Below are 71,084 nucleotides of genomic sequence, written 5' to 3' on the forward strand. Positions count from 1 at the left end.
CGTCCAACCGCTGCCCCCCCCCATCCCGAGTCACATGCACACACACACACACACACTCCACACACATACACCACACACAACACACCCCACATATCACACACACACACCACACTTACACACAACATTCACACATATATACCACACACACACACATACACACTCCACACACACTAATACCACATACACTACACACTCACAGACACACACACCACACATACACATACCACACACACCTGACACACATACCACTCACACACCACACACAGACACCATACACTCATCACACACAACACAGCCTAAATACACCACACACACACATTCACACATATATACCACACACACAAACACGTACACACTCCACACACACCACTCACACACCACACACACACACACACACACCACACTCCTCAGACACAACACTACACATACCCACACTCACATACATACCACACACACTCACACACAGACACCATACACTCACCGTGCACACCACACACCACAGCACACACCCCCACACACACACACACAGACACCACAGCACACACACACCACACACACACACCACACACACACACCACACACACACACCACACACACACACAGACACCACAGCACACACACACCCTACACACAGACACACCACACACACACCACACACACAGACATCACACACACCACACACACAGACATCACACACACACACAGACATATCACACACACACACCCCACACACACACCCCACACAGACACACCACATACACACAGACATATCACACACACACACCACACACACACAGACATCACACACACACACCACACACACACACCACACTCATATGCACCACACACACCACACACACATTCACATACACACACACACACTCACACCATGTACTCACTCGCTTCACCTTACCCCACGTCTGCCATCACATTTCTTCCTCCTCGAGTGATCTTTACCCAGCCATGTCTCTGCTTACTGAAGTTCTTTTATTATCTATCATCCTCCTGAAATACCATCTCCTCCAAGAAGCCTTCCTTGTCTCCTTCCAAACGGCTCTGACGAAATGTCTCCTGAGCTCAGCCACCATTTGTGTCTCCACCACACACAGCACTCCTCACACTGCACTGTGGCCGACTGAGTGTGCTTTGTCTCCCCATCTGTATTTCAAGGTCCGAGGGGATAAGGAGCGTGCCCCATTCATCTTTGTATTGCCAAGGCAGCTCGGCACAGGGTAGGTATTCAGTGAGCGCTGAATGGACGCGTGCATCTTCTGCGATGTTCCATTCTGGCCAGCAAAGTCTGCAAGCCCGGCACTGTCTATAATGGCCCTTCTGATCCAAGTTCAAGGAGAACATCTGCAGTCCCCTGTGAACACTGGCTGCTGGCTTCTGGCCTCAGCCAAGGCAGGGACATCTGTGGTGGCAACGTGACCATCCACCAGTACTTTTTATGTCCCTCTGCCCAAATGTGCAGCTGTTTCCTGGGTGGGAAAGTGAAAGAACAGTAAAAACTAGACAGCCTAATACTATTTCAGCAGGGGCTTGGAAGATCGAGGACCTCAGAATCGTGTTAACATGTAACAAACACTAATAGTAACAACGGTTAATAGCATTTGTCAGTCTTAGGACGCTGCACTTTGCAGTCAGCCGTGCGCTCCCCGTGAGACCACCCTGTACTCATTCATTCATTATGGAGAGCTTAAGCACTTTGGCCAAGCTGGGCAGACACTTGTCTCTTAGCACAAGTGTGTGAGGGAAGGGGCCTTAGGTCTGGTTTACATATGATGGAATGCAGCCGGGGAAGTCAAGTGTCTCATTCAAAGCCATGCATGCGGCACAGTGGTTTTGCAGACTCTGTGAGCTTGAAGCTTTTCCATGTGCCTCAGTTTCCTCCTCTGCAAAACAAGAGTAACAGCTGCTTCCTGGGATACTTGGGAAAACACAAGGAGTTGAAAGCACTTAGAGAAACTGCCCCGCACCCAGGCCCAGACAAGCTTTCAATAGCTGTTAGCCAAGGCTGCCACTAGCTGATACGCTAGGGAGGTCAGAGGAACCCATCGCCATTGCCGGTGAGCTGAGCAGAGTGCAATTGTGTATTCAGGTGTACTTTGGTCCTTCCAGGGAGTGGAAGCAAATGCTGCTTCTTGGTTCCCAATAGGAGGCGTTCTCTCTGACAAGAGGGACCCCTGTGTTTAACCACCCCACCATCAGGGTCATACTCTGTGTCCAGAATGGCTCCGTCGGCATTGTTTCACACTGCCAGCCTTAATTGAACCAAAGAATTAGCAGGCCTGTGGCTTTGGAATTGATTTGGAGATGGATCTTCCCTTTGCGCTGAACTCTGCATGGGTACCTTTGATATGTCCAGAGAATGCAGCAGCATTTTGCTGAAGCCACATCCCTCATTGTGGTCTCCAGAGGTGGCCCCAACAGACCATGTCTCTAGGTATTCACTCCTTGTGAAGACTGCTCCTACACATATTTTGGGTGGGCTTTGAATGGCCCATAGAACATAGTGGGAGTGATATTGAGGCTTTTTTTTAAAAGCTTATTTATTTGGGAGGCAGAGTTACAGAGAGAGAGGGAGGGAGAAATATCTTCCATCTGTTGGTTCACTCCTCAAATGGCCACACCAGCCATGCCTAGGCCAAGTGGAAGCCCAGAGCCTGGACTCCCTCCAGGTCTCCCATGTGGGTGGCAGGGGCTGAAGCACTTGGGCCGTCTTCCGCTGCTTTTCCCAGGTGCTTTAACAGGGAACTGGCTCAGAAATGGTGCAGCTGGGACTTGAACCTCTGCCCATATGGGATGCTGGTGTCACAGGCAGTGGCCTAACCCACTGTGCCCTCTATGGTGTGACTTCTAAAGCAAGCTTGGAATTAGTCCAGTAGCCTCTGCCTGGTGTTCTTGCAAAGCCCTCTCTGGGGTTTGCCAGCTACTGTGTAGAAAGTTCAACAACTCTCAGACCCCAAGGCTGTAATAAAGTCCAACCTAGCAAGGTTTTGAGAGGGGAAAAAGAGACAACTGGCCAGCTCTCAGCTGTTGGCAGCCATCCAGGTGAGGGCCCTGACACATGAGGGAGGGAGCTACCTTGGGCATCAGCCCAATGGAGACTTCAGATATCTGTAACCCCAGCCACCGTCGGATGGCAACTGCCAGAGACCCCAAGCAAGAAGTGCCCAGCTGAGCCCAGTCATTCTAAAGAATTGTGAGAGAGGACGATAAATTGTTATTTTAAACCACTGTGTTCTGGGATTGTTTATTATGAAGCACCAGACAAACGAAACACTCATGATTCCCCAAAGCTGCTGGTGGTTAAAAATAGGGGTCCCTTTTGTGAGAGAGAAGAGAACTCCAACTATGGGGAACCAGAAAGCAGTACTTGTTTTCTTTTCTCCACAGGGACCAAAGTACAGTTATAATACTTCCAAATGCAAACCATCAGAACTGTAGGCTATTCTTTTAATTAGATTAGATTTTGTGGTAAAACATACAAATCAGAATCAATGAAAGACCACATGCAGAACTTTTGTAATTCTTTCCACTTTTCTTAAATAAAAGAAGGAACAACCCATTTCTAGTATCCCCTAACATTCTATTACATGTTTATTATTTGCTTGTCATTTGCCTACCTTTTTTGAATGTGAATTCAAAGATAACAATGGTTTTGTCTGTTTCATTCTGTCTCTTATCCCCAAATGCCTAGCACGGTGCTTGATTTACAGTATACATTTTGTGAATTGGTAAACATTTGAGGATAGAGAAGATGAACATACCATAGATTAAGTCAATATGCAGTAAGTTGCTCATGTAATAAATATATCCAGCCCAAATAAAACCTCTCACATTAGCTGCATAAATCAGTTCTGATGTGAAGGTATTCATGATATAGCAAGTTAAAAAAAAAGGCTACTTCTTAAAAACCAGTGAATGTGGCATAATTCCATCAAAAACATCTTTAAGTGTGTGTTTTTGCAAGAAAAGAGACCAAAAAATATTTTCCTCAAATTATTGAGCATAGTTATCTCTGGGTAAAAGGTTTATGAGATTTTTGATGTTTCTTAGTGCTTTCCTCATACTTTCTAAAATATTTAAAATAAAACTGTGTTAGTTTCTCAAGCAGAAAAAAATGTAATTTAATAAATCTAAATTAGATCATTGATAGGCCTATTTTCTATGTATAAGGGACCTCAAAGAGTTTGTAGAAAAATGGAATTAAAAGATAAATTTATTTTGGTGCAAACATTCTTGAAGTCCACACATAGCTTTTTCATAATATGCATTTCCAGGAACTTTTCGAAGACCCCCTCAGCTGTCATCCCATCTGAGCCCACTAAAATTAAAGTCCTTTGGTTCCTTCTCAACCAAATTGAATTGCTCATTGCCTTGTTCTAGTCAGAGTTTTTCTAACATCCAACAGAATCACAGTACAGCACAGGTCCCAAGCCACAGCTTAACCCGCCGTTCCACAGTGCTCACCCCAAGACTCAATTTGTTTACCATAAAGTCTCCTCAAACCTGGTTCTCCTCCTTGACTTCCTATCCACATTAATGAGACTATAAACAGCAGGCTCATTCTTCCTCTTTCTACACATCCCCAACCTGAGAAATCTTAGCAACTCAGCTCAAAAAGGTCCTTGGACTCTGATTTCTCTCCCTGTCCCATGCCATGCCCAGGGTTCAGGATCTCACGGTATCTCACTGTGACTTGTGTACCAGTTCTTAACCGCTGGCTGAGTGCCTGTCCTACTGAGGTGGGGCGCATGCTCTGAAGATGCAGAGAAAGTTTCACAGGCCTTTACATTGCCAAGAAGGGCTTGTTCCTGATTGCTGCTCAATAAGTGATTCTTGCTCACTCATTCTTGCTTGCTTGATAGATAATGACTGAAATGGAAAATGTACTGGGAGTGAGGAAACTGGCCACCTAGGCTCTGCTCTGGCTGTTTGTATCAGCTGCCTATGGCTGCATAACAAAACACCGTAAAACACAGTGGCTTATAATAACAACAACAATCATTTTATGATCTCTTGCTTTTTTTTTTTTTTTTTGTACAGCAGGAATTTGAACAAGGCATAGTGGAGATACTTAGATTTCCTTTGTGATGTTTAGGGCCTCGGGTGGAAGACTTAAAAGTTGAGATGATATTACATCTGAGGACTGGAATCCTCTCCATGCAGAAAAGTGTGGTTGTTGATGCTCTTGTCAGCACAGGCTAAACTGACTGCAAACAGGATATCTAATTCTCATCATGAAGTCTTGTCAGCCAGTGTAGCCTCTCCTGTAGTCCCTTTGCTTGGGTTAGTTTGGGTCTCTTCACAGCATGGCATGGGCAAGACGAATAATTAGATGCAATAGCATTTTCATGATCTAACCTTGGATGTTACATCACATCAACTCTTCTGGAGTCGGAAGCTTACTCAGTGTGGTAGGCAGCATAATAGCTCTCTAAGATGTCCATGTCCTGAGCTCTGAACTTGTAAATATGTTACCTTACCTGGCAAAAGGGACTTTGAAAATGTGATTAAGTTAGCGATCTTGAAGTAGGGAGATTATCCCAGATTATCCATGTGGACAAATATAATCACCAGGGTCCGTGTAGCAGGGAGCCAGGAGGGTCAGAGCCAGAGAAGGAGGTGTGATGCAGAAGCAGAGCATAGAGTGGTATTGGCCAGGAGCCAAGGAATGCTGGCAGCTTCTAGAAACTGGGGAAAGCAAAGAAACAGATTCTCCCTAGAGCCTCTAAAAGGAACAGAGACCTACCACGCCTGGATTTTATCCTACTAAGACTTATTTTGGAATTCTGACCTCCAGAACTATATGTGATCATATATTTATGTTGTTTAAGCTACTGCATGTTGGATAATTTGTTACAGCGGCTGCAGAAAACCAAAACACCCAGATTCAAGAGGAGGAAACATGGCGCCCCCATCTCTCAATAGGAAGAATGTCAAAGTCACAGTCAAGAGTATAAGGGATGGACGATGTTGTTGCAGCCAAGTTTGAAAACTAAAACCTGCCACACTCTTCTAGTAAGTAGCAGTATAATTATAGATTGATCCCTCTGAGTCTCAGCTCCTCATCTGTCAGGTGAAAGGAGTCAATGTGAGGATCTCGAACATTCTGGACCCCCAGTTCCTGGCCCTGTGTGTGAAAGGGAGGTGTAGTATGCCCATGGGGATTAATAATAAGTTCTGGCTGATTGTCTAAGTCACTCCTGGGTGCTCACTGTCATTAATATAGTACTATGAAAGGCCGGCGCCGTGGCTCAATAGGCTAATCCTCTGCCTTGCGGCGCCGGCACACCGGGTTCTAGTCCCGGTCGGAGCACCGATCCTGTCCTGGTTGCCCCTCTTCCAGGCCAGCTCTCTGCTGTGCCCCAGGAGTGCAGTGGAGGATGGCCCAAGTCCTTGGGCCCTGCACCCCATGCGAGACCAGGAGAAGCACCTGGCTCCTGCCATCGGATCAGCGCGGTGCGCCGTCAGCAGCGCGCCTACTGCGGCTGCCATTGGAGGGTGAAACAACGGCAAAGGAAGACCTTTCTCTCTCTCTCTCTCTCACTGTCCACTCCGCCTGTCAAAAAAAAAAAAATTAAAAAAAAAAGTATATAGTACTATGAAAGGAATGGGCATGGCGTGTTTAGACCAGAAAGCCTCAATAAAGTAAATGTGGTGAATCCCAAGAAAAAATATGCCTTGAAGCATGAGTTATTTGCCTATTTTTGTGTTTGCAAAATTTGACAATGTAAACAAGAAGAAAGGAAAGAGGGAGGGAGGGAGGGAGGAAGGAAGCGAGGGAGGGAGAGAAAAAAGATAGGGACTATTTTTTGCCCATTACCTGAATTGATCCTAGCCCCTATCATACAATCTGTCGCATAGGTGACCTCCAAAGAATGTTGAAGGAAAACAGAAAAGACAAATATATAGGTTGTATGGCTCACAGCTTTTTGGGGTTGTTTAACACTTATTGGGTTACCAGGTAAGAAGTCTAGCATCATTTACTCTAGAGGTTATTTAAGTAATCTTCTAATTGGTGTCATTTATTTTTTTAAAAGATGTATTTATTTGAAAGAGAGAGAGAGAGAGAGAGCTTCCACCTGCTTGTTCATTCCCCAAATGGCTACAATGGCCAGAGCTGGGCCAATCCAAAGCCAGGAGCCAGGAGCTTCCTCTGGGTCTTCCATGTGGGTACAAGGGCACAAGCACTTGGGCCATCTTCTGCTGCTTTCTCAGGTCATAGCAGGGAACTGCATTGGAAGTGGAGAGGCCAGGGACTTGAACTGGCACCCATAGAGGATGCTGGTTTCCCCGCCACAGCACGGCCCACCCCCACCCCCCCTTTATTCTATCTTGGCCTTAAACTCAGCAGCCAGGGTTACTCTGATCAGGTTTCTGCTTGATCATGCTACTCATCTGCTGCAAACACTCCAGAGGCTTCCCGTCTCGCTAGTAAATGAGGCCAAAGCCCTTACCAGAGCCAAAATTAGGATGAGGTCAGAGGGGCCCCTGGGTACGTGATTGAAGGAGGTGCTCACTCTCGGGTGCCCACTTTGCATTTTCAGGACCCTGGAAATCAGTACTTTCCTTTGGACTATAAGGCCCAGGAGGACGAAGGTTTCACTTCTGTGTCCCAGCATCAACAACAGCGCTTAGTACCATGTAAGGGGGTCAGTGAAATTTTGTTAAATGAGTGAATGTGAGTTTGTCCCATGAAATCATGGAGAAGAGAGAAAATTAAGAATAAACTAGAGTTTTACTAACGGAACCATCAAACTACAGCCCATGACCTACTTTTGGACGGTATAAGCTAAGACTGGTCTTACAGATAGACATGTATCCTCAGATTCATATACTGAGATAACACCCAGCACCTCAGATGCTTGTGAACTTATTTGGAGATAGGATCATTCATTGCATGTGGTTAGTTAAGATAAAGTCACACTGGAAGAGTGTACCCCAATCCCATCTGTGTTTTTATAAAAGGGGGCAGGGACATTTGGGTATAGACATACACATAGAGAGAGCACAACACAAACATGAAGGTAGAAATTAGGGTGATGCTTCTACAAGCCAAGCATCTGAGTCCCTTTTGTGTCGCTAGGACAGGATGCCACAGAGTGGGCAATTTCTAAACAGGACAAATTTATTTCTCAGGGCTCTGGAGGCTGCGAAGTCCAGTACCAGGGTGCTGGCCTCTGGTGAGGGCCTTTGCTGTGGTTTGGAGCATGAATGAGGTTTATCCCCCCCACCCCCCACCAAGGGTTCATGTGTTGAAATTTGGGTCCCAAGGGGGTGGTATTAGGGGATGTTGTGGACCCTTAAAGGGTGGGACCTAGGAGGAGCTGCTCTTGAAAGGGATTAAGGTAGTTCTTGTGGGACCCCTGAGCTCTCGCTAAACAAGTTGGCATAAGAACTAGCCCAATCTCTAAATTGCTCTTTGGACTCTTGTTTCGCAGTGTGCTAATTTGTTCTCATATGCCTTCCTGCCGGTATTCCAAATCTGCCATTAGGTCCTCACCAGAGGCCAAACCAAGGGGGCCATCCAAGTTTGGACTTAAAATTGTCAGTTACATAAATCTCTTTCCCTTTTAAGTAGCCTACCTCAGTTACTTTGTAACAGTAACAAGAGAGATGAGTACGGCCTTCTTGATGTGTCATCTCACGGCAGAAAGTAGAAAGACGAGAGAACAAAAGCAAAAGTATGGCCGGCGCCACGGCTCAATAGGCTAATCCTCCGCCTTGTGGCGCCGGCACACCGGGTTCTAGTCCCAGTCAGGGCGCCAGATTCTGTCCCGGTTGCCCCTCTTCCAGGCCAGCTCTCTGCTGTGGCCTGGGAAGGCAGTGGAGGATGGCCCAAGTGCTTGGGCCCTGCACCCCATGGGAGACCAGGGGAAGCACCTGGCTCCTGCCTTCGGATCAGCGCAATGCGCTGGCCGCAGCAGCCATTGGGGGGTGAACCAATAGCAAAAAGGAAGACCTTTCTCTCTGTCTCTCTCTCACTGTCCACTCTGCCTGTCAAAAAAAAAAAAAAAAAAAAAAAAAGTATGAGCAGGAGAAGCAGGCTGAACTCCCCTTTTATCGGGAGCCCATTCCTGTGATATGGCATTAATCTGTTCCTGGACTATACCTCTTAGAGGTCTGACCGCTTGATGCTGTTGCATTGAGGATTAAATCCTCAGCACATGAACTTCCGGGGACACATTCAATCCACAGCACGGAGGAATACCAACGACTGCTGAGAAGATAGTAGAAGCTAGGAAAGAAGCATGGCATAGTTCTCAGACAGAACCAACCCTGGTGTGGGCATTGGGAGCAGCAGTTAAGATGCCCCCTGAGATGCCTACATCCCTTATTGGAGGGCCTGGATCTGAATCCCAACTCTGCTTCTGACTCCAGCTTATTGCCTAATGCACACACATTTGGAGGCAATGGGCAGATGACTCCAGTAGTTGAGTCTGTGCTACCTACGTGGGAGTCCTGGATTGAATTCCCAGTTCCTGGCTTCAGCCTGCTCCAGCCCTGGTTGTTGTTGGCATTTGGAGAGTGAACCAACAGAGAGGATTCTCTCTCTCTCTCTCTCTCTCTCTCTCCCATTTGAAGAAGGAAGGGAGGGGGGGAGGAAGGAAGAAGGGAAGGGGAAAGGAGGAAGGAAGGATGAATTAAGAAGGAACCCTATTGAAGCCTTGGTGTTGCGTGTCTAGCTTCCAGAACTGTGAGCCCATGGACCTTTGGCAGGTAAGCCCACCAGTTTGTGGTACTTTGTGTAGGCAGCCCTAGCAGTTATACAAGTGAAAAACTGCCAAAGGAGAAGGAGGAAGAGGAGCAGAATAAGGAAAAGAGGAAAGGAAAGAGGAGGAGGAGGAGGGAGAAGAGGAAGAAATAATGACGAGACAGCGTGTGGCCCACAAATCCTGAAATACTTACGATATATCCCTTTATAGACAAAAGTTGCTGACACCTACTGTTTAGAGATCACACAGCCCACATAATCCATGAAGAAATGGAAGCATCCAGAAATACATTTATATATCCAAGCTTATACAGTAGTGCTGTAATTCGAAGGTGTCCCCTCAAGTTCATATGGTGGAAACTCAATCCTCAATGCAACAGTGTTGAGAGGTGGGGCCCATAAGGGGGTGGTTTGGTCATGGGTTAATGGCATCATTGAGAGAGGGGTTTCCTAACCATGGGAGCTTGCGCTCCCTGTGCCGCCTTCTGAGGGCAGCAAGAAGGCCCTCATCAGCTCCAACCCCTGCATCTCAGGCTGCTCAGCCCTCAGGACCATGAGCCACATAAACATATACTGTTTACCAGTAACTGGCCCGTGGTGTTCTGATGTAGTAGCACAGAATGGACCAGGACATAGAGTGTATGAACTGGTTTAGCTATATCAGAAATAGGCTTTCAAATTACTTCCTTAGAAAACCCTGCTATGCTGATGACTCCACTTGTAAAAACCATTCTATCGATCCCCAAATGTACTCAAATGTTTCTAAGAAGATGTTTTCATCTGCTGTGCCAGTCAGCAACCCCAGAAGCGCACCAACATTCATTGCTTAGTTTTTGAGCAAAGCTCCTACTGTAATCCATGTTTTCTCAGAGGCTGGTTTGGGGGTGTTGTTCTCCAGCACCTCATTTTCTGTGATGCTGGTTCTCAATGTATAATTAGACCATAACCAAAGAAAAGAATGATATCCACCTGCTCTCCAGCGCTTCTAAAACCTTTGTAGAGTGGCATTTGCTGTTAAAGACTCTGTGCCAAAGAGAAGCAAAATAGACAAGAACTCAGTGTTGAATGAGCCCAATAGCCCATGCTAACGCATAAGAAAGCATTAAAAAGAAAGTAGTTCTGAATCTGTGGAATTTATTTTAATATACACATAATCCAGGGAACAGCAAAAAGAGGTTATTTTACCTTCTTTAGCTCAATCACTTAGTGACAAGTTTCATCTCAGTGAAAGGTTAAGAGCACTTTGCAGCTATAGATAAAAATAGCAATGCTCTTGCCAGTTAACCTTGAGGGAGATGTGTGTGTGTGTGTGTGTGTGTGTGGTGGCAGGGGGGACGGGGTTCCTGTTTGGGCATCTGTTAGCTGCTGAGGATGCTGGTTCCTACTACAAGGAGTGACTTGCAGACGTTGCAAGAGCGGAGGCCAGGGGTGCTCTTCCTCTCCTGAGGCTGTGTGGTTTGTGGATGCAGCCAGGTGTCACTAATAGGGAGCCAAGTGTAGACATTTCTATTAATAGGCGAGTGGACCCGAACTGAGAGGAAGTGAGTGGGTGCCAGACAATTTTCCAGCACAGCATGAGAAAATGGAACATCCCAAGGGCGACCACTGCCTTTAAAGTTCTTAGGCTTTTGCTCAGAATGTGCAGGAAGTAAAGTTACTCAAATCTGAGCAAAATTTACTTTAAAGTAAATTTTGTAAAGTAAAGATAAAGTAGGGACTTTATCTGGAGTTGAAACCTGATGTTTATTAGCTGACGGTCTTGGGCAGTATATTTAACCTCTCTCTGATTCTTCTTTCCTTAAATAGTGAAAAAAGGTGTGGGGGCAATAGCTGTAGTATATAAACTGTAGGTTGTTTGAAGGATTAATTGCCAGGAACCAGGAATTCCATCTGGGACTCCCATCTGGATTGAAAAGCTCAAGAACTTGAGCCATCTTTTGCTTCTTTCCCAGGCACATTAGTAGGGAGTTGGGTGGGAAGTGGAGCAGCCGGGACTTGAACTTGTGCCCATATGAGATGCTGGTGTCTCAGGCAGCGACTTAACCTGCTGTGCCACAATGCCAGCCCTGAACTTTTATACCTGTTCTGAAAATTGTATGCATAAATTTTGCAATTTTCATAGATGCCCTAAAATCCATATAGAAGTCCTCAATGTGCCCCTGTAGCAGGCTGAAGATCTCTCACTTTTGCTTAAGTGTTGGGAAAAACCATGCTCTGTCCCCTACACCGTGGCGCTGAGATGGGAGTGGTAGCAGAAGGGCTAGCGCTCAGCTAAGGAGGCAAGCGTGCGCACACACACATACACAGGCACACGCACAGGAACACAGGCCACATTTAAATTTCCACAAGGCTCCTGCACCGCACCCTGTTGCTCTCATACGCTTAGGGTTTCAGGGACCAGCACCAGGGAGCAGGAACCAAATTATCCCAGGAGCCTTGGGGTGCCGTGCCTGGGGATTCCATGAGACCCTCCATCGCTGTCGCTTTTCACATTTTCCCAATGCAGGACCCCGGGGGAGGAGCGTCCAGAGGTACCAAGGCTTGAAAAAGAAGGTGGGAACCTTCAGCGACCGCGGACGCTCTGAGCGCCTGGATGCAAATTCCAAACGGTAGCTCGCCCGGCTTTCCTGGGCACTGGCTGTTTATTCAAGTGCGTGGGACAGGTTAGCCACCTGAGAGCGGGACGACCTCCTGCAGGTAGAGAGGTGAAGCCAGCGAGCTAAATATAACCAGGGCAAAAGCAAGGCTGGCGGGGCGACAGGGGCCGCGCGGGGCGTAGTGGCCGGCAGCAATCAGATCCGGCTCTTCGGGGCGATCGGTGACCCCCACCCCCGGCGCTGACATGCGTGATGGCTTCTTAAGGTGTCACTGCAGGGGTCTGCAAGGAGGGACCAAGGAGAGGACGCAGCAGCCCCGTCCTCACTGCCCACCGCGCTCCTCCCGTGGCGCCGGGTCACCGGGACGCACGTAGGAGACACCGGGGACTTCCAACCCTCCGTCCGTCCGACCAGCAAGGACTGGGGAAAGGAGCTGGAAAAATGCCCCGGCAGCTGGCCCGGGGAAGGGCGGGGAAGGGCAGGGAAGTGCTGGCGGCTGGAGCCCCGTGCTCCCCGGTGCCAGGTGCACCTGCAGTCTAGGTCAGGAGCGCGGCCGCATTTCCCCTCCGGCAGCCCCCTCTCCACCAGCCTCAGCAGCTCTCGGACCAAACAACCGGCCACAGGACCCTCTCCTTCCCCTCACCCCCACCTCACACTTTGAGTGCACGGGAGCTCAGCTTCTAAATCCTCTTTGCTTTCTCTGACTCCTTGAGAGAGTTTGCGCGATCTTGGCTCCTGGCCCCAAAACGCAAAACCTCAAAAAAGGCCGAATCCGCAACACATGAGCTTAGCGCTGGAGCTGGCACTGGGTTTTGGCGAGGGACTGAGAGAGTCGCGCCTTCACAGTCCCAGTTTCCCATCCCAATCCTCTCCTCGCCTGTCTCTGGAGGCCAGGACGCCCATTAATCTGGAGATGGAGAGCAATTTTTTTAATCGGTTCCCGTCCTTTTGGCTTTGCACATTTCTATCCTAAGAAGTGCTTACCTGCTGTCCCTGCAGTCTTTGCGAAGCCGGGTAAGACAAGCAGGAGGGGCAGAGCTGAGCACAGGCTGCAGACAACTGCAGGAGCTTCTTTCTGTTCTGGCTACGAGGTCCCTGGCCCTGCTGGGACCCCCATGGGTGAAACTGCTCACTCTTCTGGAAACTCCAGGGTGCATGCATTTCCCAAGGTGCTGTGGCCTCCAGGGTACCATAGATTAGGCTCCTTCTATTGTGCTCTGCACAACTCTTTGGCTGGAAACACTATTTCTTGCTGGTGGGCTTCACAGGAGCCAGTACTGTGGCTTAGCAGGTAAAGTCACGGCCTGAGGATAGGGCTCCGGCATCCTATATGAGCCCTTGTTGGTCACTTCCCATCCAGCTTCCTGTTAATGCCCCTGGGAAAGCAGCAGAACTGGCCTCACTGCTTGGGCCCCTGCACCCATGTGGAGACCCAGAGGAAGCTCCCTGTCTCCTGGCTTCGGCCTGGCCCAGTCCCTGGCCTTTGCCACCATCTAGGACCTCTCTCTCTCTCTCTCTCTCTCTCGTTCTCTCTCTGTGTGACTCTGGCTTTCAAATAAATAAATATTTAAAAAATAAAGTTTTATTTCAAACATACATTTTCCTCTAAACTTTTTATTCAACCATTAGCACAAAGAGAAAACACACAAATCTCAAATACATATCTTGATAAATATTCATAGGTGAATGTCAACAAACATTTTTGAGTCATTTATTATGTCTATATACATAATAATCCTGAGGGAGTTATTAAAAATGTGCAACTATTCTTGAATAGGACATCAGTGAAAAGCCCGCCCGCCAAGGCACTGGAAATGCTTTGATTATTAGCACAAATAACTGTACTGATAACATAAAAATTTCTTGCATCTCATGTCCCTTTAGGCAAAGCCTTCTTGGGAAAGACTAGAAAGCTTTCAGCATGAGATGGAGGAAGAATGCTAGTTAGCTGGTGTTGCCCAACTGACGTCTGATTGGGAAACCACAGTACCTCACTGGATACAGTCTGCTGTTCTTGTGGAATTCTGACTCAACTTCCAAAACCTACTCTCGAGTGATGCTGCATTCCTGTCTAGATCACCTGGGAGACAAAGAATGAGAAAGCTGTATTGGGTGACAACAAAGACATCTCAAGGTTTTGGTCTTTTTGATAAACTCTATAAGGATTTATTTCCAAGCAGCATGCCTGCTGTTCAAGCAGGTAGGTGTAGCTGACCATCTTTTTTAAGGCAGGCAGAAGCCAACTGTCCCTTGTTTGGAAAAGCATTTTCATATCCAGGCTGTCTTCCATCCACCTGTTAAATGAGTTAAGATTTAAAAATCTTCTCAGCTGTCTGATATCACTGGAGTGGGGCTCAGAACTCTTCATCCATTTCTGAAGTTACATTTTGGAGGATTCAAAAAAGGACCATATTCTAGAAGGTGGCGAGATCATGACTTAAGGCATAGAGAACTGAAATAGGATTGTGTGCTATTTTATTCATGAGAAAGTTTTAGAATATGGTGTTATTGAGGTTAGAGTGAGATGTATTAAGGGTTTGTAAGTCGCAAAAATGTAGAAAAGGAGCAACTTGTGCAGTTGGCTTGAAATTTCATCTTTGAGCCAGAAAAGGGGGAAGGGGTTCATGTTTTCGCAAGAAGGATAAAGAAAAATTCTCAGAATTCTGAAGTGTGAGGAATCGGAAAAATCAGAGGTGGAGAATGCTTGGGATGTGTCATTTAGTCTAGGTTTCCTGGGTCTCAATAGGTGGCTTTGACAGTTAATAGTTACCTTAGCAGAGCTTTGTTCACAGCTAGGATCTATCAGCAAAGCATGTGAGGGTTACCTCAGTGAATACTGACTCGGTTGAATAGTACCCTTATTCAATACACATGTGAGATGTGAGCAGTACCAGAAGTTACAAAGTAAATGTGAGACACAACCTCTTCCTTTAAGAAGTCATTTTTTTAACTTTGCCTCCAGATTATTTGTGCAGACAGCACAGGAAGACACTGGACTCAAGCATACAGCAGGCCAGGGGTCATGGCCGTCCTTGCACCCTCGCATGGACAGACAGAGGTGGTTCCTACAGCGTCTTCACTGGGGCCTGGCACCTTTGGGAGTGGGAACCTGACCTTAAGCCTGAGCCAGAACTGGAGCTGCAGCTGCAGGTTGCAGCCTGGGCCTGGGCTCTGGGCTTGGGCTTGGTTTGAGTTTGGGCCTTGAGTTTGGCTTCGGCCTTTAGGACAGCCTAAGACCCTTGGCAGTGCAGGCACAAGTGTGCTTCCTGAGCTTGGAGTGAGTGATGTATGCAAACTGACCAAGCTTGTAGCCCAAAGCCTTTGGGATCTCAGCTTCCTTGGGCTAGATGAGTGTCTTGATAGCCTCAGCATGTGCACTCATAACCTTGGTGTTGTTAGCTTGTGTCTTCTTCAGGCCCCTCTTATGCTTTTTGGCATAATGCACTTTCCTCAGGAACTTGTGTCCACCCCCTTAAGAGATTCGTATCCTTGTGAACAGGATTTCATTTTTTTAAAATAGAAACTTCTGGGGCCCGTGCTGTGAGTGGGTTAATGCCCTGGCCTGAAGCGCTGGCATCCCATGTGGGTGCCAGTTCAAGACCCAGCTGCTTCACTTCCAATCCAGCTCTCTGCTATGGCCTGGGAAAGCAGTAGAAGATGGCCCAAGTGCTTAGACCCCTGCACCCACATGAGGGATCTGGAAGAATCTCCTGGCTCCTGGCTTTGGATTGGCACAGTTTCAGCCATTGCAGACATCTGGAGAGTGAACCAGCAGATAGAAGATTCCCCCCCGCCCCACCTCTGCCTCTCTGTAAGTCTGCCTTTCAAAAAAAAAATAAATAAATAAATAAATCTGGAAAAACAATAAAAAGTTCATCACTAACTTTAAATAAAATTCAGTACTAAATTGTCTCTTTCCCTTCTGCTCTACGCATTTAATCATACCTTTTCAGAGAATAATAATTATAGTTCATATTGATTAAGCTCTCATGTGCCTGGATTTTGAGTCCAGTGCTCACTAGCGTGGTCACCTTGGTTCCCATCTATAGAAAAGGGATTTATGAGGGTTCTCGTGAGGGCTAGGCAGCAAATGAGTATGTCACAGGAAATCTTAGGGAAAAAAATGAATGGGCCTGGTCAGTTTCAGAGGTCCTTTCCAATTCCTATTTTAGTTGATGTATATTACTGCTCTTCTGAAGTTAGCAAGGATGCTGGGAATGCCTTGTGAGTACTCTCCCATAGCTTCCATAGATACCTGAGAGACCTGGGATGGCTCTTATCCAGCTGCCTAGGAGTGAGGACTACTGCAGCCGTCACTGTCCCTACTCCAGAGCTGGTCACTGGCAGAGACCTATATGGTGGGTTTCAAACATAGCAATACTGTGGATGCCATTGGAATTGTTTATCAAGCATAGGCCAAGTGTATTCCTGGCCTGCTAATGGTACTTATCAGGTCTGAAGATTCAAGTGAAGTAGCTTCTCAAGCCAGTGTGCCCACAATCATTAGGGAGCCTTGTGAAACACGCAGACTTCCGGGCGCACATCAGGAGAAGGACCAGGACATCTGCATGTCGTCAGCACCTCCACCCTTGTTCTGAAGCTTATGGGCTGGCTTTAGAATGTTCGCTGAGAAAGGTAGCACCAGGGGCTTTCTCGATGCTCTCCAGGGAACATCCAACAAGCCAGTGCCCTTCAGCAGTAGCAGCGGAGGAGAGATACTTGCTTCTGAGCTATTATGATCTCTCGTCTGCCTTCAGGATGCAGCTGCAAGGGCCCTGCCTCTGTCTTGTTCCGTAACCAACATTCACAGCTAAGCTTGCGAGAGGAAGAAGAACTGGACTGCCTCCTGGCAATTTCGCCAATCACTGGACTGCCATTGACTTTAGCTGTTTAACCTTTGATGTGGGAAGAGAGAGAAAAAGGAGAAGGGCAGTGGGTAGATGCATTCATCTGAAACGTGGGGAGGGAAATAAAGTTGTCCCAAGGGAACTGTAGCCGCGTCCCCCCATCACACACCTAAAGATTCATATCAGTGTCTAAGCAAGGCATGTCAGGTGATTTAATTGGAAGCTCCCAGACTGCAGGATTCACAGACACGTGGGTGGGCCCATGACCACTTTCTTTCTGTGGCTTCCGCAAAATGATGTATCATGAGGGTACTTCAAAAAGCTTATGGAAAATGGAATTGAAAGGTAAGTTTATTTTGTTGCAAATAATTTTTGAAATCCACAGTTTTTTCCTAATATGTATTTTCCATGAACTTTTTTTTTTAAAAAGATTATTTACTTGAAAGGCAGAGTTATTACAGAAAGGCAGAGAGAGAGAGAGAGAGAAATCTTCCATCTGCTGGTTCACTCCCCAAATGGCCATAACAGCTGGAGCTGAGGCGATCAGAAGCCAGGAGCCAGGAGCTTCTTCTGGGTCTCCCACACCAGTGCAGGGGCCTAAGGACTTGTGCCATCTTCTGCTGCTTTCCAACATTAGCAGGGAGCTGGATCTGAAGTGGAATAGCCAGGACTCAAACGAGGCACCCATATGGGATGCTGGCACTGTAGGAGGCAGCTGTGGTAAAGCCAGCCCTCCCAATGAACTTTTTGAATATTCATCACAGACAGCATCCAGAAAGATCTGAGAGCCAAAAAAAGGTAAGGACATGGACAAGCTTATTTCCTGGCATGATCGGTTTACACTATGTATACATATTGAAATACTGTATTGTACTCCATTAAAATGCACAAGGATTACATGTTAATCCAGAATTTAAAAAAAGTAATGTTTAAAAATTGAGGTTTTAAAAAATCAAATGACATGCTAAAATAAATCTTGAAGAAAAAATAAAGTGAAAAGAAGGCCTTGCTGTTAAACACAAGTACACCACTGTTGCTTCTGAGATTAAATATTAAGGAGCACATTTCATTAATGATTAAAACAACAGTGATTGATGTAGGGAGCTCGGTGAACATTTAATCTGTCCTCACACAGTGCTAAAGGAGCACACTGCCTGATGCCCCAGGAGGGGCATTAGGTAACTATTTAATGGAGTTTTAATTTTGTGTTGTTATTTTTAATAATTAATTGTAATTTTGACTGAGTTGGAAGCTGGAGGTGTATTTTCAGCCATCCTTTCAGGGTGTTATTGCCCTACCCTGTTTAATTACAGGTTCTCAGAGGAGGTGGGCTCAGCAGCGATTTAAAATCAAAGAAGGTGTACGTTTACTAAGATGGCAATAAAGTAATCAAATCACTTTCAAATTGAAAGGGAACATGGAGATTAATTATCTGGCCCCATCTTTCCATTCTGCAGATGAGAAAACGTGAGAAGCCATAGGAATGGAAGGACTCGCCCAAAGCCTACAGCTCGTTTCTGCTGTTGGATGCATTCTTGGACACGAAACCTCACCAGGCCTGGAGGAAGACACAGAGGAGGACATCTGCCTGGCACTGGTGGTTGCTTCTGTGACCTCACTTGCCACCCCCTGTAATCTGTGTGCCTGGGACGACAGGAAGTAGTTCCTGTTTTCTAAATATTGAAGGTGTATAAATGTCAAGATTTTCTAGATGAACTACCCTAGGCCAGCATCTGTTTAAGGAGAGAGGGAAGTGCTTTGTTGGGAGGGTGAAGTGTAGGGTCCATCCCAGGGAAAGCAGTCCAGGACAGGAAATGGTCAGTCTTCCTCCAGGCTTCCTCCGGCTACCTGCGGCCTGGGCTGCCAGCTTCGGTCCTGCCCTGCAGCACTAACCTCGACTCCCCAAGCAGAGGCTGTGATTTGCTCCACAGCTGTGGGCAAGTCCCTGTAACCTGGCTGTCTGTCCCCTTCCTTGTTTGGCAAACAGAGAGATGGGACTGATAGCTAGATCCCTCAGAGGCAGTGTGTGAAGTGAGTTCCTGTTTGGGAGGGTTTGGAAGCCACCACATTCCACCTCCCTGCTAATATGATTACTATCACTTTTTGAGAACCAAAGGGCCAATTCCCCATCCCTTCTCTTCTTCTTTTAAAATCCGGGTGCCTGTGGCCTCTGAAAGGTTGCTGTTTCTGTGCGTCTTACCTCCTTGGCACGAGCCTTAGGTGCAACAGCAATAAACACGTTCTAAAAATCAACGAAGATAACAAAAATGACCACGTGGCGGATGTTGAATCTTCCCGGTTGTGAAGACTTTTCTAACTGTAAAAAAAAAAACAAAAAAAAAAAACGAGGCCCCTTGCCTGTAGGAGCGGTAGGCCTGGGAGGGGGCAGGGGAAGGCGCCAGCTTAGCCTGGGACTTGGCTGCCTTGAAGGCATCACCCTGGCTCGGCAGCAGCAGCACTGAAACAAATGTTTGGGCAGAAAAGTCGCGGGGTCACAGCAGAAGCGGCATCTCTCAGGCGCACAGCCCCGCACACAGCCTGTTTCCCAACGTTTGGAAATCCTTGAACAGTTTAGGGAAGGCCACCCTTTAAACCAACTCAACAGCTCCTTTCTCCATAACCTGATTTTAGAGGTGTTTCATTATCTCTAATTACTCGGGGTAAATGGTGATTACTCAGTGTTTTAATCATCAGTTTGGGCAGCTGTTACTCTCAGCTCAGGGAAGCCCAGACTCCCGTGGGTATTTTTGGAAGGCACGGCGACTAGTCGGTGCCTGCTTTCTAGTACCTCTGCACGTGGTCCCCAGGTGAGCCCCGGCCGCTTCCCGGAGCTGCCGGCATCTGCGGGCTTCCGGGACGCAGGCCTGCGAGGCGAGGCCCCGCGGCCGGAGGGGAGGATGTGGGCGGGGCTGCCATCCCCAGAAAGGGAGCGAGCGAGGGAGGAGGGAGGAAGGGAGGGGCGGGCGGGGAAGAGGAGGAGGAAGGAAAGAAAGAAAGAGAGGGAGGGAAAGAGAAGGGCGCAGTAGATGCGCGAGGGCAGAGGAGGCGGAGGCAGGCAGCGCGGAGCCCGGCCGGGAAGCTAGGTGAGTTGGGCATCCGCGCCGCGGCCGCCGCCGGGCCTGAGCATCTCGCCTCTCTCCCTGATGGGATTCCCGTCCGAGCTGTCTCGAGCCTGCAGCGCCCCAGCCCCGGCCCTTGCCCAGGTTCACCGCAGCCGTTTCAGAGGTCCCCAGGAGCTGCCGCTGGCGAGCCCGCTACCGCAGGGACCGATGGTGAGCATGGCTACCTGGCCAGAGGCGCCAGGCCGAGGCGGCCGAGACGCATCTTCCGGGGTGCAGGTTGGGAGCTCAGGAGGTAACAGAGGCAAAAGGTGGCCTTGGCAGGTTTTTTTTTTTCCCCCTCCAACGGTGGCGCCGGAGGTGGGGATGCTGGCGCGGAGAGACACCTTATCTGCTACTTACTGCCTCTGGCCAGGCCACTTTCTCCGCTTGGTGGCTCCGGACGATTTCGAACTTGGGGACGTGCAGGGCAGGAGAGGCGGGATGGAGAGAAGCGCCTGGTGTGGAGTGGGAGGAGGGAGGGGGCGGTCAGTGGCAAAGACCGTGGGGTCTGGAGTTGAACGCCTTGCGCGTGGGCTGCAGGCTGGGACTCCCCAGACGGGACGGGGCAGCAAGAGAGAGAGCGCGAGAGCTGTCTCTTGAGTTGCAGAGAGTCTGGGGCTGAGGGCCAGCGAGGTGGGGAGAGCTCCCCAGCTGGAGCCGGCTGCGCGGTAGGGAGCGCAGTGGTGCTACCCTCCGGAGCGCGCGTGCAGCGTCCGGGGCAGTGCCACCGACCCAGCCCCCAGCTGGCAGGGCTCCCCGAGAGCTTGCGAACAGCAGCTGCACGACGCGCCGTGGACTTGCGGCACCCGAGGACCGTCCCCTCCATCCTCTAGAGGGATGGAGGCCGTGGAGACGCAGGCCAGGATGCCAGGGGCTCCTTGCACGCGTCTTCCCGCGGTGTCGTGTTCTATGGGGAGCCGCTGGCGGGACGCACGGAGGACGCGCGGCTCTCCCCGGCCCTCCTCGCCCGGAACCGATAAGAAAAGACCCCGGGATTGCCGGGTCGCTGCAGACCCCTTCCCGCGGGAGTTGGCCCCTGAGAACCACTTTGGCGGATGGTTTGCGAGGGTCGCGGTTTGTGAGCTAAAGGCTTTGTGGGATGTCAAAAAAAAAAAAAAAAAAAAAAAAAAGAAAGAAAGAAAGAAAGAAAAACCAAGGACACACACACCCTTGGTAAATTGTTGAAGCTGCCCCTGAGCAAACCGAGGCGTTGGGGAAGTTCCGGGCAGGGCCATGAAGAAAGACCACCACGGGTTCCCTCCCCGCCCCCCAAGAAAAAGTTCTGGAGACGAAAGTGCTTTGGGTTTTTTATCTTTTTTTTTTTTTTTTTAAAGAATTTGGAAAGAAAATCGTAGTTATTGAAATTCGGCCCCCTGCTCTCCCCCACCCTTGCCCCGTCTGCTCGGTCTCAGCGCTGCCGGGGCTCCGGCCACCCGGGGAGGTTCCCGGGGGCCGGGGTCGTCCCGTATCCGGGCGTCCGTCCTTTCTTCCCACCGTCTCTTCGCCCGCGGGCACCGGCTCACCCGCCGTCTGCGTCCTGCACTCCTGGATCTCCTTCCACTGGGCTTTTTTAGGACTCATGGTTTCTCAAAAAAAAAAAAAAAAAAAAGTCTGTTCTCTCCAGCCCTTTCCCTGCGGTGGCGCGGGAACGCAGAAGGCGTAAGTCGCTCAGAGAGCGGCGCGGCTTGGCGGGGCGTGGACGGTCGCGCAGGGGCGCCCGCGGCCTCTGCACTCCGACCTGCGGTGTCGGGCGGCGCCGGGCAGCGGCTGCCAGGAGGGCGGGCTGAGCTGCTCCATCCTTTACTCTTCTCCTCAAAGGCCGTTTGCAAGTGCCCCCCCCCCCCCAGTTAGAAAACCAAGTCTGTGGGGGAGAGTGGCGGGCAAGCCCCCGCCCTGGAGCTCCGCGACGTCCCCACGGCAGGAACTGGGGAGCGGGGTGGAGTGGGTGCGGAGAGGGGGTCGCGCCTCTGGGGCGTCCGGCGCGCGAGGTCCGGGTTTCGAGCAGGCCCACGCGCGGAGCCAGCCCTGCGTGCGGCGTCCCCGGTTGGAGCGCGGACGGCCCAGTCACTGCTGGAGCTGTGCAGGGTAAAATTGTTCCTCGCTGCGACTCTGCAGCTGGTGCAAAGGACGGAGGGGGAGGAAGTGGCGGGGTGGGGGTGGGGGGAGGAGTGTGGGGGTTTAAAAACTAAGCCAGCAACCGAGGGGGAGAGACCGACGCTCACGTCGAGCGCAGGCCGAAAGCTGTGCACGGCTTTCTCCCTTCCTGGGAACGCGGTGGGATTTCCTCTCCGCGCCGTGCCGGGAGTTGTAAACCCTCGGCGACACCCAGACCCGCGAACTGCCGTGCGCCCTTGGGCGACGCCTCTTTCTGGATCGGTCTGGAGGCGTGAGCCCAGGCGCCCGCCGCTCCGCCTCGACGGCCCCGCCGACCCGATTCTTTGGGGGAGCTGCTGGACCGGGAGGGAGGGAACGGGGGCGGTGAGAGCGTCCTCGGTAATGGAGCCAGAGCAGAAATTACTCCAGCAGCCGCTGCCTCTCACTTTCCCACAGCGAGCACAGCCAGCACCCCCGCCCCCGAGCGCACGCGTGACTGGGGCCGCAGCGCCGGGCCGCCCTGCTCCTCGGAGCGCCCGCAGCCGCTCGCCAGGGGTGATGTTTGGCCTCGCCGAGACCCCGGGGAGGACCGGCAGGGCGCGCGCGCGCGTGCTTGGGGGCGTGCGAGCGTGCGCCGAGGGTCCCGCAGCGCTTCCCGGTACCCGTGGCTCTCGGTGCGGAGGCTCCGGGCGGCTGAAACTCCACTGCCCACCCCTGGAGCGAGGCTCGGGCCGCAAAGCGCAAACCCCTTCCTTCGTGCCCGGGACCCTGTGGCTAACGCGTCCCGGGGACGAGGGGCCGGCCAGACCCTCGGCACGGCGCGCCGCAGCTGGAGGCAAAGGCCAGGTCCTCCGCGCGCCGGCGGCGGGGCACCGGCCGAGGCTGCCGCTGAGCGCCGCCGTCGGGAGCTCCTCCCCGGCCGCCGAGGCTCGGGCGGCGGGCGCGGAGGTTGGCCTGGCCTGGAGGGGCGGGGACCGAGCGGGGGCGGCGGGCGGAGGCGGGGCGGGCGGGGCCTCGGCGTTCACGTGACTCCGAGGGGCTGGAAGAAAAACAGAGCCTGTCTGCGCCCGAGTCTCATTATATTCAAATATTCATTTTAGGAGCCATTCCGTAGTGCCATCCCGAGCGACGCGCGGCCGCAGCTTCTCTGAGCCTTTCCAGCAAGTCTGTTCAAGATTGGCTGCCAAGAATCATGGACTGTTATTATATGCCTTGTTTTCTGTCAGTGAGTAGACACCTCTTGCTTACCCCCCTCCCGGGAATTCACTGCCCTCCACGCTCCGCTCGCGGCCCCGCAGCCGGCGCGCGCGGACCCAGCCGGTTCTTTTTAACAAGTGCTGCCGGCTCCGATCGGGCGCGGTGCAGGGCCAGGGAGCGCGCGGGGCGGGGGTTGGGGTGGGGGGCTCAGAGACGACAGGTCCGCTGCCCCGGGGTGGTCCTGCGCGCCCGCCACTCCGCGTCCCTGCCCCGCTGGCCTAGGGGAGCGTTCCGAGCGCCCGTGGAGCGGTCCCAGCCTCTTGTCAAAGCTCGCGGAGTTCTCCCCGGAGCCGGCTGCCACCCCCTTCCCCGGGAGGGAGCGTGCCGACACGACACGATCATGCCTCCTGCCGAGTATCTCACCCTCGCCGGCCACGGCGCAAAACCGGCCGCCGGGGCAGCCCCCCGGACCCCGCTGCCCACCCCGCGCCTCCGACCAGTCCCTGCCTCTCCGCCTTCCCTCGCTGACGGTCCCGACCAGCTGGAAGTTGTGGAAGTTGGGCTCGAGGGCGGAGGAAGGTGGGGGTGGAGGGAGAGGGGGAGAGGCTGAAAGTCGGCCGTGGAGAGCGAGGGCATTTGCGTTCTCCCTCCCCCACCCTTCTCACACCCCCCCCCCCCCCCATGTTAACTGTTTATTCCTGAAGAAGCCACGCTGAGATCATGGCTCAGATGGCAGTTGGGACAAAAAAAGATTAACAGGATGGAGGCTATCTGATTTGGGGTTATTTGACTGTAAACAAGTTAGACCAAGTAATTACAGGGCAATTTTTACTTTCAGGCCGTGCACGGCTGCAGCTGCTGGGGAGGGGGGTGCGAGGGAGAAGGCACAGACTTGGTCTTTCCGACCTGCTTTGCATCCTGACCCTGTGCATATGCGGACACCTCTCTGTTTCTCTCTATTTACTGGTGTTTATTTATTCTTTAACCTTCCACCCCCCCACCCCTCCCCAGAGACACCATGATTCCTGGTAACCGAATGCTGATGGTCGTTTTATTATGCCAAGTCCTGTTAGGAGGCGCGAGCCATGCTAGTTTGATACCTGAGACGGGGAAGAAAAAAGTCGCCGAGATTCAGGGCCACGCGGGAGGACGCCGCTCAGGGCAGAGCCATGAGCTCCTGCGGGACTTCGAGGCGACGCTGCTGCAGATGTTCGGGCTGCGCCGCCGCCCGCAGCCTAGCAAGAGCGCCGTCATCCCGGATTACATGCGGGATCTTTACCGGCTCCAGTCAGGGGAGGAGGAGGAGGAAGAGCAGATGCCCAGCGGCGGTCTGGAGTATCCGGAGCGTCCGGCCAGCCGGGCCAACACCGTGAGGAGCTTCCACCACGAAGGTGAGTCCCTGGCTGGCGTCTGGGGGGAGGGCCAGCAGGCCTGGCTGCGGGGGCCCTGAGCACCCTGGGGGAAGAGTTCAGGTTACATCAAAGCCCCAATCCGAGAGGCTGGGGAACGGGGCTGCTCACCTCCAAGAATTTCCAGAGCTGCCTCTGAACTTATCTGGGGGAGTTGGGGGGTGGAAGTGGGGGTCGTTGGGAGATGGGGACTGAGGCTGCTAGTCCCACTGGTGTGTTTCTGCCATATCAAAGCTGTTTCTGCCCCCCCCCCCCACTTTTTCCAAAGCACCTACCGAATTTAATATTACAGCTGTGTGCGTTGGTCAGGTTTATTCAATAGGGGCCTTGTAATCTGATCTGAATGTTTCCTAGCGGATGTTTCTTTTCCAAAGTAAATCTGAGTTATGAATCCACCAGCATCATTACTGTGTTGGAATTTATTTTCCCCCCTGTAACATGATCAACAAGGCATGCTCTGTGTTTCCAAGATCGCTGGGGAAATGTTTAGTAACATACTCGAAAGAGAAAGAGGGAGAGAGTGGTTGCGAGCATGTTTCCTCCAGCCTGGGCTCTGGGGGCCAAGCCAAGAGGGGGCTTTAAATGGGAGTCTGAGGGTGATGGAGAAAGGGAGGGGCTGCGTGGAAGCTGTCAGGCACATGGGGGAGGCTGGGAGATGCTCTGTCTTGGGTGCTAGACAGGCGCCAGCTAAGTGTTGTTGGTTCCCTGGGTGCCCTACCTAGCTGCTCCTTTAGACCCACAGGTAGACTCACCCCTCCCCTGCCTCCACTGTAGTCTTCCAGCTTATAAGCAGAGTTCACCACTCATCACCCCGCTCAGCTACTTCGCGCCATCCCCATCTCTCAAAAAAGTTCACGTGCTCTTTCATTTTCCCTTCCTTCTCACCATGCCCAGAACATCTGGAGAACATCCCAGGGACCAGCGAAAACTCTGCTTTTCGTTTCCTCTTTAACCTCAGCAGCATCCCAGAAAACGAGGCCATCTCCTCCGCAGAGCTCCGGCTCTTCCGGGAGCAGGTGGACCAGGGCCCCGACTGGGAGCGGGGCTTCCACCGGATAAACATTTATGAGGTTATGAAGCCCCCGGCGGAAGCAATGCCCGGGCACCTCATCACACGACTACTGGACACGAGACTGGTCCACCACAATGTGACACGGTGGGAAACTTTTGACGTGAGCCCCGCGGTCCTGCGATGGACCCGGGAGAAGCAGCCCAACCATGGGCTGGCCGTGGAGGTGACTCACCTCCACCATACACGGACCCATCAGGGCCAGCATGTCAGGGTTAGCCGATCGTTACCTCAAGGGAGTGGGGATTGGGCCCAACTCCGGCCCCTCCTGGTCACCTTTGGCCATGACGGCCGGGGCCACGCCTTGACCCGACGCTGGAGGGCCAAGCGGAGCCCTAAGCATCACCCACAGCGGGCCCGGAAGAAGAATAAGAACTGCCGGCGCCACCCGCTCTACGTGGACTTCAGCGACGTGGGCTGGAATGACTGGATCGTGGCCCCCCCAGGCTACCAGGCCTTCTACTGCCACGGGGACTGCCCCTTTCCACTGGCGGACCACCTCAACTCCACCAACCACGCCATCGTGCAGACCCTGGTCAACTCTGTCAACTCCAGCATCCCCAAAGCCTGTTGTGTGCCCACTGAACTGAGCGCCATCTCCATGCTGTACCTGGATGAGTATGACAAGGTGGTACTGAAGAACTACCAGGAGATGGTAGTAGAGGGGTGTGGGTGCCGCTGAGATCCCGCAGCCCTTGAGGACGGACAGACACACTGACACACACACGTTCCCATCCATTCACCCACACACTACACAGACTGCTTCCTTATAGCTGGACTTTTTATCTTTGAAAAAAGAAAAAAAAGGAAAAAACCTAAACATTCACCTTGACCTTATTTATGACTTTACGTGCAAATGTTTTGACCATATTGATCATATATTTTGACAAAATATATTTATAACTACGTATTAAAAGAAAAAAATAAAATGAGTCATTATTTTAAAGGTACACTCTGGCCTTTTTCTCTCATCTCATCCTTTTTCTTTTCGGTTGTGCTGTTGAGAGAGGCTGGGGGCATTGATGGAAGTCGGGGTGGGGACAGGAAGTAAACCAGTGGCCCAGAGAGATGGTAATTGCTGGGATGAATTGTTTTCCATTTCTATTTAATGTTAACAAGGACGCAGCATCCTCTCCCATCTGGATGACACATGCCTTGGAGAAACAGTGGGATGAAAGGAGCAGGTCAGATGAAAGGCCCCGTTTGGGGCTCTTTGTACATCTTCTGTGTTTGCTCACCTGTTGGAGGTGCGGCCCAGCCGACTGATGAAGTCTCAGCTCCCACCTTTATGATACCTCAGGGTGTCTCTGGTTATTACAGGCGCCAATGTGTTTTCAAACCAAAACTAATTTGCACAGCTCACATATGAATCTGGGTTTTTTTCTTTGTTTTGAAGTGGACTTTACCCAGTAAAATATATGATATGCCCTACATATTATTACAAAGAAGTTTGATAACCACTACTTTACTACACCACTTAGAACTCTCCAGTGTTTTCTTGACATTATTCCCTACCCCCCATCGCTCTTGAAGGCCTTCATCAAGTTCAACATCCCGACACATTGGGCTGGGAAGGGGACTGACAAGGAGGTCAAGATGCTGAGTAGGCACCGTGAAAGTGCTTCACTGCTACTGTGGGCTCTCTGGAGTCAATGCCAACCCTCCTTCTCTCTGCTGTACCTCTGCTGTGCTGCCCTCCCTAGAGCTGGGCAGAAGGTGATGGGCCTGGTGGCTCTGATGTTCGGAGGTGGGCTTTTTTTAAGTAGGATGCTCAGTGTTTTGTCACAGTGAAAAAGGAGGTTGCTGAAGGTTGGAGGGCTTCCTCTGTTTGCGGGCAGCCAGCAGGTGGAGAGAGGACTTTCTGGAATGGCTGGTGTAGTGTGTAAGAGGACCAAAGAGGAGGCCTTTGCTGCTGCTTCCTCGCCACCAACAACTCCAGCCCTAGATATGGGCCTGCTCGGGTTCCTTGCTTAGGTGTGCATTTTCTCTGCATGGGCCTGGATGGCTTGGGGGCAGAAGCAGTCTGGTGTCTTGTCTGTGGGGAGGGCTGTTAGGGGAGCGTGAGAAGGAATGGCAGAGCTGTTGTGGCGCTGACCGCGTGTGGCCCTGAAGCTCCATGTGTGATGTGTGCACCCCCACGTTCTTGCACTCACACTCTGGCATATGCTCTGGGGGGTGGGGTGGGGGAAGCAGGATTCATTTTTGTTTTTAATTACTGAAGTCCTACAATCCTCCAAAAGGAGCAGCTTAGTGGAAACCAATAAAAATAGAAGTGAGGCGGTTGCCAAAGCCCCAGCTCCCTGGAGAGCGCAGGTGGAGAGAGGAGATGAGAGCCCCAGGCCAAGGCAGCAAGGCTCTGCAGAGCTCCGAAAACTCCCCGCAAAGAGAAACCCTCCTCCACCTCCTGCCCCCCAGGTCGCCGCCCCTTTGATTAAGGACAAGGAGCCCGGATAAATCACGCGGGGGGGGGGGGGGGGAGAGCCCATGTTGGGTTCCAGCACCTTTCAGAAACGTCCCCGTGTCATTGACAAAGGAACCCCTAGACTCCCAGCACTTGAACCAATGACCCCAGGCCCAGTCCTGGGCCCGGTGGCCACCGGTCCCGCTCAGGTCACTTCCTAGAAACCACTCCCCCACCGGCTCCCCCCCCCCATCCACCCCTCACCCCCTGCTACTGGCGTATTTTCAGGAATGGATAATGTTGTTTATTTGTTCAGCCAAATATTTGGTCTGGGGAATTTACCGTGAAATTCTGTGAATTGCACATACCTAGTTAACAAAATAGTCCTAATGCCGCAAATGTTACACGGAAAACAATGAGCCACGGCAGGCATTAACTCTTCGTGTCCCCACGGAAGGCTCGGTCCCGGGGCCAGGACGGGAGTGGAGGGGATTTAATTTAGGTTTTGGTGGGTCTGGGACCCGGTGGAAGCCACTGGTGTGCGTGCATGGGGGGTTCTCCGCGTCGCTTTGGGATCAAGCCTGCCCCTCCCTCTCCCTCCCTCCCCACCCCCCCACAAGGGTTCCCATTGCTTAAAGGAAGACGAGGCTCGAGGACGGCCCTTGAGGAGTTCAGCAAAGTCATAACCACATCAGAGGCGCTGCTGGGTCCATCCCTGCCCAACCCTTCTACTGGAACCGGCTTCCGAGGAGCTTAAGACAAAAAAAAAAAAAAAAAAAAAAAAGTGGTGGTGGTGGGGGTGAGGCGGGGGCCGCATGAAACATTCCCCGGCTTTCGTTGCATAATTCGCCCAGAACCTGCCAGGTGACCTGCTGACTTTGTTTTCCGTCTTGACCGTGCTTCGCTCCCGCCCCCACCCGCGGCCGCCGGGCAGCGCCACTCCGCGAGGGCTCTGCGCGCGGCCGCCGCGCGGGCCGACCCCGCCGATCACCCGGCCTTGGCCGCGCGTCCAGCCCGGCCCCGCAGGCCCCGCAGGCCCCGCCTCCCGCCCGCTGCCCGCGCGCGCAGGCCCGGCGGCGGCGGCCGGGGCGGCAGGGGGCGTGCTGCGCGCCGGCGGCCCGCTGGCCCGAGCACCTGGCGGCGGCGGCGGCGGCGGCCGAACCTCCGCGCCCCGGGTGGGCCGCGGGGCCTCGCGCCCCGGCGGATGACGAGCCGGTCTGGCTCAGCCGCCGCGGGGACCCGGGCGCGGGCGAAGCTCTGCCGAGACCGACGGGGCGGGTTAGCGCACGCCGGCCCTCGGGGCGCGCCTCAGAAGCGTGGAGTCTGGGGCAGGCTCGCGAGGGGGAAGCGCCTTTGCGGTCGGCGCTTCGTCCGCGGAGCCAGGCCGTCGGGCCTCCGAGCTCGCAGCAGGCCCGCACACGGGGTGACTGGGTGACTGGGGGGGGGGGGGGGAGCCGCGCAGCCTCAGCCCTGGGGTGGGGTGGGGGGACGCAGAGCCGCGTCTCCCGCCACCACGCGCCGGGCCCGCACGTGAGAGGGAGAGGCCTCGCGCGCGCGCGCGCCAGGGGAGTGCGGACGGGCCGGGGTCTTTCAGAACCGGGAGGCCAAGCCACCCCCCACGCCCCGGGGTCTCCCCGCGCCCCCTTGCAGCCCGCCCCGTCGGAAGGTGAGCCCCCGAGGGCCGCGCTTTTCCAAGGCCCGGGTCCCCACACGGCGCAGCCCTTACCAGCGCTTTGAAAAGAGGAGGACCTGAGGGGGGATGGCGGGTGGCCCCCGCGCGGGGCTGAGGGAGAGCCGTGCGGGGGTACCACCGCGTGACGCCGCCCAGCTTGAGGCCGGAACCCCCCACTGGGAGCGCATGTGGCGTGGTGGGAAACGTCGCCCCACTGTGGGGCATTTTCCCGGTTTTCCTCACCTTCAGCTCCTGCAGGAGCCGCGATGGCCACCGGTGGACGAGAGTGGCTGATGTCCAGAGAAATCTAGGATTGCCCCAATGTTAAAAACACCACTCTCCAAAGCAAGCCAACAGCCGCACAGCAATTGTGAAAAAGAAGTTAAAAGTTCAAGGTGTGCAATGTTTAGTCAGTGTTGGAAAAAGAAATTTAAAAAATTTTTCACTAAGGAAGCCAGGTGAAATGAACGTTTCTAAATCATTTAAGATAGTAATTCAAGAAAGTTGCAATCTCTGCTTTTTCTCGCTCTTCAAAATAATCTTAAAAAACCTGCAGGAAAATGTCGATGCTGTGTAGTCTGCCGTTCAGAACAGACAATTCAGAAAATCTAATGCTACAGGATTCAGAAATGTTTAAAATGTGAAAAGTACCTTTTTTGAGGAAAAGAAGACAAGATGGAACAGTAATTGGCTGTGTTGTGTTACTAATGAGAATTTCTTAAGCCCAGCTTTCAGTTTTGCCACATTTTCTGATCTCTCTTAACTTTGTATAGCTTGGTTTCTAGCAACAACAATTAAAAACAAGGTCCCTCACCCCCAAATCCTGGAACTCCTCAGCCAAGATGCAAGGAGAGTCTAGTTTCACACAATTTTGTTATCATTACTGTGGCAATGTTTTCCCATTTTATTAACGGAAGCCCCAGGCAGCAGGCGAACACACTGATTGAGACTCAACCCCCTGGACTGATGGCTCCTGAGTGACTTTGTGCAGGGTACCAGCACCTGACTCCACCCTGCTTGGAGCTGCCCTGGGACTCAGTGAAGAGAAAGTGTTGCTCCTGCAACTCAAGCTGCAGGCTGACTTCGCCTTACAATCTGTGCCACTCTGATCTGTGCAGTTTGTTCTGTGGTAAGCACCCAAGGATATGTATGGTATCAGAAGGAGAGGGAGAGAATTTTTAAATATACTTTCTTTAGTCTTCAGCTGAATCCAGAATAATGGCATGCTCTTTTTACAGGCTAACACAGGTGTGGTTTAAGCCCATACCCAGTGTCCCTTGAATTCAGAAGTAGAAACATGTATGTCATTCAAAACTGATTTACACACCTTTGTTAATCAGCCAGTGAGAATTATATAGTCTAGTGTTCACTTGCAGAATTCCAGATCTACTTGTTGGTTCCATTCTCCTATAACAACTACTTAGGATTTCCGGTTTCCTTCTTATCTGTCCATGTATTTACATAGTTTCCTACAGCCTTTTCTTTGTGTCGTGTTTTTTCTTCATTTCAGATCAATAAGATAGGCTTAATATATTTTACATTTTGAAAGTATGGTTTCTATGTATGTTGGTATGGGTCACCTCTGCTCTATTGTGAGAAAGCAGGCTGGGTACAAAACTTCTTGTATTGCTCAGGCACCTTTGAGCAGCCTGTCTACAGTATCAGGGCTGTGGCCACGGTCCAGATCTCAGATTCTTACTGTCTTCTTAAGGTTTGGCTTAAGCATTGTGGTCTGAGCACTAAACAGAATATTCTTTTGTGTGTTTTAAGTATCCTGAAAACTGGATTACTGACAGCCTAGGCTCAGACATTTTGGTTGATTGAGCAAACTGGATGTTTCCATAGGATTTGATCATTTTGTAAATATGTTCCTGGAAAAGTCAACTGTGACCCAGAGAGGCAGAGAAATGCCCAGATCTCTGTCTCATACCCTCCGACGCCGCCGGCAGAATAATTTCCTACTGGACTCTGTGCACCCCTCATTGTCTTTCTCTGATTTCTTGCGTTGGTTTTCTGGGGATGAGGGTGGTGAGAAAGGGAGGCAGGCTTATCTAAATGTAGTAATTACCATATTGAAACCTATTCAAAGAGTTTGGTCACTAGAGGCAGCCTGACCTTGACACTTTCAGCTTTCAGGTTCCAGTTGGCTGGGGTCTGACACCAATGTCAGTCGCTGAGTGATTTCCACATGCTCCTTTTGTGGGCCTTAACAAGGAGGGACAAAAGATGTTTTTCCAGTGGGACTCACTCTTTATGAGGCCTGACCCTCGAAAGAGTAAACTAATCTTGGGTGATTTTGAGAGTTTAGGGCACTAAGAGAACTCTTAGTGCACGGAGAAGTAATTTGTTCAATGGTATCTTAAAAGAGTTAATTTACCTCCAAAAGGTGAGTTCCTTTTACTCCTTTACTTCCTCTGAGATCAGACTGGTTATTTGCATAGCAAAGCATTCCATTTAGCTGGAGAGGAGGGGGTGGGGACTGTTAACTAGGAAAGTCACTTTTCCCACAGTCTTGCAGAAGGTAGCAGTGTGGTAAGTGGGTTTGATCAACATTGTCCCTCCCCTAAACCCTCAAACTTCAGACTAGTTTGCTCGTTATCTATCTTGAGGTGGACCAGCTTTTCCGGATGGGACAGTCGTAGGATCTAGCGGAGTGCTGCTGAGGAGACAGTTTTGCTAATGTTGTTTTGGCAAGTTAGTGTAGCCATGCAGGTGAAAACTCCGAGAAAACAAACAGCAAACTCTGACAATATCCCTCTTCGTCTTCACAGACGTTGCTTTGTAATCTTTCATAGGTAACCCAAATAAGTCAGAGGAGATTGTGACTGTGTTGGGGACACTGCCTGGGAACGATGCTATCTTGGGCAGTTGGCTGTCGCACTAGTTCTACCCAAACTCTTCACGTACTTAAATCCTGGTTTCTGAGGGCCTGCACTATGTGGAGGTGGTTGTTTATTTGGTTGTCACTTAGCAGTTCTCCAAAACTAGCTCAGAATTTATTTTAACCAAATATATCCCACCTAGAGACCCAACACCATAAATAAATGGAACTTTGCAGCCTTCTGGAAGATTGAATGCTCTGGGGTTCTAATTAACATGGGATCTACTGGAAGCTCTTTTAAAGTGTCTGTTATTTCCAGATTGAGAGATTAGTGCCAGAGATCCAAGGCAAGAAGCCAGGTTTTGTTTTGTTTGTTGTTTTAAGATTTACTTATTTGAAAGCCAGAGGGAGAAGGAGAGGGGGAGAGGGAGGGGAAGGGGCAGGAGTAGAGGAAGGAGAGGGAGATGGAGATAGAATTCTGTCTGCTGGTTCACTCCCCAAGATGCGCACCAGGGCTGGGCCAGGTTGAAACGAAGAACCAGGAACTCAGTCTGGATCTCCCATTTAGGTGGCAGGCACTCAAGTACTTGAGCCATCATCCACTATCTCCTAGAAGCTTTAGCAGGAAGCTAGATTGGAAGCCGGGTAGGTCCTCTGATATGGGATGCCTGTAACAAGCAGTGACTTGACCTGCTGGCCACAATGCTCACCCTACAAAACCAGGCTTTTAATAAGCTCTGTTGGTAAGAAGCGACAGTTGCAAAAATGTCTAAGTTTTGCTGCCGGAAGACAAACTGTGACTGAATTGGGAACTATTACCTTATGAGCACTTGTGAGAGACTGTTAACTGTAGCTGTGTCTCCCCAGGAGTGGTAATGTGCTATGGTAAGCCATGGTGAGCTGAAGAAAAATGAATTTAGGCAATGCTGGAGGAAGAGAATGACAGACAGGACACAGCTGTCGGTGCCGTGCTCTGAGTCCTCTGTCCATATTCCCAGTTTATAGGCTCCTCTAGAACAGGGCTCTGGGAGTCAGGAGGAGCGTGACAGGGTCGGGCAGGGTTGGGAAGGGCTTCCATTTTCCCCAGCATAATTTACAGTTGGGTTTCCATAATTGAATATAGATTTTAACAGAAGGTGCCTGCTGTGATAAACCTGCACTGACACAGAACTGATTACATCTCTTCTTTGTAAAGTTGACACCTTGTTGTTTTTAAAGACCTGGATGTGTGGATAGACAGAAGTCTGGCTGCTAGTGGGAAAATAATGTTGAGAAAATGAAAATGCTCACTAGATTAATTTAATGCGACACTAAAATATCTAAACTTTTTTTTTTTAAGATTTATTTATTTAGTTGAGAGGCAGAGTTATAGACACAGAAAGGGAGAGGCAGCTAGAGAGGTCTTCCATCCACTGGTTCACCCCTCAAATGGCTGCAACGGCTGGAGCTGGGCTGATCCAAAGCCAGGAGCCAGGAGCTTCTTCCAGGTCTCCCACATGGGTGGCTGGGGCCCAAGCGCTGGGGCCATGTTCTGCTGCTTTCTCAGGCTATCAGCAGGGAGCTGGATTCAAAAGAAGAGCAGCTGGGACTCAAACCAGCGCCCATATGGGATGCATGTAACAAGTGGAGGTTTAACCTACTATGCCACAGCATCAGCCTTAAAATCTCTAAACTTAATCTTTGATCACTAACTAAAATTTAAAAGATATTCAGATATTCAATAAATGGGAAAAAATATGCCCCTCAATTTTAAACTAATAATAGTAGACTGGCCTTAGCAGATACATAAAATGACATTATAAGTCTTCAGGTTATCATCAGGAAAAGGGGGGGGGGTAGCAGAGGGAGAGAGATCGATCTCAATGTAATAAGCAGATCGTTCAGAAATAGATTTAAAATATAGGTGGAACTTAACATCTGACAAACTAGGAGTAATACAGGGGCCTGGGAGTTACTCAGAAATGCTATTTGTTTAAATAGGTATCATGAGAAAGCAATTTAATATAGATGTATATGTCCCATCACACTTCAGAAATGTCTGAACATGCTAAAGAGTTACCCGTACTTTTAAGTATAGGAAACCAGTATTTTGCATATAGGAAAATTGAGTTGCCTATTTTCCATTCTATTGACTGAGATACATATTCATATTACTTAAAAATTGAGGGCATTATTAAAAATAAAGCAACTAGGTTTAATAAGAAATTTTAAAAAGCATATAGTAGGGGCCAGCGCTGTGGCATAGCAGGTAAAGTCGCCACCTGCAGTGCTGGCATTCCATATGGGTGCTGGTTCAAGTCCCGGCTGCTCCACTTCTGATCCAGCTCTCTGCTATGGCCTTTGGAAAGCAGTAGAAGATGGCCCACATCCTTGAGCCCCTACACTGGTGTGGGAGACCTGGAAGAAGCTCCTGGCTCCTGGCTTCAGATCAGCACAGCTCTAGCCGTTGCAGCCATTTTGGGGGTGAACCAGTGGGTGAACGACCTTTCTCCCTGTCTTTCTCTCTCTGTATCTATAACTCTGCCTTTCAATTAAATAAATTTTTAAAAAATAGCAAATTTAACAAAATAGATGTAAAAGGCCAAATCCAGAGTATATATAATGGGTATTTGATAAATAGCTACTATAAAAACACATGTTATAGATGTAATCCAAGATCTCATGAAGATTTATAGTCAAAGTAACTGAACAGATGCTTTAACCAGAGTTGGCAAAGTTTTTCCACTAAAGGCCAGATAGTAAGTATTTTAAGCATTTTGTACCAATGGTTTCAGAAGCAACAACTAAATTCTACTGTAGCAAGCAGCCACTGAGAATGGTAAAGAAATGTGGCTAACTCTCAATTAAACTTTATGAACACAGAAAATTGAATTTTACCTCATTTTCACCTTATGAAATATTCTTTGGATTTTTTTTTTTTTTTTTTGACAGGCAGAGTGGACAGTGAGAGAGAGAGACAGAGAGAAAGGTCTTCCTTTTGCCATTGGTTCACCCTCCAATGGCTGCTGCGGCCGGCGCGCCTCAGCTGGCGCACCGCGCTGATCCGAAGCCAGGAGCCAGGTGCTTCTCCTGGTCTCCCATGGGGTGCAGGGCCCAAGGACTTGGGCCATCCTCCACTGCACTCCCGGGCCATAGCAGAGAGCTGGCCTGGAAGAGGGGCAACCGGGACAGAATCCGTAAAGATTGTTTAAAAATGTAAGAGAAGCTGCATAGGCTGTGTGAACACAGGTGGTGGGCTGGGTATGGCCAGCAAGTTGTAGGTTACTGACTAGTGCTTTTGCCCAGTGCTCTCCAAAACGTTTCCCTTGTAGCAATAGTGTCAAGAGCTCCTTTATGGGAAAAGAATGGTGTGACGAAATATGTTCAGGAAAACTCGAGATCTGTGTTACCCACTTGGAAATTTACAAGCAGCCTTCCCACTTTGAAAGCTTTGAGAAGCCTCACGGTAAGAAACATGCTTTGCTTTGGTCGACTCAGCATTGCCTCAACGTACTGAGCCATGGTCCCCCTTCTTCTCCTATAGATTTTAACTCTTCAAAGCCTGTGGACAGCATGGCCTTGCCTAGCTCTCTGGTGACATATGATGCCCCGTTTCCCCTCATTAACTGGATTCTAGCACTCAGGCCTTCTTCTTGTTCTCTTAACACCGTGTGTGTTTGTTCTTCTTGGATGTTCTCTCTGCTGGTCCCTTTGCCAGATGCTTCCTTGGCAAGATCTTCACAAAGCTGGCCTCTTGCTCCTTAGTTCTCAACTATCTCCTGCCCAATGAGGCCTTCTCCGACATACTGTTCTAAAACAGGTCCCTCTGTCTGGCACCCTTAATTACAAGACTCAGGACTGTGTTCTTCATTGGAGGTCACAGGGAAATGTCTGGGTCTGAATGTGCATCATCCTCTCACTGTCCTGGTCCCTCTTGTCTTTGTTAGATCATCCTGGCCCCAAAAGAGCCTGCTGTATAAAACATGGATGCAACATTTTATTCAGAGGCATTGCAAGAAATAGCGAGGTAGAGGCAGGTAGGGGCAAGGAGAGCAGGGGATTAGAGAGAAGGAGGATAGAGGGAAAGGAGGAAAGAACCTATTTCAGAGGTCACATTTCACATTTTGGGAAATTCTACATTATGAAATGAAAATGCAAATGCTAAATTTCACTTGAAAAAAATCCAAAATGTCACAGCCGTTATAATTCAATCAATAGAACTTAAAGCCTACATTGTAACTCAAAGAAAGTTTATTCTCCAGGGGCTATTGTGGTGCAGCAGTTTAAAGCCACGGCCTGCAGTGCCAGCATCCCATATGGGCACTAATCCTAGCTGCTCCATTTCTGATCCAGCTCCCTGCGCCTGGAAAAGCAGTAGAAGAAGGCCCAGGTGCTTGGGCCCCTGAATCCATGTGGGAGACCCAGAAGAAGCTCCTGACTCCTGGATCAGCCCAACTCCAGCTGTTGTGGCCATTTAGGAAGTAAACCAGCAGATGGAAGATTCTCTCTCTCTCTCTCTCTCTCTCTCTCTGTCACTCCTTCTGACTCTGTAACTTTGCCTTTCAAATAAACAAATAATAAATCTTAAACAGAGAAATAAAGGTTATTCTAAACAGTTTATATAATTATACCCATCACATTTTTTTAATTAAAAAAATTCTTTTTTGTCTGAAAGGCAGAGTGACAGAGACATAGGAACAGACAGAGATCTTCCCTCTTCTGATTCACTCTCTAAATGCCTGCAACAGCCAGGGCTGGGCCAGGCCAAAGCCAGGAGCCAGGAACTCCATTCAGTCTTCCACATTGGTGGCCGTGACCCAGGTACTTAAACCATCATCCACTGCCTTCCCAGGTACATTAGCAGAAAGCTGGTTGGGAAACACAGTAGCCAGGACTTGAACTGGCACTGTGATACAGGATGTGGGCATCCCAAACAGTAGCCCAACCCACTCCAGACCCATCAGTTGTTGATGCTTCTGTCAATTGTCCCATTTATTTGTTTTCTGGAGCAGGGAGAAAACCTGCAATAAGAACTACAAAACTGCTTATGCTTTGTGATCCTTTGGGAGTAGACACCTCATCAAAATAATTTGAAGAGGAAAACAGTAAGTATGCTTTCAATAAAATGATTTCTAGACTGGATAAAATAGGAAAATATTGGAGAAAAATTTTCTGTGGGTATTACAAAGAGGTAATAATGTAAATTACATCAATACTTAGACTGATGTTTATCAAGCAACATTAAATGAAAAGAGCAAGACATCAAATATGTGCCTTTCAATTATATAGATGTGAAACACGTACACATGCACTAAGCAAAGCTACACATGACATTACAATGAAACAGAGATCATATTTGTTGCAGTCTTCCTCTGCAACGTGGAGGCATTGACAAAAGAGATTGAAAGGTGTTTGCACTGAGGAGAGGAAACCGGTTCTGTACATGCTGTAATTTGTCTGAGGTCAAAGAGAAGACTTAAATATCCCGAAGTAAAGGTGGCAAAACTTGTCCCGCTCAGCCTTTCAAGGTAAGTCTGAGCCTGCAGTCCCCAGAGCATTCTTACTCCTCAGCTACTTCGTTTAGTTGTCTTCCAAGTCTTTTGAGAAGCAGAAGGTTCCAGTGTGCCATGAAGTATCGCATTAAGTAGGATGCTTTGGCATACATTACATGGATAACATCAGCTCCTACACCTTGGATTTATTAGCTTTGTTCTGTTGGTTTAAAAGGTTAAACACCTGCTGTTTCAAGAGCAGCAAAAGCTTCCCCATGCCTGGCCTTGCTAGGATTTGTAAGGGGCAAGATACTGGCCACGTTATGCAGAGCTGCTGTGTGCTCCTGTTCCAGTTTCAGGAAGCAGCAAATGCTGAAGTGCCCACGTTTGTATTTGTAGTCGAGGCTGCTGGATGTGCAGGAAGCCATCGCTGTGTACGTGAGCTCCGTGGATAAGCACTGGTCAGAGGAGAACTGTTATGTAATTATAGCATCCACAGCGTCCGACGCGCCGCCCTGCCTAGCCTAATAGTTTGTACTGGGAAGTGGGCGTCATAAGGATAGTGAGAATTAATTAATGTTTATGAAGACTTGTCCAGATTCCTGGGAGAAAAGCACTGCATATAAAGGCAACGTGTTAAAATGTTAGGGAAGATGATGTCTTCCTTTCTCCTTAAGCCGAAATCCAGAGCTGGTCAAGCAGAAATCCTGTCATTTCAAAGTAAACATTCATTTTAATCCTTTTGAAAGTTTTGGGCTGACTTATGAGTCAGATATGTTTGGAATATGGAGGGTATTTCGCTAGTCCACGAACTTGAAGAATTGAGATTTTACTAGTCTTTGTGTATATCAGACATCATTGCTATCACTCTCTCATCAATGAACAGATGTAATTGTCTAGCTCATCCCTGTTACTACACTGCTTCTTTATAATGTGCATAGTAAGCAAATATAATCTCAGTAAAATATAATAGTTTATAGTACAGGAATAATTTATACCCAAGTATAAGGAAACATAATGGCTAGACATGTTTGAATTATTCAGATATAATTTTCATCTTGGCTTAAAAAATTAAAGTATGATAAAAATCTTTCAACTGCTCTCCATTTGTTTATAGTTCTAGTGTAGCTAACTAGCTAGATAATCCTTTATGTGATATATTTTTAAGAAGATTTATTTTTATTTATTTGAAAGGCACAGTTACAGAGAGAGACAAAGACAGAGAGAGATCTTCCCCAAGGGAAGATTCACTTCCCAAATTGTGGCAACTGCTAGGGCTGGGCCAGGCTGAAGCCAGGAGCCAGGAACAACTTCCAGGTCTCCCACGTGGGTGCAGGGGCCCAAGCACTTGGGCCATCTTCCACTGCTTTCCCAGGCACTTTGGGAGGGAGCTGGATTGGACGTGGAGCAGCTAGTGCCCATATGGGATACTGGCATCACAGGCAGCAGCTTTACCCACTATACTACAATGCTGACCCCTATGTTATATAAAGATTATTTGAACAGTGTAGGCAGAAAACTAAGATTAAAGTTGCAAAGTTAAAATAAATTGCACACAATATTTGTAATACCATTGGCTCACCGACATGACATTTGATATAGAAATGTTTTTATTTAATATATTGCCTATAATTTTAAATGTAACCTACCATGAGAATAAGTTATTAACTGAAATATACTTTTATAGCTTTCTAATCTGTGTTCTAGGTGCTTTATAGAAATAGGATTAACACAATTCTGAGCTTTGGAGCTGTATTTCTGGTGTTCTAATGAACATTATTAGGTAGACAGGTAGCATCATCCTATTTAATTTGGAATAATTGTTTTTTTAAATACTTGAGAATGATCCTTCTTTGTAATTAAAGGAGATGTTTAGAATATCCTTAATATTACACTGTAATTTTCTTGTAACAGATGCTTAACTCAGCAGTTCATTCAATCCATAAATATTTCATCCAGGCTAAACACATTTAGCAGTGGCTTGCAAAATAAAGAAACATGCCTTTGTGCTGGAGACCACAGATATCAAACATTTGAAAGCACCAATTGTCAGTTCTGCCTGTGTGCAATCTTGTCACACTGTTTCCCCTCAGGTGTGCAAACTATTATTTAAATTAAATTATTATTTAAATTATTTAAATTGCATACCAATATAAAACTTTTTGGAGCCTGCACTGTGGCAAAGTAGGCTAAGCCCTACCTGTGGCACTGGCCTCCTATATGGGCATCAATTCATGTCTCAGCTGCTCCTCTTCCAATCCAGCTCTCTGCTAATGCACCTGGGAAAACACCAGAAGATGGCCCAAGTGCTTGGGCCCCTGCCCCTTCATGGAAGACCCAGAAGAAGCTCCTGACTCCTAGCTTCAGATCGACCTAGCTTCAGCTGTTGGGGCCATTTGGGGCGTGACCCAGTGGATGGAAGACCTTTGTCTCTGTTTTTCCTCTCTCTGTCTGTAACTCTACCTCTTAAATAAATAAGTAAAATCTTTAAAAAAAGGAAAACTCGGGGCCCCAGCCAACAGCCAGTGCTAACTGCTAGGCTCACAAGCAAGGCCAGCTCGGACCTTCCTGCCTCGCTGGGTCACCACATGGACGCAGCCACAGGAGCAAGCCCAGTATCCCCCCAGGAGCAGAAACGGATGCTGCGAGAACGACTGTTCCCGATCATCCAAACGATGCATTCAAACCTGGCGGGTAAGATCACGGGAATGCTGTTGGAGATGGACAACTCGGAGCTGCTGCACATGCTGGAGTGTCCCGAGTTTCTCCGCTCCAAGGTGGATGAAGCTGCGGCAGTCTTACAAGCTCACCATGCCAAGAAATAAGCTGCCCAGAAGGTGGGCGCTGTTGCTGCTACTACCTCTTAGACATGGAAAAACCGACTCAAAAGCCAAATAACCGCTCGTGGAGTTCAGCTCAAGGTTTGAAGACTTCGTAGCTTGTCCTATGGACCTCAACACCAAGAACCACAAATTGCAAATTTAACAGGTCATTTTGTATCAAAAGGTCAAAAAAAAAAAAAAGGAAAACTCTAGCTTGTCTATTAAGCTGGGAAAATATGAAAACCCCACAGAGAACCTTGTGTCATCCATTTGCAAAGTGACTGACCTGAACAGAAGCCATGAATACTAGAAAAGTCATTTTATTGCATTATTTCTTGTTGACGTGAACATTGACCTATAGCATTTGCAATCTGTGAAAACAAAGGATGCCGCTGAGCACTGTCAGTGGAGCACAATGCAGAATTAGGCCTGGTTACCAAGAGGCAGCTAAAGGCAGTGACTTTGTTAGGTGTGAAATCAGGACAGTCTGCGGAAGGAAAAGATGAAACCGAGAAAGAAATCTGAAATGTTCCCGTGCATTTGATGGAGAGAATTCATTCATCATAGATCACAGAGCTGTTTGTTTTTAATCTTGGATTTTTACAGTTGGTCAGTGTGAGTTGGAAATCAGAACAGGTAACAAATATGCTAGGAGAGCCCAAAACCCAGACCGGTGTGAAGAGACCTTGTGATGGTTGATGTGCACTCACGTCCGCTGATTCTGATGATTGACAACCCAGGGTCCAACAAGAATTAGTTGAAGTTCTCAAGGTGAGAAAAGAAGATTCTGAGACATTCAAAGTTGATAGACAAATGCCTAAGTAAAATGATAAATGCTCTTTTTAAAAATGAAATTAATCAGTCTGACAATCTAACCCTAATATATGCAAATTCTGAAGTTCATCATGAATTGCCTTAAATATTAACTTTCATAGAGCAAGGGAAACCTGAACTAGGTCCTTGAAGGTTTAGAGCTGGGTCCTGAAATGCACTGCATATTGTTACCATGCCCCTCCCCCATGCCTCCATCCCCATTCATATGTTAGAACCCAGCTCCACTGGAATGGTGTTAGGATGGGGACCTCTGGCTGGTAATTAGGTTCAGGTGAGGTCATGAGCATGGAGCCCCATGATAAGATTCCTGTTTGTATAAGAAGAGGAGGTCTCGCTCGCAGCCTCCCTCTCCCTCCCTTTCTCCTCATCCCTACCTCTCTTTCTGTTCTTGGCCATGTGAGAGTGTAAGACGCTTATCTGCAAACCAGGAAGAGGGCCCTCACCAGGCCCCAGATCTTCTGGAGCCTTCATCTTGGCCCTCCCAACCTCCAGAGGTGCAAAGAAACCAATGTCGTTTAAGCCACCCGTTCTGTGGTAGCTTGTTAGAGCAGCCCGAGCTGACCGAGAGAGGGACCTTCCCAAGTCCCTGGCCTGCTCTCTCCAGCACTAGATGACTTTCCAGCAGTGCCCTGGACTTGCATGGCTTTTCCGCACAGATTTGTTCTCCAGCTTCCTCTTGGGACCACAAAAATACTGAATTATGAAGGCACTTGTCTGTGACTGTGCCACAGAAGGAAAGTAACCGATTTTGTAAGTTGATACCTTGACCTTGCCCCAGAGCAGACAATGCTAAAACCAACTTAGCTAACTAGGTACAGACCCAAGTAGATGAGCTTGGTTGACTGAGGGGAAGCAATAAATTATGTTTATATTGACCTTAGTAAACCTTTTAATTCTTTCCCACATGATATAGTTCTCAACAAATTGGGAAAATATGGCCTAGAGTCTAGGTGAGTGCACTATGGCAGATCCATGGCGGGGGCCTGCGGCGTGTGTTCTGCGCCTCGGTGGACTTGAGCAGCTTCATCATCCCTACAGAGTGGTGAGGCCCCCAAACTCCAGGCCATTCCCATCCATCCTCCCAGAGAGGACGCTGGCCTTTTGCCGTTACTGTGGTGGGAGAGGGGGATGTGGCCTCCTAACCCATTCCTGTGGGAGACACTGATGAAAGTGTGCTGGAATCAAGAGGGCTGAAGTTGACAGCATCTCTCCTAGAAGCTGGTCTCTCCCAACAAGAGAAAAGGACCCACGTTCCCCTCTGCACCCTTCACCTGGCTGATGGCTGCTAACTGGTAAGTCTTGGATGGAAAGAGGTGATTGCTAAGTTGGAGAGCCTCCAGACTTCACGCTTTCACTTGGGGAATTGTTGAGTGACTACTGCCACAAGCTAACCCTGTACTAGACAGTACAGCCTTTAGCTCCCAAGGAAGTTACTGCCTGTAGACACTGGTGTGCGCGCACATGATGACTGTGCTGTTTTCCTAAGGTTTCTGTAACAAAATATGACACACTGGGTGGCTTACACAGAAATGAATTGTCTCACAATCCTGGAGGCTGAACTCCAAGATCCAGGGGTCAGCACGTTAGTTGTCTCTTGATGCCTGTGTCTTTGGCAACTAGATGGTCACTTTCTCAATGTGTTCACATGTGGTCCTTCCTCTGTGTTCCAGAATCCCGAGTGAGTCCAAACTTCCTCTTACCAATCTGATTGGATTAGCACCTGCCCTGAAGGCCTCATTTTAACTCCATCACCCCTTTAAGGCCCTATCTTGTACAACATCTCAGGTACTTGGGGTTAGGGCTTCGACACAGAAATTTTGGGAGGGGGCACAGTTCAGCCATAAAAATGATGTGTTGGTGAGGTGCGTGTTAACAGAGGTATGGAAAGTGTTCTATTGTCTGAGGACACACATCAGTTCTCTGCACTGCTAGTCTTGAGCAGGGGTCACTTTGGCAAGACAGAGATGAAATTACGGCTGTAGACATGAGCTGTTTGGCCAACATCGTAACTTTAAACACAAACACTTGCCTTTTCTCCACATTAGAGTGCCTGTTTGGCCCTCTGAGATACGAAATCCTAATATGATTAAGCGGGAGAGAAACAATTTCTTAACCATCCCACAGTTTTCTATGCCCATGTGGAGTCAGCACACTGCATCATTATATCCCTGATTATTATTAGCTTATATTTATTTTTATTTTATTTTTTACTTATTTTTAAAAGATTTATTTATTTCTTTGAGAGGTAGAGTTACAGAGAGAGAGAGAGAGAGAGAAAGAGATTTGGTTCGCTCCCCAAATGGCCACAATGGCCAGAACTGGCCTGATTCGAAGCCAGGAGCCAGGAGCTTCTTCCGGGTTTCCCACGTGGGTGCAGGGGCCCCAGCACTTGAGCCATCTTCTACTGCTTCCATAGACCAATAGCAGGAAGCTGGATTTGAAGTAGAGCAACCAGAACTTGAACAGTTTTACATGGGATGCTGGCACCGCAGGTAGAGGCTTAACCTACTATGCCAAATTGCCAGCTCCATATTTTATATTTATGTTTAACTGATACACAAAGATTGTACATATTTATGGGGTATCATGAAATTTTGATACATATGTACATTGTATAATGTTCAAATCAGCATGACCATGTTTGTCTCCTCAAATGTTTATGATTTTTAAAGATGAAAACATTAAAAATCCTTCTTTTTTTAAAAGAAAATAATGTAGTACATTATCATTCTGTAAAGTCACCTACTGTGCCTTAGGACAGGAGAATGTATGTGAGCTTTCTAACTGTGACTTAGCACCTGTTAACCAGCCTTTCCCACCCTCCCTTCCTCCACTTTCGCCACCCTGGTAACCACCATTCTACTCTCAACTTCTTTTTTTCCTACTCTCGATTTCTTTGAGATCAATTTGTTTATTAATTTGTCCAACTGTTACTTGTTTGTTCATTCTTCTCTCTCTCCACCTATTTTTCTTTTTTTTAAAAAAGATTTATTTTATTTATTTGAAAGACAGGGTTACAGAGAGAGGTAGAGACAGAGAGAAGTCTTCCATCTGCTGGTTCACTCCCCAGATGGCTGCAATGGCTGGAGCTGGGCTGATCTGAAGCCAGGAGCCAGGAGCTTCTTCCGGGTCTCCCACACGGGTGCAGGGGCCCAAGGACTTGGGCCATCTTCTGCTGCTTTCCCAGGTCATAGCAGAGAGCTGGATCGGAAGAGGAGCAGCTGGGACTAGAACCGGTACCCATATGGGATACCAGTGCTTCAGGTGAGGGCATTAACCCACTGTGTCACAGCGCCATCCAGTCTCCACCTGTTTTTCATGTGGCTCCTCCCCCATCCAACCAAGAATAAACAAATGGGCTTGTGATTGAGTTATATATCACTTTACAGCTGCTCCTTTAGCTGTTGAAACTTTTGGCTGAAGGGTTGAAATTTTTCCTTAAATGATTTCTTAACTAAGACTGTCCCCTGCTACAGTAAAGCTGTGTTCTGTCTTCTCTCTTCTCTTTTAATTTTAAATTATCTTTTTACTGATGCTAAGCAAGACCTACTTCAGGGGATCCCTTGGTGTTCAGCTCCACTGCCAGCTGGCAACCTGTCTTGGGATATCCTGGTGAAACAGTGGGGAGATAGGAGCTGACTGGCCAATTCACTGTGTAGCCCCAGGTTATAGATTGTTACTGTGTAAAGTGTGGGGGAGGCTGGGGAGTTTTCCTGTAGAGGAAGACTAAGTGGGCAGAATATATTTAGATGGCTGAAATACTTTACAATCTTGTTATTGCCTATTTTTTTCTGCCATGGCTTAGAAATGATAACTTGTCAAATAAATAAATGAAAATAAAAGTATTTTACATAAAATGTAAATATGGTGAGAGTTTCAAATAGTAAAAGAAGAAATGCAAATATGAGTTATCACATTTGAACTTAGTTTGCAAATATTTAAAAATTGGTGATATTCTGTACTTGCAAGGATGTGGGAAGATGGGCACATATACAAGGATACTTCCAATAGTTTATGGGAAATGGAGTGAAAAGATAAGTTTATTTTTGGTGCAAAAAGTTTTTTGAAATCTATGCATATGAGGGCTCTTCAAAAAGTGAAGGGAAAATATATATTAGGGGCCCTGCCACCCATGTAGATGTCTATAGCTTGTATCACAGTGCATGGGTTTGAGTCCTGGCTCTGCTTCCTGTTCCGGCTTCCTGCTGACGCATGACCTGGGAGGCAGCAGCAATGGCCTAAGTAGTTGAGTCCCTAACACCCACATGGAGTCTTAGGTTGAGTTTCTGGCTTCAGCCTGGCCCAGCTCTTGCTATTGCAAGCATTTAGAGAGTGACCCAATGGATGGAAGAGCTCTACCTCTCTCTGTTTCTCACTGCCTTTCAAATAAATAAAATAAAATTTAAATTGTACATGTGTATATTTTTGTATGTGTGCACAGAGAGATGATATGGCAAAATGTTACAATGATAATCTCTGAAAGATGACATTTGAGGTCATTTTAACTCATTCAGGAAATTTTTACTTCCTTTAGTCTTTCATAAAAGCTAAATATTTTCTTCGTATTATCTTTATAGCTAGAAAAAAGTAAATTAAAAATTTTTGGATGAAAACATGCTTCTCGAGATATTTACCAAAAGAATTCTATTTATTACTTGATTCCATTAACTATTGACTTGCTCAAATATTTTGTCGTCATTCACAGGCATAATTCTTTTTTTCTTTTCTTTTTGTAAGATTTATTTATTTTTATTTGAAAGGCAGAGTTAGAGAGAGAGAGCGGGAGAGACAGAGAAAGAGAGATTTTCCATCCTCTGGTGCACTCCCCAAATGGCCTCAACAGCTGGAGCTGGGCCAGGCCAAACCAGGAGCCAGAAGCTTCTTCCGGGTCTCTGTACATGAGTTCAGAGGTCCAAGGACTTGGGCAATCTTTCCCTGCTTTCCCAGGCATATTAGCTGGGAGTTGGATAGGAATTGGAGCATCCGGGAATTGAACCAGTGTCCATATGGGATGCAGGTGCTGCAGGCGGAGGCTTCATCCACTATGCCACAGCTCCAGCCCCAAGCAGGCTAATTTTTAAGTTGGTCATTCTGTATGGCCCGTGAATGATGTTGTAAATATTTAAATCACCCTTGGCAGAAAAAAGGTTCCCCACCGCTGGTAATTAAAAATTGCAGAACTCTGCTTCTAGGGATATAAATTTATTTCAATAGTGGGCTGATATAATTTCATTTCTTTGGTGTTTCTACCTTGGATGATTGGGAAGTTGGTACTTACTTTTTGTGGTTGTTTTTACTAATTGGGGCAGTTTAATAAAATTTGGTCAAGGCCATTTATGCCATATTGTACTTTCCCGACGCTTTGAACAAAAACAAGTAGTGATGCAGATGAAGCAGGTTTACTCACTGTTCTGGTCTCCTAGGGCATACCTAACAAAATCCCACACATCAAGTGGCTTACACACAGAACTGCATTTTCTCACAGCTCTGGAGGCCTGAGGGCCAAGATCAAGGTGTCAGCGGGCTTGTTTTTTCTGAGGCTTATCTTCTTGTCTTGATGATAATCTTCATCTCCCTGGGTGCTCACCTGGGCCTCCCTCTATACACAACCTGGTCCAGATTTCCGGTTCTTGTAAGGACTCTGGGAATAGCATTGTGGAGTAGCAGGTGAGGCCACTGCCTGCAATGCTGGCATCCTATTTGGATGCCAGTTCCTGTCCTGGCTGCTCCATTTCTGATCCAGTTCCCTGCTGATGGCCTGGGAGAACACTGGAAAATGGCCCATGTGTGGGCCCCTGCCCCCATGTGAGAGAGACCTGGAAGAAGCTCCTAGCTCCTGGCTTTGGCCTGGCCCAGCACCGGCCGTTGCAGCTATCCTGGGAGTGAACTAGCAGCTGCAAGATTCTCTCTCTCTCTCTCTCTCTCTCTCTCTCTCTGTAACTCTGACTTTAAAATACATAAATAAACAAAAAATCAATCAATAAAATAAAGGACTCTGGTCAGATCGGGTTGGACCAACTTAAGAATCTTGTATTAATTTCATGACCTCCTTAAGACCTCATCTCCAAATATAGTCATGCTCTAAAGCATTGGCAGTTATTAACTTTAACACATGAATTTTGGGGGAATATAATTCAGCCCATTAGGCTTATCTTCAATGAATATGTCTCATATTCTGAATTTAATTGGTTACTGTTGGAAAACCTTGTACTTATTAAGAGGGAAGTGCACAGTAGATTGCAAACCCTTTTAACAGTATTCTGTATTCAAGTCCCAGCTGCTCCATTTCAGATCTAGCTGCCTGCTGATGGCCTGGGAAATCAGCAGATGATGGCGCTAATATTTGGGACTCTGCATCCATGTGGGAGACCCAGAATATGCGCTTGGCTTCTGCCTTTGGATTTGCCCATTTCCTGTCATTGCACCCATCTGGAAAGTGAACCAGAGGATGGAAGATTTCTTTCTCTTTCTGCCTTTCCCTTTCTCTCTGTAACTTTCTTTCTTTCTTTTTTTTTAAAAGACAGATTTGTTTGTTTGTTTGTTTATTTGAAAGTCAGAGTTACACACAGAGAGAGGAGAGTCAGAGAGAGAGAGGTCTTCCATCTGATGGTTCACTCCCCAGTTGGCCACAACAGCCAGAATTGCGCTGATCCGAAGCCAGGAGCCAGGAGCTTCTTCCGGGTCTCCCACATGGGTGCAGGGACCCAAGGACTTGGGCCATCTTCTGCTGCTTTCCCAGGCCAGAGCAGAGAGCTGGATCAGAAGTGGAGCAGCAGGGCCTCGAACCGGCACCCATATGGGATGCTGGTGCTTCAGACCAGGACATTAACCCGCTGTGCCACAGTGCCAGCCCCAATTCTGTTTTTCAAATCAATAAATTTTAAAGAGAGAGAGAGAGAGAGAGAGAATGAATTTCTCATGATGGGAAGCATCCTGCTGAAAAAAATCTAAAAAAAAAAAAAAATTATCCTGCTGTAGATGTATTGAAGTTCAAGTCCTGCCTGCAGTTATCTTGGTGGGCCAGACCGAATGACTTTGTGGTCCTTGTATGACATCTGTTACCCATCCCTGGCATGGATACTAGTATTCAGAATAGAAATATGATTTTGATCAGGGCTATATCTTGCAAAAATTGAAGAACTTAGTATTTTTTATTTTAAATATTTATTTATTTATTTGAAAGGCGGAATTAGAGAAAGAGAGAGAGAGAAGCTGAGAGAGAGAGAGAAAGAGAGAGGTCTTCCATCCGCTGGTTCACTCCCCAAATGGCTGAAGAGGCTGGAGCTGGGCCGATCTGAAGCCAGGATCCTGGAACTTCTTCCTGGTGCAGGGGCCCAAAGACTTGGATCATATTCCCCTGAGAGCTAGATCAGAAGTGGAACAGCCGGGACTCAAACCGGCAGCCCTATGAGATACTGGCACTGCAGGCATCATCTTTACCTGGTATGCCACAGTGTCAGCCTCCAGAATTTACTGTTTGGTTCCTTTTATTGTCTTTGTGTATGTAACTTTTTATAGGAGAAGGAAAAATAATCCAAGGAATTTAAAAAATAGGAAAGGTAAGCTATTCTTAAATTACTGTATCTTTTAAAAATGTGAAATGACTAATGAAGTCTATATAGCAATTTTTATTTAACGATATCTAAAGATTTAGATAAAGCCTTCATGTGTTTTTTTGGAACGTTAAAGCATATTCATAAGTGAAGGGTTTAATTTTTACCAAAGTTATGGTAGCCACTTGATAGTTATACAGTATGAAATCCTCTGGAAAAAAAATTACTTTTAGTTAGCATGTGTTGGATCTTGGGTATTTCCAGGAAATGTTTCCATTTAAGATCATTGATACATTAATAGCTACCAGGCACATTTTATGACAGGGCCTAAGTTTGTTCTCTTTTGAACAGCTAGGAAAGATGTTTTTAAAGTAAGCACTTAGATTTGCCTGGATCTCATTTATAAAGCAAGGGTCTTAACTCCAAATGCCTCTGAAATCAAACTGTGCCCTGGAGTGAATTCCCCAGAGATGACCAAAGCATCTTCCACTCAATTTCTCCCCGAGTCTCTGGTATTCTGGTGTTGTTTTTCTTGAAAAGTAGTGAGTGGATGTAGCTTGTAGTCCTGGGTGTCCCTCCACATCCCCGAGTGTGATTTGTGGATAGTCTGATTTTGCTTCCGTAGTCCTGCAGAGAAGTTGCTAATCACTAGTCCCTGCGGACTAGTCTTGAAGCTCTGTGCTCATGCTGAGCCTGGGGTTTGCCCGGCATCCTCTAGTGGCCATTAGGAGGCCTCTAGGAATTGGGGAGATCTGAAAAGGTGGTGAACATAGGAAGGCATTCTTAAGAACAGGTGAGAGTGCTGGGGCATTCTTGAGAGCAGGTGACCGGAATCTTTGGTCTTCCAGTGTGTAGCTAAAGCCCCCTAGTGGCCAGGTGACCCCAATCAGGTGCCAGGTGCCCCCTCTTTGGAGAACAGGATCCTAACTGCAGCCCTAGCCCTTCCTCTCTGCGAACCACGGGAGAAAAAACTGTTGCGTTCCCACTGCAGCCTGATTCTCTGGCTTCAGAACCTCTCGAGGAGTCCTGGCCGTGGCGCCAGCAGGTTCCTAGGAAGGGTGAAGGCGGCAGTCTCGGCAGCCGGGAGGCAGGTAGGTCACTGAAGCCATTAACCGGCTTTTTAAAGTGGCTGGTGATAGTCCTGCGCCAGGGCAGGCTGGAGACCTCATTAACTTGCCGAAAGCTGTGAGCTGGGGCTCCCGAGGTAGCTTCCTGCTTTAGGGATCTTTGCCTGCCTGCACTGGCCCCGCTGCAGGGAATGGGGTCCAGACTTCCCCAGCACCTTCTCATAGGAATATGTCGGAAGCACAGTAATGCAGCTCGTAGAGTCACAGTCACGTGAGGGGCTTGTAGAATCAAATGACCCCCAGCTGAGTCTCTGCACTGCAGACTCCTGAGCCATCTCCTGTCCCCTGCAAGAACCCAGTCTTCTGTGCCTCTCTAGCCCCATTGGGTATTCAGGAATATGGGACAAGGAAGCGTGTCTCTTCGGTGTGCTCAGTGATGAGCAGGGCACCTGGCACATCGCAGGGGCTCACCGAGTCTTTGGAACAAATGCAAGTGATCAAATCAAGTTGCTCTGAAGTATGTTTGTTTCTGAGGAGACCTCTAAGCTGTAAAGATGCACTTCACTAAGCTCCTGGAGTAAGATGCTCTCTGTTGTGTGTGAGCTGTGGACACAGCAGCATGCTGGGCACTACGGGTGATGGAAATAAATCCTAGGTAGAATTAATTCCTGTTCCCAGGGAAGCAGCCCCATGGCCCCTATGATCTCAAGTCACTCTCCAAGCCCTGCCAGGCCTCTTGGCTCTGCTTCCCTAACTGCTCACTGCTCATCCTTTTCGCCCCCGTCTTCCCTCCTTCTCTCTGCACCGTTCCAAGGTACCTGGCTCTTGCTGAGATCCCCAAGTTGAGAATTCAACAGTCACGTTTCAGCCCTCAGATCCCAATTTCCCCTCTGGGAGCATTCACTTTTCTCGGCCCTACTCTTGACTCCTTCCCACCTCTCTGACTGCCTCCCTTGGCTTCCCAAGGCCAAGTGTTGGCTTTTCTCTGAGTTCTACTTTGGACTTTCTTTCCTCAAGTCACTTTTCTGGTTCTTTTAATCACAGATGTACATTGGAAGCGTCTGGGAAGATGCATTTTATTTATTTTTTTAAAATATTTATTTTCTTTTTTGAGAGGTAGAGTTACAGACAGTGGGAGAGAGAGAGAGAGGTCTTACTTCCAATGGTCCACTCCCCGATTGGCTGCAATGGCCGGAGCTGCACCGATCCAAAGCCAGGAGCCAGGAGCTTCTTCCGGGTCTCCCGCATGGGTGCAGGGGCCCAAGGACTTGGGCCATCTTCTACTGCTTTCCCAGGCCATAGCAGAGAGCTGGATTGGAAGAGGAGCAGCTGGGACTAGAACCTGCGCCCATATGGGATGTGCTGGCGCCACAGGTGGAGGATTAACCCACTGTACCACAGCGCCAGGGCAGATGTATTTTTTTTTAAGCTACCCGTATCCAGATCCTAGACATTCTGATTTATTGGGTCTCTCCTGTTTGTATTTTGGAAAAGGAAATTCCACAGGTGATTTTTTATTTTTTTAAATTTTTGACAGGCAGAGTGGACAGTGAGAGAGAGAGACAGAGAGAAAGGTCTTCCTTTTTGCCGTTGGTTCACCCTCCAATGGCCACCGTGGCTGGCACACTGCAGCACACCGCGCTAATCCGATGGCAGGAGCCAGGTGCTTATCCTGGTCTCCCATGCGGGTGCAGGGCCCAAGCACTTGGGCCATCCTCCACTGCATTCCCTGGCCACAGCAGAGAGCTGACCTGGAAGAGGGGCAACCAGGACAGAATTGGTGCCCTGACCGGGACTAGAACCCGCTGTGCTGGCGCCACAAGGCGGAGGAATAGCCTATTGAGCCATGGCACCGACCACACAGGTCATGTTTAATAAGAGCCCTTGTTAAGAAGCAGGGCTTTTGTCTCTGCGACTGCATCCTCTCCTATGGCTTGCACTTACTGATGGTTTCCATATCTAAAGTTTTACCCCAGAGCTGGCTCTGAATACCCAATCACTGAACACAGATGCACTCTTGGGTGGCCCGAAGGCTTCACGTAAAACTCAACATGTCTTACAAGAAATCATGGCTTATCTGTGCAGATCTGCTTGCTTGTTTTCCTGTCTTTTCCATTCCCTGTAATGACATTGTTGTTTGGATGAGGGCACTTCAAACAGTCTGTGGAAAAATGGGACTAAAATTTATCTTGGTGCAAACCATTGAAATCCATACATACTTAAATACTACACATTTTCTGTGAACTCTTTTTTTTTTTTTTTTTTTTTTTTTTGACAGGCAGACTAGACAGAGAGAGACAGAGAGAAAGGTCTTCCTTTTTCCGTTGGTTCACCCCACAATGGCCGCTGTGGCCGGCGCACCGCGCTGATTCGAAGCCAGGAGCCAGGTGCTTCTCCTGGTCTCCCATGCGGGTGCAGGGCCCAAGCACTTGGGCCATCCTCCACTGCACTCCCGGGCCATAGAAGAGAGCTGGCCTGGAAGAGGGGCAACCGGGACAGAATCTGGCACCCCGACCAGGACTAGAACCCGGTGTGCTGGCGCCGCAGATGGAGGATTAGCCTAGTGAGCCATGGTGCCAGCCTCTGTGAACTCTTAATACTTATCATAAGCATGCACATCAAAATTATTTTCACCAGATAAATTTATCCTTTTATTAAGAAAAAAAAGATTTATTTAGTTGAAAGACAAAGTGACAGAGAGAGAGAAGAGAAAGACAGAAAGAGATCTTCCCTTTGCTGGTTCACTCCCCAAATGGCTGGACCAGTCAGCCTGAGCCAGGCCAAATCTAGGAGCCTGGAACTCCATCTGGGTCTCCCACATTGTTGGCAGCAATCCAAGCACTTGGGCCATCTTCTGCTGCCTTCCCAGGTGCATTAGCAAGGAGCTGGATTGGAAGCAGAGCAGCCAGGACTAAAGCTGGCCTTCCAACATAGGATGTTGGTGTCACAGTCTGCGACTTTACCTGCTGCTCCACGATGGCAGCCCCATAGCTTTCAATTCCATCTTCCACGATTTTTTCTAAGAACTCTTGTACATTCAGAAAACAAGACCTTTCTCCCTCTTCATGCTTTACACCTGATGAGGCACCAGGTTCTCACCAAGCCTGCCTCCTAAAAGTGCAATTGCTGAGAAGCAACCGTTTTTTGCCACCAAGAAAGAGGGACAATTTCAGATACTCAATGAAATGTTTATCAGCTGTGTCCACTCTTCTCCATTTTAGTGATAGCATCTTGGTGCAAGGACTGATTCCTGGGATGGGTGAAAGACCTTTCCTGCTGGCATCTCCTGGTCTTCTCTCTCCCTTCCTTCTCCTTCCATACTCTACACTGTCTTCACATTGACTTTGTATTTTAATGCAAATCTTATGACATCAGACCTTTCAATAGGCCCTCTGCACTTTCCATAAAGTCCAAAATACTAGATGTTTTAAAAGTCTCATGTTATCTAGTCTCTTTGCCTCTGCAGCTTCATTCTAAGCAGTTTTTTTTTTTTTTTCTTCTCCTTCTATTTACTTCAGTGGTCAAATCTCACTGGCTGGGGTCTGTATTTGGTATAGTAGTTAAGTTGTGACTTGGGATTCCCACATCCCACATTGGATGCCTGGGTTCAAGTCCTAGTTCTACCTCCCATCCAGCTTCCTGCTAACACGTACCCTGAGAAGCAGCAGGTGATGACTCAAGTACTTGGGTCCCTGCTGTTCACATGGGAGGCCTGGATGGAGTTTCTGGTTCTTGGCTTTAGCCTGACCCAGCCTTGGCTATTGTGGGTATTTGGGGAGTGAACCAGCAGATGGGAGATCCCCCTCTCTCCATTCCCCCTGCTTTCAAATAAAAAAGAAAGTCTCACTGAGCATCTTTCAGTTCCTCTGGTTTCAGAGACTCTATCCATCAACCTCCTTGGCCTGATATGTTCCTCATCATGTTTTGTTAATGACTGCAATTCATTTCTCAACTTAAACTTTGTTTGCTCTGGAAGCTTTGCCTCCTGCTCCCCTCTGGGTGATAGTCCCTACCCTAGTAGCCGGAAACTGTAGTACTAACGCTATTATTCATTATATAAATTGCTCTACAATTACTTATTTTTTAATTTATTTCCTTTGCCTTAGTATCCATAGCTTCTGGTACAATGCGTTACACCCAGTAGACTATGACTATATGTGCATTGAATGTGTGAGTAAGATATAAGAACAAATACTGAAAAGTATTTTGGAGGCATCATAAGTAGAAGCAGGAACTGAGCACAGTGGAGGTTGGAAGAGAAAGAGATTATCGTGGGCTTTTCATGGAAAATTTCACACAGAAAGTGGTGTTTTTCTTGGTCCTTGGGTAATGGTGGGGTTTTCCCTGGATGAAGAATGGCATCCTGGATGGTGGGAAAGCCAGCAGTATAGGCATTAATCTAGAAAACAGTAGAGAAAGCTAGAAGAATAATAAGTGACCTAGTGGGCTTGAGAGTGAGGGATGTACTATAAGTGATCAAGCTGCGAGATTCCTAGGCAGGGGACCACATGCTGGAAAACCTAAGGAGTTTACATTTTTCATTTGCATTTGTGATCCAAGCAGTGATCTGGAGAGAACTGACCTGGCCCTGGTGTGCGGGGAAAGCTCTGGGCACTGGAAACCCAGTTAGCAAGATTGCAGTGAACTTTGCAAGCGAGAATGAACCAGAACTCGGTTATTACAGCGAGAATGGAAGGGAAGGTGGAGGTGAGCTGAGTTCACAGAGACTGCATTGCTAGACTTGGTGACTGATTCCGTGGAAGGGCAACGTGACCCCTGGGTACAAACACTTCAAGAAAGGCAGTGCCTTGGCAAACAACGTGTAGAATAGCCACGAGTTAGAATTTGAGGAGGAACGAATGATTGTATGGAGGGTCCATTCTGCCAGAGCTGCAGCAGTTCAGCAGGCAGAGACATTACCCAAGATTCCCTACTCCTGTCCCCTCTGTTGCATATTCCTGCTTGTAAGCAGTTATTGAGGTGTTGTGTGAGCTGATTTTGAGACTAGCGATTTTAAAATAGGAGAGGGCTGTGGGGTTCTTTTTTTTTTTTTTTTTTTTCATTTTTAAAGCATTTTTATTCTTTTCTTTTCCCAGGCAGTTGTTATGGTTCAATCCACTTCACAGGTATGCCTCAGGCTTGCAAATGACTATTTCACATTTCCTATGTAAACTAGTGACTCAGTGTGTTGCTTTAGAACCAGCTACGTGTGGTTTTGCTTCACTTGAGGAATTCGGTAAAGAACATACTTCATGTCAGCAGAAGCCCTCGTAAATCTGTAGAGAGAAGGACGCTCGCACAGCCTCCTTTATAATCACAAGGCTGCATGGACTTGGCTTCCTTTTCCTTGTGGAGAAGCTCTAGAGTTCTCTCTAATACCCTGGACAAAGCTTATTCCTGTTGAACAGCTGATTTGGGAAGGGGCAACCTTGTCATCCTGTTCTTGAATTTGCTCTTGAAGATTAAAAAATAATTGAAGGAGAAAGTAAAGTTCCAGGAGTTGTTAATTTGCTTTGTCTGTCAGAGGTATGCGTGTTCCCTCTAGACCCTGTACTCTGGGGAAGCTTGCCAGAAAAAACAAACAAGGCGACACGGCATGACACAGTTTCCCTGAGCAATGGCTGAGCTTCTGTAGTGGGCTCTATGGATATAAACTATGTGTCCCAAGATAGAAACTCTCCCAGAAGCACAGAAACATAGAAGAGGTAGAGAATAGAGATCATTTTTTAGGAATTTTAGTTGTAAAAGAACATTTCTACCATTACTGTTTCAGCTTGGCTAGAGATGAAGCTTTAAAAATATTTCTATCCACAGCATCTTTAGACTGTGTATGTTTTGGCTCAGAAATTGGGATTAGGGAGATTAAGTGAAAGGAGATAAATATTAAGGAGAAGGCCCCAGATGGAAGGGTTTCTGCAGAAAACACCTGCTCGGCTTGGCATAATGGATTCAGCGGCCTGGTAGAACCTCTGCTTGCATATTTTGGTTGGACTGATGACCATTGGTTGCTTTTGTGCCATGGAAAGAATGCAGCATTTTTTTTCTGAGTGGTGCACTCGCTGTTTCTCTAAAGAGTCCTTGGTGGAGTGGACACTTGACCTGGTGGTCAGGTCACTAGTTGGGATGCCCATGTCCCATACGAGAGTGCCCGGGTTTGAAGCCTGGCTGTGCTCCTGATGCCTGCTTTGTGTAAATATGCACCCTAGGAGGCAACAGCTGATGGCTTAAGTAGATGAGTCTCTTCCACCTACATGGGAGACCTGGATGGAGTTCCTGGCTCCTGTCTTCAACCTGGCTCAGCCCTAGTTGTTGCAGACATTTGGGGAATGAACCAGCAGACGGGAGATTTTCCTCTTTCTTTGTCTCTCACATAAATATATATATATTTTTTAAATCCTTGCCTTTCTGCTATCTAGTATCCTCTTTTAGTGGACTTGGGAAGATTCTTGGATAAGCATAATGTTTGAAACATACTTACCCAGTGCTGTGGCATAGCAGGTAAAGCTGCGGCTTGCAGTGCCGGCATCCCATATGGGCACCGGTTCAAGTCCTGGCTGCTCCACTTCCAATCCAGCTCTCTGCTGTGGCCTGAGAAAGCAGTGGAGGATGGCCCAAGTGCTTGAGCTCTTGCAGCCATGTGGGAGACCCAGAAGAAGCTCCTGGCTCCTGGCTTTGGATCAGTGCAGCTCCAACCATTGCCACCAGTTGGGGAATGAACCAGTGGGTGGAAGACCTTTCTCTCTCCTAAGAGACCTTTGCCTCTCCTTCTCTCTGTGTGTAACTCTGACTTTCCAATAAATAAATTAATCATTTTTTAAAAAGGAAACATATTTAGGACTTTTAAGATTCATTTTCTGTATATTATTCTTCTAAATGTATATCCTGAATACAAACCATTTGTATCAACATAGGGACATTTACTTAATATTCTTAACATTTAAAAAAAATTTGAGCGGCTAAGAGGCAGAGGGAGGGTGAGAGTGAGAGAGAAAGGGAGAAAAGAGTGCTTTTATCCATGGAGTCATTCTCCAAATGCCTGAAACAGCCCCTGACTGGGACAGAAGTTAGGAGCCAGGAAGCCAATGTTGGTCTCCCAAATGGTGGCAGGAACCCAGTGGCCTCAGCCATCACTGCTGTATTAGTAGGAAACTGGGGTCAGGAATCAGGAACCTGGCATCTAATCCAGGTACTCGGATGTGGAAGGATGTGGGTGACATCGTGTATGCAACACCACTTTGTTTTTTAAAAATTTATTTATTGATATATTTATGGGGGGGCCCAGTGCTCCCATTTGCTGGTTCACTCTGCAAATTCCTGTAACAGTGGGCTCTGCAGGGTGGGGTTGCCTATGAGGGGATGCAAAGCTGCAAGCAGGAACACTCTCCGAGCCTCCCACATGGCTGGCAGGAAGGCAAACACATGAGTCACTTCTGCTATCTCCCAGGCTCTGCCTTAGTAGAAAGCTGGTGTAATGAGCCAGAGCCAAGAAATTAAACCCTGGTCTTCTGAGATGGGATAGGAGCTGCTAAGCTACAATGTTTGCCTCAACTAAGTGCCTTCTGGGTCTTTTTAATCAGGTTTTTGCTTTATTGATGGCCTGAATAACACCTCTGTGTGTGTGTACACCTACTAGACTCATGGCTGAGACTTGTCTCATTTTGTGTAAGATTTTAGAAGACTTTTGAGACTATTTGTCATGCATCGTAATCAATGCGTAGAGACTGGGTGTCCCAGAGTGCACAGGTCTTGGAATTAAGGTTGCCATCATTGGGTTAATAGCAGCCTGAATGGTCCCTGTGGCCTGAGATTTTCATTTTCAGTTTGGTGAGCCAAGCTGGAGAACATTGCCCCTTTAATTTATGACACTTCCTTGGAAGGAAAAGCTGAACGTATAGATTTAAGATCAGAGTTCGGCTTCAGAATACTTTCAATAGCAGTTGAAGAGGTAGCAGAGCAAAACTTTGTTCTGTGGCAAACACATTCGCAGGCTTACAGAGCAGTCCTCTGTCTCTTGCTTCAACTCAAACCCGGCTGCACCCCAGGACCCTGTCTCCCGGGGGCCTCCCCAGTGCAGGCTGCTTGCCCAGGTCCCGTTTTGCTCCCCCACTTTCCTCACATACTCACAAGAGCCCTGTTCCTCTGAGGCCATCTCCACCCATCACTGTTGGTACCTCCTCCTTCTGACCACTTTTCTGTCCCCTTCCACTGATGTTCACTGAAGGCTCTGGCATTCTTCCTACAAATGCTTGTTTTTCTCCTTTTTTCCTAACATGATGGAAAAGATGTCCTTGCTTCTGCCTACGATCGGTCCCTACTCCTGAGCTCCAGATTCCATCCTCTCTGGCCTCCTTTCAGCCCACTGATTTTATCTGCTGAACACCTCTCACATTTTGTCCATGTCTCCATCCTGACTGCTTGCTCTGAACTCACACCGCCTCAGTCTTGCACAATCTGTCTGCTTCCCATTTGTCTGCCTGCACACAGTAGTACCTTTCCCCAGGCCTTCCATCTCCAAAAAGGCAGAGTGCACTTTCCAAAATGTAAACCCGCGCATTTCGCTCTGTCCCTTCCACCCCTGGGGTCTCCTAGCTTGTTATAGTAAGGTCCCAACTCTGCAGGCCAGTATGCAGGGCATTGCATGACCTGGCCATGACTTAGCTCTGGAAAGAAAGAGCAAATTATTTCTTTGTAAATTAAGTAGTAATATGCATGAATGAATCATAGTAAAAAATTGTCTTTAAAAATAATTCCCATCATGTGCAAAACCTGGATCATGGAATCCAGAGAGAATTTTGAAGTTGACTTGTATTGGTAGGCTAAAACTGTTCCTGACCTTTGCAAAATCTCTAAGAACCCATATACTTTTTTCTTTTTGTATAAATTTTTTATTTATTTGAAAGGCAGAGTTTTACACACACACACACACACACAGCAGACAGAGACAGAGAGAGGTCTTCCATTTGCTGGTTCACTTCTCGAATGGCTGTGACGTCTGGAACTGGGCCAAGCTGAAGCCAGGTACCAGGAGCTTCTTCCACGTCTCCCACATGGGTGCAGAGGCCCAAGGACCTGGGCCATCTTCTACTGCTTTCCCAGGCTCATTAGCAGGGAACTGGATCAGAAGTAGAGCAGCCGGGATTTGAACTGGGGCCTACATGCCTTTCTGCAGGTCGTGGCTTTAACCCACTGCACCACAGGACCGGCCCCTACTTTCTTCTTTTGGATTCCTATGGATGCATCTTTTCACCAGGAAATATGATTTATGGAAGAGATAATTTAGAAAATGCTTTTGATGATGAGAAATTGCCTGTGCAAGGCACATGTTCAATCTTTGCCCATTTCCTAAGCAGTAAGGTGGTGACAAAACTATCAGACCACCTCCATGAGAATTTGTGAAACATGACTAGTAAAAATCACAGGCTATTAAGATGCCTTGCAAACAGTCTTGTCTTCATAATGTATGATGACTTACGAGTCTTTTGAAACTGTTTTTGATCACTGAGGTTAGCCCTTATGTAACTTAAGAAAGAATAATCAGATACATGTTGGTGATATTTCCTGCTTCTCAGTGTACATGATGTGATAGATGATGTCAAAATAAAACCATGAAATTGGAAAGAAGATCAGCTAATATTTAGCATTCACAAATATCATTTTGCTTTCACAACTCTTTCCAAACCTCAACTAATTAATTTCTAAACATCTCAGAGGAAGGTGGTGATTATCTGTTTTATAGATGGGTAGAGACTGTAGTTAGTTGTTGAATGCCTGGCATAGCACCGGGGGCGGGCGCTTTGGCTGTGCAGTGCAGCAGCCTCGTACTCTCAGCAGTGGATCTGGTTGTTGACTGCCTGGATCCTCATGCTTTGGTCTTTACTGACTGGAAAGTTGAAGCTCACGTGTTCTGTGATTCACGTGGGCTTCGTGGGCCCCTCCAATAAACTCAGTTCATGGAAACTTCTTTTTGAAAGAGGCTGAGGAAGTATGTGAAAATGTGATGTATCAGGAAATTCTTGTGCTCCAACGTTTGGGTGGCGATAACCGATGACCCGTGTGGCTTCTGGTGATGAAACATAAGTGTTTAATGCTAGATGTTAACTGAGAGGTCACTTGCCCTGCCCAGTGCAAGGTGATGAATTATAAACTTCTAGAAAGCACAGATGATGGTGTAATTCCTTTGTACCTGCAAATTGAGGATGACAGGTTCAACTGGTTGTTCACAATCCTCCCAATTGCTTGCATTCCTTGATTTACATAACAGATACAGTCGCCTAAAGTTTATGTAAATAGAGTCATATCTTTAAAAAACCAGGGAATCTTGCATTTTTAAAAAAGATTTATTTATTTATTTTGAAAGGCAAAGTTAGAGAGAGGCAGAGGCAGAGGAGAGAGGTCTCCCATCTGTTAGTTCACTCCCCAGATGGCTGGAACAGCCAGAGCTGTGCTGATCTGAAGCCAGGAGCCTGGAGCTTCTTCAGGTCTTCCACGTGGGTGCAGGGGCCCAAGGACATGGGCCATCTTCTGCTTTCCTATGCCATAAGCAGAGATGTGGTTTGGAAGTGGAACAGCCAGGACTCTAACCAGTGCCCATATGGGATACTGGCACTTCAGGCCCTGGGCTTTACCAACTATACCACAGAGCCAGCCCCCAGGGAATCTTTTAAAAGATCCTTGTTTTGAATGCATTTGAAAGTCAACTCAACTAATGTGATATAGATGATTCTGCATCTGTTATGCAAATTTGGCTTTTCAAATAAGTGAGTTTTTAAAAGCAGAGGCTTTGGGGACTGTTGCTGTAGCTCAGTGGGTTAATCCTCTGCCTGTGGTGCCAGCATCCCATATGAGCGCAGGTTCTAGTTCCATCTGCTCTTCTTCCCATCCAGCTCCCTGCTACAGCCTGGGAAGGCAGTGGAAGATGTCCCAGTTCTTAGGCCCCTACACTTGTGTGGGAGACCCAGAAGGAGCTCCTGGCTCCTGGCTTTAGATTGGGGCAGGTCTGGTGTTTGCAGACATTTGGGGAGTGGACCAGCAGATGGAAGACCTTTCTTTCTCTCTCTCTCTCTCTCTCACTCTCACTCTCTCTCTCACAGTAACTCTACCTCTCAAATAAATAAATAAAATCTTTAAAAATAAAAGGAAAAAAAATAAAAGCAGAGGCTTTCTATGAAATTGTCATAAAATGAAGAGATGCTGCTAACACATCTCGGAAGGTGTCAGGGCCCCATGAAGAATGTGATCATTGAAGACAACAATCTCAGATTGCAGTATGGATTCTGTCACTGAATAGGCAAGTTTTCTTTGCTTAGTTATACCAACAAACTCTATCATTTTTAATAGCAATTTAAAAAAAATATTTATTTATTTGAGAGGTAGAATTATATATAGAGAAAGAGACAGAGAGAGTGGTCTTCCATTCACTAGTTCATTCCCCTAATGGCTGCATCAGTCAGAGCTGGACTGATTTGAAGCCAGGAGCCAGGAGCCAGGAGCCTTTTCCTGGTCTCCCATGTGGGTACAAGGGCTCAAGCTCTTGGGCCATCCTCCACTGCCTTCTCAGGCCATAGCAGAGAGCTGGATCAGAAGAGGAGCAGAAGGGACATGAACAGGCACCCATATGAGATGCTGGTGCCTAGCCTACTATGCCACAGCACAAACCCCATGGAAAATTTTTTCCCCAAAATCTTTTATTTATACATTTCATAATTACAACTTTAGGAACATGGTGATTCCTCCCACCATACCTGCCCTGCCACCCACTCTCCAACTCCTCTTCCTTTTCCTTCTCCTATTTCCACTCTTATTTTTTACTCAGATCTATTTTTATTTAACTTTATACATATATGATTAACTTTTAGGTACTCTATTAGTTATCATAGGTCATGTAGAACAGATGGTATTTGTCCCTTTGGGACTGGCTTATTTCACTAAGTATGATGTTTTCCAGTTTCATCCATTTTAGTGCAAATGACTGGATTTCTTTTCTTTATTTCTTTTTTTTAAACTTTTATTTAACAAATATAAATTTCCAAAGTACAGCTTATGGATTACAGTGGCTTTTTCCCCCCATAACTTCCCTCCCACCCGCAACCCTCCCATCTTCTGCTCCCTCTCTCCTTCCATTCACATCAAGATTCATTGTCAATTATCTTTATATATAGAAGATCAATTTAGTATATATTAAGCAAAGATTTCAACAGTTTGCACCCACACAGAAACACAAAGTGTAAAGTAGTGTTTGAGTACTGGTTATAGCATTAAATCACATTGTACAACATATTAAGGACAGAGATCCTACATGAGGAGTAAGTGCACAGTGACTCCTGTTGTTGACTTAACAAGTTGACACTCTTGTTTATGGCATCAGTAATCACCCTAGGCTCTTGTCATGAGTTGCCAAGGCCATGGAAGCCTTTTGAGTTCGATGACTCCGATCTTATTTAGACAAGGCCATAGTCAAAGTGGAAGTTCTCTTCTCTCTTCAGAGAAAGGTATTTCATTCTTTGATGGCCCATTCTTTCCACTGGGATCTCACTCACAGAGATCTTTCATTTAGGTGTTCTTTCTTTCTTTTTTTTTTTTTTTTTTTTGCCGGAGTGTCTTGGCTTTCCATGCCTAAAATACTCTCATGGGCTCTTCACCCAGATCCAAATGCCTTAAGGGCTGATTCTGAGGCCAGAGTGCTATTTAGGACATCTGCCATTCTATGAGTCTACTGTGTATCCCGCTTCCCATGTTGGATTGTTCTCTCCCTTTTAATTCTATCAGTTAGTATTAGCAGACACTAGTCTTGTTTATGTGATCCCTTTGACTCTTTATCCTATCATTATGATCAATTGTGAACTGAAACTGATCACTTGGACTAGTGAGATGGCATTGGTACATGCCACTTTTTTTTTTTTTGACAGGCAGAGTGGACAGTGAGAGAGAGAGACAGAGAAAAAGGTCTTCCTTTGCTGTTGGTTCACCCTCCAATGGCCACTGCGGCTGGTGTGCTGCAGCCGGCGCACCGCGCTGATCCGAAGGCAGGAGCCAGGTGCTTATCCTGGTCTCCCATGCGGGTGCAGGGCCCAAGCACTTGGGCCATCCTCCACTGCACTCCCTGGCCACAGCAGAGAGCTGGCCTGGAAGAGTGGCAACCAGGACAGAATCTGGCGCCCCGACCGGGACTAGAACCCAGTGTGCCAGCACCTCTAGGTGGAGGATTAGCCTGTTGAGCCACGGTGCTGGCCCAGTACATGCCACTTTGATGGGATTGAATTGGAATCCCCTGGCACGTTTCTAACTCTACTGTTTGGGGCAAGTCCGATTGAGCATGTTCCGAATTGTACATCTCCTCCCTCTCTTATTCCCACTCATATTTAACAGGGATCACTTTTCAGTTAAATTTAAACACCTAAGAATAATTGTGTGTTAATTACAGAGTTCAACCATAGTATTAACTATAACAAAAAAAAATACTAAAAGGGATAAAGTATTAAGTTGTTCAACATTCAGGACAAGGGTTGATCAAGTCATTGTTTCTCAGAGTGTCCATTTCACTTCAACAGGTTTTCTTTTAGGTGCTCAGTTAGTTGTCACTGACCAGGGAGAACATGATATTTGTCCTTTTGGGACTGGCTTATTTCACTCAGCATGATGTTTTCCAGATTCCTCCATTTTGTTGCAAATGACTGGATTTCATTTCCTTATTTCTTTATTTTTTAGCATTGTGTATAGTATTATATGGTGTATATCCATAATTTCTTTATCCAGTCTTCAGTTGATAGGCATTTGGGTTGATTCCATGTCTTAGCTATTGTAAATTGAGCTGCAATAAACATGCAGGTATATGGGCTGGCGCCTTGACTCACTTGGTTAATCCTCCGCCTGTGGTGCCAGCATCCCATATGGGTGCTGGGTTCTAGTTCCAGTTGCTCTTCTTCCAGTACAGCTCTCTGTTGTGGCCCAGAGGGCAGAGGAGGATGGGCCCAAATGCTTGGGCCTCTGCAACTGCATGGAGGCCAGGAAGAAGCACCTGGCTCTTGGCTTCGGATCAGTGCAGTGCCGACCGTAGTGGCCATTTGGGGAGTGAACCAACGGAGGGATTAGGGTATCTTTTCCCCACATCCTCACCAGCATTTGTTTGTTGATTTCTGTATGAAAGCACTCTAGTGGGGGGTGAGGTGAAACCTCATTGTGGTTTTGATTTGCATTTCCCTAATGGCTAGTGATCCTGAGCATTTTTTCATGTGTCTGTTGGCCATTTGGATTTCTTCTTTTGAAAAATGCCTGTTTAAGTCTTTTGTCCATTTCTTAACTGGGTTGTTTTTTGTTGTTGTTGAATTTCTTGATCTCCTTATACATTCTGGTTATTAATCCTTTATCAGTTGCATAGTTTGCAAATAATTTCTCCTATTCTGTCGGTTGCCTCTTCACTTTGCTGAGTGTTTCTTTTGCAGTACAGAAGCGTCTCAATTTGATGTAATCCCATTTGTCAATTTCAGCTTTGATTGCTCGTGCCTCTGAGGTCTATCCCAAGAACTCTTTGCCTATGCCATTGTCTTGCAGGGTTTCTCCAATGTTCTCTAATAATTTGGTGGTATCAGGTCATACATATAGGTCTTTAATCCACGTTGAATGGATTTTTATGTAAGGTGTAAAGTAGGGATTTTCCTTAATATTTCTGCATATGGAGACCCAGTTTTCCCAGCACCATTTGTTGAAGAGACTGTCCTTGCTCCAGGGATTAATTTTAACTCTGTTGTCAAAGATAAGTTGGCTGTAGATGCATGGATTGATTTCTGGAGTTTCTATTCTGTTCCATTGGTCTATCCATCTGTTTTTGTGCCAGTACCAGGCTGATTTGATTGTAACTGCCCTGTAGTGTGTCTTGAAATCTGATAATGTGAAGCTTCCAGCTGCAAAAATTTTTAAAAAACTCTTTTTGTTTGTTTAGTTTGAAAGGGAGAGAGAGAGAGAGAGAGAGAGAGAGAGAGATCTTCCATTTCCTACTTCACTCTTTAAATGGCTGCAATGGCCAGGACTGGTTCAGACCAAAACTAGGAGCCTGGAAATTCATTGGCTCTCCCACACGATGGCAAGGATCCAAATACTTGGACCACCTTTGGCTGCTTTCCCAGCCACATTAGCAGAGAACTAGATTAGAAGTGGTGCAACTGGACTCTAACCAGTGCTCATTCAGTATGCCAGTGTTGCTGACACCATAACTTTTACTGGAGGTTGCCCAATTTTCATACCTCAACAGCTGGAAGACAAAATGTCTTTCATTGTTGTTTTTTCATATATACATATTTGTAACCATACCCATACACATAAATTTATATTTATGTAAGTGTTTAGAAGTACACTCAGTTCAGCTCTACCATGTGGATGGCAGGAACCATCCTTGAGCCATACCTGCTGCCTCCTAGGGTATGCATTAGCAAGAACCTGAAATCAGGAGCTGGAGCCAGGTATTGAAGCCAAGCACTCCAATATGAAATGCCAGTGTCTGAACTGTTACTAAAGGCCTGGCCCTCACTGTTGTTTTTGCTTGTATTTATGTAACTTTGAATTAGCTTACCAAACAGATTGTACATGTGTGTTAGGACAAACAATTTTGTTTTTGGCTCATTGGAAAAAGATAAAATTCAGGCATGCAACTTACTGTAACCGTGAGACAGAACTTACTTGATATTTTCCTTTGTTATAAGTCACACAAACTCATAGAATGATAACTGAACCTATCCAATCCCAACATTTTGTGGGGGGAAAATGGAAAAACAAGTGCAAGAAATTCCTATATTGTCTCCAACTTCATTAAAACTCCTGATTACAAGTAATAGTTCTGGGAAATGGAATTGGTAAGAAGGCTTTTAAAGAAAACTTCGGAAAGAACTGAATTTCAAGGAATATGGGAGTAATATTTTAAGGAGAGGATGCTTATAATTTAATGGGAAATCATTTCATATCCCTGAGCTCCAACTTTCAACTGGAGAAGTGTTGGTTCCTGCAGCATTTTGATGGTTATAGTTGGTAGCAATTATGGGTTTAATCACTTTAATTCATGGTTCGAACAGTCCACAGAAATCTGGCCTACTGTAGGTCTTTTGAAGACAATGACCCTTGCAGTATATTACTGTTGAAAAAAAGAATCATCTCTGTGCAAGTGTGAAGTCGGGTAAGGAGCTGTCTTTAGGGCTTTTACTGTAGTACACTCTCTCTCCACTCCTCTCCTGCCTGCCCTTCCTCCTGCCCTCCATCATTCAAATTGTGTTCCTTTCTTACTGCAAGAAGCTTTATTCAGGTCCTACTTTATGTTAATCAAAAAAGGGAGGAGACAGCAAATGAGCAAGAGGGAGCTAGAACATAAGGGAACCTATTCCTAACTTATAAGATGATACAAAAAATGTAATTTTAAAAACACGAGTTTTTTTCCCCCTTATTTTTGTTTTGTCTTGCTTTGGTTTTTGTTGTTGCCTCCTTTTGATTGTGGTGAAATTCTTCAAACATGGACCACTACTTGGAAAACTGTAACCACAGGATTAAACAGAGTCTGTGCTGAGAGGTTGTGGTGTTGTAGTTGGCACCTCCAATCCTGATGTATAGAAAGATCCAGGCAAAGCTCATCTTCCTATTCAGGACAGGAATACTGGGTACTTAATGATAAGACTATGAAGCCAACTCTGTCGTATCACTTAGGGCACTGGCATTGGGTTAATTTGGTGAGGGAGGGGATGATGGTGAAGGAGGACTATGGACAATGGAAAAGGATAAAAGACCAGCAGGTGGAGGAAACCTGTGCTGTATGGAGGCGGCCTGGCCACAAACCATGGAGGTGGCCATGAGGACTCCAAGGAGCAGCGACAGCTGATTCTTAGTCTTAGGTTTTTCACAAATCTGCAATTTATGTTCTCTTCATTTCACCAAAACTTTGGCAAAAACTTCCGATACGTATGTTTTGCAGAGGTGAGTTTTTTTGGTCTCTCTTTCAAGTTGTTCTTTTGTTAGGAATTCAGGAATGTTCTCAATTGACTGGGTCAGTGTGTTCTGGTGAAAGGACACAGGGTACCTAAGTGGTTGCTAGACTGCACTGGTGACTGGAGGCAGGAAGTAGAAGTCAGAGTCTCAGCGAGAACGGACCTGTTGACTCTCTGACTGTCCTGCTTACTTCACCTTCCCTTCTCTGTAATAATCTGGGAACTGTAGATGTCTTTGGGTGAGGGGGTGCTATGGTTTGAAGTTTGGTGTCCCTTCCAAAATTCATGTTGAAACTCTTCCACAATGCAACAACATGGAGAGGTGGGGGCTTCAGGAGGTGTTTGAGTCATAAGGGCAGAACCCTTAGAAATGGGACTAGCAACCCTATAAAGGGGTGGCAGGGAACCAGCTGGTCCCCTTGGTCCTTCTGCCTCATGCCGATACCCTGCTGGTGCCTTCTTTGAGGAACTGGTTTCACCAAATCTCGAACCTACTGGTACCTTCACCTTGTACTTTCAGCCTTGAGAACAGTAGAAAATAAGTTTTTATTTATGAATTACCCAGTTTCCTTTCTGATCCAACTCCTTGCTATGGCCTAGGAAAGCAATGAAAGATGGCCCAAGACCTTGGGCCCCTTCACCCATGTGGGAGACTTGGAAGAGGCTCCTGGCTCTTGGCTTCAGATTGGCCCAGCTCCAGCTGTTGTGGCCATTTGGGGAGTGAACCAGAGGATGAAAGACCTTTTTTTCTGTCTCTCTCTCTGCCTCTCTGTAACTCTGCCCTTCAAATAAATGAATAAATATAAAAAAAATGCATTATGCTGAGTCAAAGAAGCCATATTCAAAATGCTACATACCATCTGGTCCCATTTATATGACATCCTTGAAAGGCAAAATGACAGGAAAACCGAAACAGAGCTGTGTTTGACAGGGGCTGAGTGTGAAGGGATGGATTAATACAGAGAGCCACAGGGGTGACTTCTATTGGATACTGGAGCTTTTCTGGTCTCAGTTTTGGTGGTGGTAGCATGAGTTTGCCAAATCTCATAGAACTGATATCAACAAAGAGAAGTTTTTACTTTGTATAAAAGCAAGGAGTGAGTAAGAACTATTTCAATAGAAAAATATACACCAGCAAAATCTTAATAATAATTTCTTAAATAGTAGGATCTTGCATGATTTCCACTTTTTTTTTTCCTCATATGTACCTTGTAGTTTACTGTAGTAGGAGAAATAATTTAAATTAAAAATAAGCAAAACTAACTGATGCCCACTGGGGAATTTGTGAAAAAGATGGACAAGTAGAATGGAAGAATAAAAAATTATGGTAGCCCAAGTACCTTTTGAAACCACATTGTTGTCTATTTTATGTCAGTCTTTTCTTTCTGTATGTCTGTGTATCTGCATATTTTCCCAAACAACTCAAGTTTGTTTTTGTCCTTTTTTAAAAAAAAATTTATTTAAACACTTGAAGTGATAAGTCATTCCCAGAGGACTCAAAGCTTCGAGAGCTGTCCCAGACAGAGCAGTTCTGTTCTGATGCGGAAAGGGAACATGAGAGCCTAGCAAGTGGCTTGCTCCTGTTCACTTTGCAAGTGTGAGTGTGTGTGAGAACGTGTAGGTGGGAGTCAGTGAGTGTGAGACTGTGTCAGTACCTGAGTGTGAGGAAATGTGTGGGTGTGAGAGTATGTGTGTCTCAGGGTGTGTGTGAACGTGCATGTGAGTGGGGGTGTGTGTGTATAGGTCAGGGTGGGGAGTGGAAGGGGAGGTCCTCCTTGCACCAGCATTTGAAGAAAGCAGAGCCTCCATCAACAAATGCTGTGTGCAGTGTTCGTGCACTTATTGAGGGGCCTCTGCCTTGATTCTTGGTCCTCTCTTTATTTAGACCTGGGAGGAAAATTATCTGCTAGGAAAAACATCAATAAATTTTATTTTGGCCTTTGAAATGTAAACTCAAGTTGCTGAGAATCCCGTCTCATTGTTCCTGGTTTGCTCTGTGCTGGCTGGCTAGTGACTCTTATCCAAATAGGCCATCCCAGCTTCATTTTCTGAAGACAGCAGAAGCACTAAAGGGATATTTAAGAACACAAAGGGCATAGGGAATGGGCTCTTTCTTTCTTTTTTAAAGATTTATTTTATTTGAAAGGCACAGTTACAGAGAAAGAAAGAGAGAGAGCTTCCATCTGCTGGTTCACTCCCCAGATGGCTGCAATGGCCAGAGCTGAGCCAGAAGCTTCTTCTGGGTCTCCCATGTGATTGCAGAGGACCAAGCACTTGGGCCATCTTCTGCTGCTTTCCCAGGCCATTGCAGGGAGCTGGATGGGAAGTGGAGCACGCAGGACTCGAACCAGTGCCCATATGAGATACCAGTGCTGTAGGTGGAGGTTTATCCAGTGCCGACCCCAGGTGAGGACGTTTTCTGATTTGATTATGCAGTCCCAGCATGCATCAGTCCAAGGCAGTGGAGCGTGTCGACACATTTTCTCTGTTTTTGTACAGCTGTGCTTTTTGAGTTTTTGTCACCTGACCTGAGGATGCCTGTGCCTGCCTTCCTACCAAAGCAAAAACAAAACCAAACAAAACCAACCCAAGAAGCTGGCAGCACACTGGAGGAAGGCGATTGGATCAGCATAATTTTCTGCCCAGAAGGGACTTAGCTACAGTTGAAGTAGAGAAATGGAGCCAAAAGGGCGGGACAGGCAGTGGCTCTCATGCTCAGTTGGAGGGCAGGGAGGGTGTGAGCCCAGTGAATGCACATAGGCCCAGAGTACTGGTTTCTTCTTCTCGGGCAAACATTTGGATAAGAAACTTTAAAAAAAAAGACATTTGGCAACCTCCAGAATCATAAAATACTGAGGAATAAGTTTCATAAAAAGCCTGTAGGGTATGTAATGTGAAAACTACAAACTATGATTGAAAAAAATTGAAGTCCTAAGTAAATGGGGGAGATAAGAGTACTTCAAAATATTTGTGGAGGGGCGGTGTTGTGGCATATCAGGTTAAGCCACTGCCTGGGATGCCAGCATCCCATATGGGTACTGGTTAGAGTCCTGACTGCTCCACTTCTGATCCAGCTCCCTGCTAATGCACCTGGGAAAGCAGCAAAGATGGCCCCAGTGATTGGGCCCCTGCATCCACATGGGAGACCCAGATGGAATTCCAGGCCTTTGGTTTCAGCCTGGCCTCCTCCAGACCATTGTGGCCATTTGGGGAGTAAACCAGCAAATGGGATCTCTCTCTCTCTCTCCCTGTCTCTCTCGCTGTAACTCTACCTTTCAAATCACTAAATAAATATTTTTAAAAATTCGTGGAAAATGGAATGTAAATATAGGTTAATTTTGCTGCAAAAACTTTGAAATTCATGGATATGAAAGGTCTTCAACAAGTTCATGGAAAATATGTATTATAAAAAAACCATGCACGTATTTCAAATTTTTTGGCACCAAA

The 71,084-nt window shown here is 47.3% G+C and overlaps 2 protein-coding genes across 3 annotated transcripts; one reads left to right on the forward strand and one right to left on the reverse strand.

Annotated features, from left to right (window-relative positions):
- The first annotated feature begins 20,199 nt into the window (after positions 1-20,199).
- On the forward strand, positions 20,200-26,966 carry BMP4 (bone morphogenetic protein 4). Of its 2 annotated transcripts, none has more exons than XM_062205109.1 (4): positions 20,200-20,251; positions 23,464-23,588; positions 24,572-24,951; positions 25,864-26,966. In XM_062205109.1, the coding sequence occupies exons 3-4, from the start codon at positions 24,579-24,581 to the stop codon at positions 26,718-26,720; spliced, it is 1,230 nt and encodes a 409-aa protein (XP_062061093.1). In that variant the 5' UTR covers positions 20,200-20,251; positions 23,464-23,588; positions 24,572-24,578; the 3' UTR covers positions 26,721-26,966. The 2 variants fall into 2 exon arrangements, with proteins under 2 accessions (XP_062061093.1, XP_062061092.1); XM_062205108.1 differs by lacking the exon at positions 20,200-20,251 and adding an exon at positions 20,307-20,440.
- LOC133770438 (uncharacterized protein DKFZp434B061-like) lies at positions 22,117-23,962 on the reverse strand. The gene is made up of 2 exons (XM_062206571.1): positions 23,779-23,962; positions 22,117-23,402 (listed from the first exon to the last, which is right to left on the reverse strand). The coding sequence occupies exons 1-2, from the start codon at positions 23,960-23,962 to the stop codon at positions 22,117-22,119; spliced, it is 1,470 nt and encodes a 489-aa protein (XP_062062555.1).
- Positions 26,967-71,084: the final 44,118 nt, after the last annotated feature.

The sequence above is a fragment of the Lepus europaeus genome, chromosome 11 (genome assembly GCF_033115175.1).
Source record: "Lepus europaeus isolate LE1 chromosome 11, mLepTim1.pri, whole genome shotgun sequence".
NCBI classification, from domain to species: domain Eukaryota; kingdom Metazoa; phylum Chordata; class Mammalia; order Lagomorpha; family Leporidae; genus Lepus; species Lepus europaeus.

Excerpts from the sequence above, each read along its gene's own strand:
- LOC133770438 (XM_062206571.1), bottom strand. The coding sequence starts at position 23,962 with ATGATCGTGTCGTGTCGGCACGCTCCCTCCCGGGGAAGGGGGTGGCAG. Across the intron at positions 23,403-23,778 it reads CACCCCGGGGCAGCGGACCT|CCCCTCGGAGTCACGTGAAC; the intron begins GTCGTCTCTGAG and ends TTTTTCTTCCAG.
- BMP4 (XM_062205109.1), top strand. The coding sequence starts at position 24,579 with ATGATTCCTGGTAACCGAATGCTGATGGTCGTTTTATTATGCCAAGTC. Across the intron at positions 24,952-25,863 it reads GAGGAGCTTCCACCACGAAG|AACATCTGGAGAACATCCCA; the intron begins GTGAGTCCCTGG and ends CACCATGCCCAG.